We start from the raw sequence: 60,948 nt of genomic DNA, 5'->3' as shown, positions 1-60,948 counted from the left end.
GAAGTTTGAAACTTGGCTTGAATTCATAATTTAGATTCGTGGTTTTAATCTATAACTCGAGTTTGCAATTTACTAACAAAATTATATCGTTTTGATAATTTTTTGACATGATTTGAATATAGATATGAATCAAGCTGGAAACCGAATTTGAGATAGTTGAGCCAAACTCTCTCTAGCTTGGGTTTGACTTAGTTTCATCAATGAGTCAATCCTCCCTATTCGAGTTTGACTTAAATAAATTTAAACTAATTTGAACCGAATTGAACTTGCTTTTATGATCAAATCAACCTGGTTCAAGTCCAAAACAATACTAAGGTTAAATTCGATTTAAACTAAACCCAAATATAGTTTAGTTTGAGATCAATTCAATTCAAAAAAGTCAGTTTAAAATCAATTTAAGATCAACGAGTTAAAATTTCAATTTGGTTTGAAAATAATATACTTTAAATTTAATCTGAATTGACTCAAATTTGATTTATTTAATTTGAACTCAAATAACTTGAATAAAACAAAACTATATGTTATTATCTTAATCTTGTAGTATTTTTGTTGTGTTTTTATTAGACATGTTAAAACACCCCATTACCTATATGATAACGGTAAATACATTTTAATTGAATGATAATACACTACACGTGCAAACACGAAATCAAAAATATATTTTAAAGATTTAAAATAATGTTTATTTATATCTAATTTCTATATGAATGTTAATAATATTATCATGTCTTTCTCTTTTGGTAACGAATACAATGAACATATATTTATTGTGTGATAAATAAAATTGAAATTACATTTAATCTGGACCAAGCTTGAATGAGGGCCACTCTAGATTTACAAGTTAAATTCAAGGGCACATGACTATTTCCCACCCAAGGCTTGGTGCAAACTCAATTTTTTATTTTTTAACTATAAAAGATCTAAATACCTATTAGTCTCTCAAATTTCATTATTACTATTAGGGATAAATTTGTCATTTAATAAAAATATTTAAAAAAACTAAAAATTGATCATATTTTCACCCTCCCATATTTAAAAACTAACAAATTCCCCTTACCTAAAATTTGAAAAACTTCATCTCCTCGCAAAGGTTTTTCTAGATATTGCTAGTGGATGGGTTCTCCCTCCTTTCTGGCATCTCTCTCAACGGTGTTTCATTTTCAACTATCATTGGTTGATAAAACTGATTGATAAAGATGAATCGATCATCTCCATATGAAGATGTGAGACAAAGATGAATCGTCTTTGTTTGAGAAGAAGATGACATGTTGTCGTTGTCTGAGAGATGACGATAATGTATCATTTTTATCTTTGATGAAGATGAATTATCATTTTTATTGGAAGACGAAGGAACACCTTCGTCTCCAACTCTTATCAATTGAGGTTTGTCAGGAACAAAAAAGGAGGTTGACAGAGAAGTTAAGAGAGAGGCAAAAAGCGATCGTTGTCATTATCTCCGGCCATCGACAATATCCTAGAAAAACCCTAGAGAGAAAAGTTGATTTTTCAACCTTAGGTGGGGTGAAATTTGTTAGTTTTAAACCTAGGGGGTGAAAATGTAATAAATTTTTATTTTTAAATACTTTTATAAATAATAATTTTACCCCTAATAGTAATAGTAAAATTTAATAAATATGTGGGTATTTAGATTTTTGATAATTGACGGATGAGAAATTGAATTTGCACTAAATTTTGGGTGGGAAATAGTCATTTGGCCTAAATTCAATTAAAAAATATTTTACCTTTGATCTTGATTCAAATTATCAGGGTAATTTAGACACATTCATAGGTCATATTAGATCAAATTTGTCGTGGGCCACCATGATGTTGCAAGGCACATTAAAACAACAAGGCTAAAGACACAATCCAAAACCCTCTTCTCCGTGGGCCTTTAGCGAGCCTATCTCCGCATTTTGTTGAACTATTGGTCGACTCACCGTGTTATGTAATTTATTATTTATAAATCATTTTTCAAAATTTATTTTTTTAAAATATTTTCGTGGGCCTTGCTAGGACGTCCTATAGGCCTTATCCTGAAGCCTTAGGCCCGACCCTTACAGCCTACAAAACCCCAAAATTCAAACCAATGCAACTGTGACAGGTAGGTAAGGCAATCAAACACCTTAGCCACGCACAAACATGAAACAGAGGCACTTTCTAAAATCTAAAATCAAAAACCAAAACCATAAGGCGCTTCTCTCTCTGTAATTCTAGATTATTCTCTGAAAATTCAAACCAATTCAACTCCCTCTGTCACTCCCGATCTCTCACTCAACTGCAAGGTAGAAGCTTTACGCGACGTCGTTTTCCCGGCCTAAATCTAGGGTTTTTACTTCAGAACTCAGTTCAACACGATTCGATCTTCGGAGGATGGCAAGTGGGGTAAATTTTGTTGAAAAGGGGGCTGGTTTGGTTAATATTCGAAGAGGGTGGCGGTGTCTGGGATAGTAATTAGGTCTTTTTTTTTAAGCAAGTAGTGTAATATAGTGAACTTACCTTAGGTGTAGAGTTTATATTATTGGTTTCCTTGTTATCTTCTCATGCTTTTCTTAAAAGGAAAGAATTAGAAAATAGTAAATTTTCCATGCTGTAGTCTGTAGATTGTTAAACTCCATCGTTAGATTGCAGAATATGCGGAAACAAAATGAAGAGAACAAAAACTCATTGTTGAATTGGTTAATTAGCCTTCTGCCCTTGCTGAAGCTTGTGTATAGATGCAAGCTGTGTTAAATGAATCTGGTCTTAATTAAAGCTGAATTGTCGGATTCTGTTATTTTTAATTTGTAACTGAGTGTGAGCTAGTGAGCTTACCTTAGGTGGTAGAGTTTGTATAATTGCTTTCCTTGTTATCTTCTCATGCTTTTCTTAGAAGGAAAGAACGAGAAAATAATAAATTTTCCACAGTATAGGTTGTTAAACTCCATCTTTAGGTAGCAGAATATGTGGAAACAAAATGAAGAAAACAATGATTCATTGTTGAATTGGTTAATTGGCTTGCTGCCCTTGTTGAAACTTGTGTTATAGATGCATATTGCTGTGTTCTATGAATCCTGTCTCAATTTAAGCTAAATTGTCTGATTCTGTTATTTTTATTTTGTAACTTGAGTATAAGATAGTGAACTTACCATAGGTGGTAGAGTTTATATTATTCGTTTCCTTGTTATCTTCTCACGCTTTCCTTAAAAGGAAAGAATGGAGAAAATAATAAATTTTCCACGGTGTAGGTTTTTAAACTCCATCTTTAGGCTGCAGAATATTCGGAAACAAAATGAAGAAAACAATAACTCAATGTGGAATTGGTTAGTTAGCTTACTGTCCTTGCCGAAGGTTATGTTATAGATGCATGCTGTTGTGTTAATTTAGTATTTCTTTCTTTTTTTTTTTCAGCTATCGAGATCTTTTTGGTATATCTAAATCTTCTACTTTATAATATCATACAAGGACGGACAAGGAATTTTCAATATTTGATAGGCTCCTCCTTTTACAGAGCTAATGTAAGTCTTCTTAAGTATTTTGCTGTGATTATTATTATTTTTTTGATGAGTAATTAATTAGAGGGTTTTACAAGCGTGATAGGGGCTTGAACCTAAGACTTCTCCCTAGAAGTTCTAATTTTACTGTCATTATTATAGCTTAAAGAAACAAGATATTGACTTTTGAATTTTTGGAAGTAGTTATAGAATGAGTTTTATGTGACAAAATCATTTAACAGGCACAGCTTTGAATTCTATTGATGTTAATACCATCTGCAATGCTGTTGTTGGTTTAAACTCCATGATCATTATTGTTCTGTAACCTATACCTTGCTCAGTATTTAAATGCCTTTTCTCACATAATGTGATTGGACCATTGCTTTCTGACTATTATGTAGATAATAAGATTTGTGGGTTTCCATTAGTTAATAATGTTTACTCACAAATTTTATCTTATTGCCATGATGGTCAAATAAAAAAGAAAAGCGTGGTCTGATCTGAATATTATCAGTCGTACATTATGAAGATATTAATATGTGCATATTTTTCTCTAAAGATTTGGATGTAATTTTACAGATGCTCTAGATTGTTTAACTTTGATGCAGTAAACTAAGCAGTTGATCTTTCATTAATTATTGTTTGTACATTTTGAGAAATGTTCCTTAGTTATCACATAAATCCGTGTTTTATTCCTGTTTCTTCAAACAACTGTTTTTTTGGTTGTCTAATGCATAATTGGTTTTGTTCATTTTGAGCAGACTCAATTCATTTTGTTAAAGTACCCATCGCACTTAGATTGTCCAGCCATCTTTTGCTTGTTGTGGTGAGGATATATTCTAGAAAGTTGCTTGTTGTGGTGAGGATATATTCTAGAAAGTTGCTTGTTGTGGTGAGGATATATTCTAGAAAGTTGAATTACCATTTCGATGATTTTAGTGAGGCTTTGCCTAAGATAAATAAGCAAGCTTTTTGCTCAACTGCAGTTGATTTGCCGGCGGAAGAATCAACTGCGCCATATTACTCTATCACAGAAAGTAAACTAACCGTACAGAGTTTAAACTCATATGAATCCTTTGCGGGCAGCTGGATATTAGAGAACTTCGGAGTCTATCCTTGATGATGATGATTTGTTGTAAACTATTCTAGGTATCAATTTGGTTCTTTGTTGATAAGAGTGCATGATATTTCTGGTGTAGTGTGGTCGTTAGATGAGCCAATATATTGAATGCTGTATCCTAACAGAGTTGTGGAATTTTATGGTCATGTAAATTATGCTTCTAAAATTATATTTATGACTGAAATGAATTTTTTGTTGTTTCAGTTGGAAGAAAGTCTTCAATTTTTAAATTGGAGCCCACTCCACCTGCCTCTGAGATAGCCTCCAGAAAAAGAACACGTACTGTACCTTAAATTAGTGCTTTGAAGAGAAAGGTGGTGATGGATTTCACCATGGTCTTGCATGGCGAGTACGTTCTTGTTTCCTTATTTTTGCCTACTTTACTTACTAGATCTTAGTTCCTGACAATTATCTTCAGTTAATATTTTATCAAAGTTAATTTATTCATACTTCTTTCTTAAGTTTCCTAGAAATTTGGTGTCTGAATTCAGCATTCTTGATTGAGAAACAAAATTTTCTTTTTTAATTTTTTAACTGGCTTAACAATGCCCTTGCAGATTTGGTGAACTTGACTCATTGCTTTTTCTTTTTGATGAGAAAGTTTTAAATGTTATTGAAGAAAAAGGAAAAATGAGTACCTCTGTAGAATAGATATCCACAAAAGAAGAAAGATATCAATTAGGTGGTTTATAGGAGCTGCGAAAAGAAGTGATTAGGATGTCTTTACCTTGTATCCTAAGTACATTTCAGAATGCTTTCAATTCGAAATGTTAAAAAGTATCACTTGTGCTAACCTCAACTCTTTTAAAACTTCTGACGTGTTTATCTGCATTGATAAAATCTAACAGTCAACGTTAACATGATCAAGGGGGTAAATGATGATTATGTGAGAGGAGATGGATGGCTATGATTTGTAATATCTCTAAGGTCTTTTTGATAGTTTTTTAACCCTGATAAGCCTTGTTTTTGGTTGTTTTCTAAGACTTTTAACAAATCTCATATCTGCAGAACATGACAGAGATTTAGGTATATATGAACATTTTACATCGCCAAGGAATATGATAACATAAAATTGATTAATTACTTATTTTTCAGGTGAAAACCTCTTATAGAATTTTCTTTTTTATCTGCATGTAACCAGTTGCTTGTATGTACTAATCTTTTTTAAGTGTAGGTGTTAGGAAATTAAATTAGATACCAAGAAAATCTCACATTTCATCCTCTCATGCTTACACAACACAGCAGATTTTCTTCCACACACACAATACATGGCAGATTTTCTTCCACTCACAGACACACAAGGCAGATTGCTCAAATGGTTTTGAGCATAAGTCAACACTCAAAAACGTGCCAACCAGCACCCATAAACAAACTAGAAGCAAGAAAACACTCAACCCAACTCTTCCTCAGGGGGAGGAATATATGACGCCTTGCTGGAGGAATATGTTAACGCACAAATTTCTTTAATATAATTCTTCAAATTATGTTCCATTCTTTTCTTGCCATACTCATCTAAGCTTGCACTGGTTCGGGTAAATGTTCTCTCATTTCCCACTTTACCATAACTTTCGGGTGGAATCATAATGATTAAGTCATTGACATTTTCAATGTGCAAGAGACGTAACTTCCTTTCTAGTATACGCTTATTAAATTCAGTTTGGAAGGCTATATCTCCAACCTTAGGGCTCCCAAACACAAAGGATGTGAGCAAAAATTCCGTTTTCTTTGGGTTAGGTTTTGGCTTATTATATCCGTTGGACACTATATTAGTTGTGTTCAATGTAGCAAGACCTGCATCTAGACTATATCCTGTTATTGTTATACTGATTTCCTTGTCTTGGTATATATTTACCAACTTCATAACTTCTTCAACAACCTACATAAATGGAAAATTAAAAAAATTACTACTTATGAACCCTAGAGTTGACAATTTTTAACACGACTTAATAACTCAACATGACATGAAAAAATCAGTTAGGGTTGAAATCTTTTAACATGAAATTTATTTTGAGTTTTCCAAGTTTACTAGATACGACTTGAAGTAAATTGAGTCGGATAAGGGTTGATATGCTAGTAACTTGACACAATTTGAATTGACACAAATTTGAGAGATGTTTACTATCGTATAATTTGTCTTAGAGACAGATTAAAAAAATGTTAGAAAGACAAGTATCGACAATAGTTGAGTGTTTAGATATTGTATATAGTTTTATTTCATATGGTTGTAATTACTTCGATTGTTATTGAGTTTTGAATAAAAGGGGCTGAATTACATTTTCCACCCAATGATTGGCTTTAAAGCACCTTTTCATTCTTAGTTGACATAAATAATACTTTTCTATTTAAAATCAAGCATAACAAACATTTTCCCCCCTCAAATTTAACTAAGTTAATGAAATAACAATATTAGAAAGTAAAATTACCATTTTATCTCAACAATTTCATTTTTGAAAATTATAATATAACTCTAAATTAACTAAAATTAGAAAAAATATTTTAAAAATCCAAATTATATAAGAATCCTCTTATATTTTTTTCCTTCCACAAGTTTGTAAAATGCCTAAAAGAGAAAATTTTGCAGGGATTTGCTAGAGTGGTGAATATCATAAACAATATAATAGTGTAAGGTTACTCTAAAAAATGTGTATTGAGCAAACAACCAAATTAAATCAAAGGCTTGACCCATGTTTCGTTCAACATGCAAAGATGAGGGGTGGTTACGAACCGAACAAGTATGAACACCTTTTGGTTCGAATTCAATTTAAATGAAAAATTGATTGTCTTGAGTTTGATTCGAATTTGTCAAGTTAAACTTAAAACTAGCTTAAATTCGGTTTAGTTCTTAGGTTCAACGTTCGAAGCTTGGCTTGAATTTGTAATTTAGATTTGTGGTTTTAATCCATAACTTGAGTTTGCGGTTTATTAATAAAATTACGATATTTTGATAATTGTTCGATATAATTTGAATATAGTTATAAATTAAGTTCGAACTGAACTAAGATAGATTAAGCCAAACTCTAGCTGTAGTTTGACTTAGTTTCATCAATGAGTCAATCCTCCCTGTTCGAGTTCGATTTAAATGAAATTGAACCAAATTAAACAAAATCGAACTTGCTTTCAAGACCAAATTAACTTGGGTCAAGTCCAAAACAATACTAAGGTTAAATTCAATCCAAACTAAGCTCAAATATGATTTAGTTTGAGATCAATTCAATTAATAAAAGTTAGTTCAAGATCAATTTGAGATTGACGAGCTAAAATTTCAATTCTATTTGTAAATAATATATTTTAGATTTGATCTAAATTGACTAAAATTTGATTCATTTAATTCGAAATTAAATTTGAATTTAAACAGCTCGAATGAAACAAAACCATATGTTAATATCTTAATCTTCTTGTATTTTTGTTGTGTTTATTAGATATGTTAAAACAACCCATTATCTATGTGATATCATTAAACACATTATAATTGAATGATATCACATTACATGTGCAAACACGAAATCAGAAATATATTTTAAATATTTAAAATAATGTTTATTTATACATAATTTCCATATGAATGTTAATAATATTAACATGTGTTTCTTTTTTGGTAACGAATACAACGAACATATCTTATTTATTGTGTTTTAAATAAAACTGAAGTTAGATTTCATTCGACCAAGCTTGAATAAGGGCTACTCTAGATTTACAAGTTAAATTCAAGGCCAAATGACTATTTCCCATCTAAGGTTTGGTGTAAACCTAATTTTTCACTTGTTAACTATCGAAAATATAAATATCTATTCGTGTGTTAAATTTCACTGTTACTATCAGGGATAAAATTGTTATTTAAAAAAATATTTTAAAAAACTAAAAATTTATCATATTTTCACCCGCCCATATTTAAAAAACTAACAAATTATCTTCACCTAAAGTTTGAAAAACTTCATCTACCCCCTAGGGTTTTTCCAGACATTGCCAGGGACTGGGTTCTCCCTCCTTCTCAACTTCTCTTTTTGCGACGCTTCATTTTTGACTATCATTGGTAGGCAAAATTGACTGATGAAGATGAATTGGTTGTCTCTTAACGAAGACACAAGACGAAGACGAAGATGAATGGTTATTTTTGTTTGGAGACGAAGGCTCTCATCTGTCGAGGTTGGTTGGGAATAGAAGAGGGTTGATGGAAAAGCCAAGAGGGAGACAAAACGCCATCGTTGCTGTCTTCTCTGACCATTGACAACATCTTGGAAAAACTCTAGAGGGAAAAGTTGATTTTTCAAACCTTTAGGAGGGGAGTGGGGAATTTGTTAGTTTTAAACCTGAGAGTTAAAAATATGATAAATTTTTATTTTTTAATATTTTTATAAATGACAATTTTTTCCCTGATAGTAATAATGAAATTTAACAAATAGGTGAGTATTTAGATTTTCGATAGTTAGTGGGTGAGAAGTTGGATTTACACTAAACCTTAGGTGGGAAATAGTCATTTGACCTAAATTCAATTTGAAAATATTTTAATTTTGATCTTGATTCAAATTATTGAGATATTTAGACATATTTGTAGGTCATATTAGATCAAATTTGTCGTGGCCCACCATGTCGTGCCAAGGCACATTAGAATAACAAGGCTCATTAGAATAACAAGGCTTGAGACACAATCCAAAACCCTCTAAATTATATCTTCATAGGCCTTTAGGAGGGATATTAATTAAAATAACAATTTTTTCTGTCTTTTATACATATATAATCACCTTTTTTGTATTATGCAAATATAACTACTTTTTAAGTTGATTTTATCTTTAAAAGAAAAAGATTACTAAATTTGGGGTTGGATAGCCCATCTGTCACGCATCCGACTGATCAATTTTTAAAAATAAATTGATTGGCCAACCAATATTTTAAACATAAATTGGTTGGTTGGGTGCTTGGCTGGCCGACCGATCTTTCTTTTACATTTTCATCTCATTTCATCTTATATTTCACTTTTAATTGGGTGAGTAAGTGAGTTTTATATTTTGATTGAATGAGTTTATGTTTAGTTGAGTGAGTCTTGATTGGATGAGTGTAAAACCTAAAAAATATTTTAGATATTTTATATTTTAGGCTATATATAATAGGAAAAAATGTGACTATATATGTATACAAGAGAAAAAAAATATGCTATTTTAATCAATATCCCCCTTTAGCAAGCTTATCTCCGCATTTTATTGAACTATTGATCGGCTCATTGTGCTATGTAATTTATTATTTATAAATCATTTTTCAAAATTTATTTTTTTTTCATTTTTTTGTAGGCCTTGCTAGGATGTCCCATAGGCCTTATCCTGAAGCCTTAGGCCCGACCGGTACAGCCTACATAACCCCAAAATTCAAACCAATGAAACTGTGACAAGTAAGGCAATCAAACCTTAGCTACACAAAAACATGAAACAGAAGCACTTTCTAAAATCTGAAAACGAAAACCAAAATCATAAGGCGCTTCTGTCTCTGTAATTCTAGATTATTCTCTGAAAATTCAAACCAATTCGACTCCCTTTGTCACTCCCGATCTCTCACTCAGCTGCAAGGTAGAAGCTTTACGCAATGTCGTTTTCCTGGCCTAAATCTAGGGTTTTTACTTCAGAACTTAGTTCAACATGATTCGATCTTTAGAGGATGGCAAGTCGGGTAAATTTTGTTGAAAAGGGGGCCAGTTTGGTTAATTGCGCAGATATTTGAAGAGGGCGGTGGTGTGTGGGATAGCAATTAGGGTTTTGTCTTTCTAGCAAGTATGGGAGTTTGTCGATTTTGGGTTTGGTAACTAGGGTTTTTGGAGGGTATTATTTGGGCGAATTGTGTTGTTTTTTAAGTTAGGGTTGTGGGCTTATTGGTAATTTGGTGAGTTTTGTTCGGTTTAATTTGAATTCGTGTTTTGAATAATTTAGGGTTTTTTGGGAGTTCAATTTCTGTGTGAATTTCAAGTGTTTACTTTGGTTTTCTTAAGCTGAAGTGATCCAGTGTTTGTATCTGGAAGTCCACAATTTGGGTTTATAATTTATAATAGAAAGTCGTTCTTTGGTGTATGATAAGTAGGGTATTTTTGAGTTTGGGTTGAGAAATGTTTTATTCAGTTTATTTTGGCAAAGAAAGGGCCTTTAAGGACTATATGGATAGCTGTTCATAAAGAGAAGATGTTTAGAAAGAACCAGGTGGCCGATACAGATATCAGAGCCTCAGTAGGTTAGTATTACAATTTATTGCTTTTAGTGATTTCAGAGCCTTATTTTGGACCCTAACGTGATGAAATTTTGTTATTTTGTTAATTGAATCCTGTCTCAATTAAAGCTAATTGTTGGATTCTGTTATTTTTTATGTTGTAACTGAGTGTAAGATAGTGAACTTACCTTAGGTGTAGTGTTTATATTATTGGTTTCCTTGTTATCTTCTCATGCTTTTCTTAAAAGGAAAGAATTAGAAAATGGTAAATTTTCCATGCTGTAGTCTGTAGATTGTTAAACTCCATCTTTAGGTTGCAGAATATGCGGAAACAAAATGAAGAGAACAAAAACTCATTGTTGAATGGGTTAATTAGCCTTCTGCCCTTGCTGAAGGTTGTGCTATAGATGCATAATGCTGTGTTAAATGAATCTGGTCTCAATTAAAGCTAAATTGTCGGATTCTGTTATTTTTATTTAGTAACTGAGTGTAAGCTAGTGAGCTTACCTTAGGTGGTAGAGTTTGTATTATTGCTTTCCTTGTTATCTTCTCGGGCTTTTCTTAGAAGGAAAGAACGGGAAAATAATAAATTTTCCGCTTTGTAGGTTGTTAAATTTAGGTAGCAGAATATGTGGAACCATAATGAAGGAAACAGTGACTCATTGTTGAATTGGTTGATTAGCTTGCTGCCCTTGCTGAAGCTAGTGTTATCGATGCATGTTGCTGTGTTCTATGAATCCTGTCTTAATTAAAGGTAAATTGTTGGATTCTGTTATTTTTATTTTGTAACTGAGTATGAGATAGTGAACTTACCATAGGTGGTAGAGTTTATATTATTTGTTTCCTTGTTATCTTCTCATGCTTTTCTTAAAAGGGAAGAATGGAGAAAATAATAAATGTTCTACGGTGTAGGTTTTTAAACTCCATCTTTTGGCTGCAGAATATTCGGAAACAAAATAAAGAAAACAATTACTCAATGTGGAATTGGTTAATTAGCTTGCTGTCCTTGCTGAAGTTTATGTTATAAATGCATATTGTTGTGTTAATTTAGTATTTCTTTGAATTTTCTTTTCAGCTATTGAGATGTTTTTGGTATATCTAAATCTTCTACTTTATAATATCATACAAAGAGAGAGAAGGAATTTTCGATATTTGATAGGCTCCCCTTATGCAGAGCTAATGTAAGTCTTCTTAAGTATTTTACTGTCATTATTATTATTTTTTTGATAAGTAATTAATCAGAGAGTTTTACAAATATGATAGAGGCTTGAACCCAGGATTTCTCTCTAGAAGTTTTAATTTTACTGTCATTATTATAGGTTAAAGAAACAAGATATTAACTTTTGAATTTTTAGTAGTAGTTAAAGAACGAGTTTTATGTGAAAATCATTTAACTGGCACAGCTTTGAATTCTATTGATGTTAATACCAATTTTGCAATGCTGTTGTTGGTTTAAACTCCATGATCATTATTGTTCTGTAACCTACACCTTGCTCAGTATTTAAATTCCTTTTCTCACAAAATGTGATTAGACCATTGCTTTATAACTATTATTTAGGTAGTAAGATTTGTGGGTTTCCTTTAGTTAATAATGCTTGCTTACATATTTTATCTTATTGCCATGACGGTCAAATCAAAGAGAAAAGTGTGGTCTGATCTTAATATTGTCACTCGTACAGTGTGAAGATATTAATACGTGCGTATTTTTCTCTAAAGATTTGGATGTAATTTTACAGATGCTCAAGATTGTTTAACTTTGCTGCAATAAACCAAGCAAATGATCTTTCATTAATTATTGTTTGTACATTTTGAGGAATGTTGCTTAGTTATTACAGAATAATAATAATAATTGTTACTGAATATATAAATATGTATATTGCCATATAAGATTTGATTATACAAATTGTAGAGCTTAATTATAGGAGTTTAATTATGGTAGACGTTGATTATACGATTATAATTATAAGAATAAAATATTTCTCTTTCCTAATCTAGGATTCTTAATTTGTATTTATGTACATGTATTTTTGTAACAATTGATATATGAATGAAATATCCTTCTCTTCAATTTGGTTTGTTTCATGGTATCAGAGGCCGATTTGTCTTAGTGTGCAAGTCTAAAAATAATTTTCTGCCTTAGTTAGCAACTTCATAGGACACCCTTCGTAAAGTGACTATTTCTTCTCACCCCCAGAATTTGGTCATTGGAAGCACAGCTTGTGAACCACATGCGTCGCATGTTTCTTCTGCAATGTTCAGGCTTGATCTCTAGTTCTGATGCGTGTGAGCTCTCACCGTTGACATAATTATACTCAGACATTGTTGGCGGTTTAGAACCCTATAATCCCGTCGTTGTTTGCCTTCCCACGTGCCATCGTTGAAATAGTTGCTGTTGCTGGATTTCTCTTCCTGATCAGATTTCAGTTCTTTTTTCTGCTATTCTATTTCTCTGTGCAACATATTCGTGTACCCTATTGTTGTAGAAATCAATTGGTCAGACGTTTTGTTCTTGTTTCTTATATTTGGTTGTTTTAAGTGTTATTATGATTGATACTAAACCTATAATTATGGTTGATATGGTTCTTGTGATATCAAAAATCACTGAACACAAGTTTAATGGGTCTAATTATCTAGAATGAAGTAAAATCGTTTGATTGTATTTGCTGCGCCTTGAGAAAGATGAACACCTTATACAGACCCTTTCTATGGATGGTACTAGACAAGCATGACTGATAAATGATGCTAGATTATTTTTGTAGATTCGGAATTTCATTGAAAGTGAGGTATTTAGTTTAATTAACCATTGTGAATTGGTTAAAAAACTAATTAAATATCTAGATTTCTTGTACTTTGGAAGAGGGAATCTTTTTGTATATATGAGGTGTCCAAAACTTTCTATTGTGTAGAAAAACAAGATAGGACTATCACATCTTATTTTATGGACTTCAAAACAATTTATGAAGAACTTAATATATTGTTACCTTTTAGTGCTGATGTGAAAATTCAACAAGTTCAACGGGGTTAGATGACCATCTTGAGCTTCCTAGCTGGTCTTACTTCTAAGTTCAAAACTGCAAAATCTTAAATATTTACTAGTCTTAAGATTTCATCTTTGCATGACACACTTACTAGGATACTTCGCACAAATAGCACCCCATCATTTCAAAGTAATAGTGTTCTTGTTAGTCGGAGTAATGCATAGGAAACTGGATGGTCATATAATAAGAGTGGTAATAGAGGAGGGGGAACTAACAACTATGATAAGGTTATTGATCGGAGTTAGGAGATAGGAGGGATTGTGTGCTACTACTATCATGAGCTGGGAAATACAAAGCGCACTTGTAGATAATTACATAATCGGGCTTCAAAATCTCAATTAGCACATATTGTAGCCATTAACACTGCAGCCAATTCATCAACAGGACAGACTATTATGATTTCTGTATATGAGTATGCCAAGTTCTCTCAGTATCAGGAATCATTAGTCTTTATCGACTTCTATCATTGTCATTGCTGAGTCAGGTAAACCAAATATATATCTTATTTCCTCATTACTTAAATGGGTCATTGATTTTGGTGTTACAAATCATATAAAAAGCAATCCTAATCTTTTTTCTACTTTTTACTCACGTGCGTCCCTATCTAGTGTTACGCTAGTAGATGGATCAACATCATATGTTCTTGGTGTTAGCATTGTTGATCCAACACCATTAATTTTCTTGTCATCTGTCTTGAGTCTACTAAAGTTTTCTTTCAATTTAATCTCTGTGAGTAAACTCACTCATCCGTAATTATTGTGTCTAATTTTTTCCTGATAATTGTTTATTTTAGGATCTTATGACAAAGTAGATTATTGGTAGAAGACATTAATCTAGGGGTCTTTATGTTTTTAATATATGCAAGTGCCAAGATCTATTGTGTGTTCTAGTACCTTAACTCTATTCGAAGCTTATTGTCGGTTGGGACATCCTTCTCTATCTTTATTGAAAACTCTAAGTCGTTAATTTCGCCATGTATCTTCGTTAGATTGTGAGTCGTGTCAATTTGCTAAACATCATCATCTGTCTTCAAGTTCTAGAGTCAATAAACGAGCTAATTCTCTTTTTGAGTTAGTTCATTCAAATGTTTAGGGCCCTTGTCCTATTGTGTCTAAAATTAGATTTAAATATTTTATTACTTTCGTTGATGATTATTCTCGTACGACTTGACTTTATTTAATGAAAAATCGTTCTGAACTGTTTTTTCATTTTTGCGTATTTTGTGCTAAAATAAAAACACAATTCAATGTTTCTATACATACCTTACATAGTGATAATGCTAAAGAATATTTTTATGAATCCTTTCAATCGTATATGATTCAAAAGAACATTATTCATCAATCCTTTTGTGTTGTCACGCCATCTCAAAATAGAGTAGCTGAAAGAAAAAATAGACACTTTCTTGAAATAATTTGAGTACTCTTGTTTCAAATACAAGTTTCCAAACAATTTTGGGTTGATGCTGTTTTCACATCTTATTTTCTGATTAATCGTATACTTTCTTCGATTTTTCAAGGTTAGATTCTTTACAGTGTTCTCTTTTCAAATAAATTTCTGTTTTCTATTGAACCTAAGATATTTGGTAGTGCCTTTTTTATTCATGATATTTGTCCTTATGTCACAAAGTTAGATCCGAAGTCTTTAAAATGTGTTTTTCTTGGGTACTCTTGTCTTAAAAAAAGGTATAGATGTTTTTATACTACTTTTAACAGATATCTTATGTGAGCTGATGTTACCTTTTTGGAGAACACTTTTTTCTTCTCCATTTCTTTCTCTTACTTCATTCAGAGGGAGGATGAGGATTTGTTGGTGTATGCAGTTGCATCTTCTCGCCTTCCGAAGGTTTCTTCGCTTACTCCTCCTATATCTATTTGTTTTCCAGAGGTTTTTCCACCTGAAGAGTCTACACCTACCAGACCACCTTTTACCTTGGTCTATTCCAAACATCAATAGCCTTCGGATACATGTCCTAGACCTATCTCTTTGTCGTTAGATCCAATCCTTAGTGATATTGATCTTCCGATCGCTCTTCGAAAAGGTAAAAGACAGTATACTTACCCAATTTCTTCTTTTGTTTCTTATGATCACTTGTCCCTTATTTCTTATTTTTTTATTGCATCACTTGACTTTACTTCTATTCCCAAAACTACTTATGAAGCCTTATCTCATCCTGGTTGTAGTGATGCTATGATGGAAGAAATAAATGCCTTAGATGATAATAGTTCTTGGGACTTGGTAAAGCTACTTGCAGGAAAGAAAGCAATTGGATGCAAATGGGTGTTTGCAGTTACGATTAATCTGAATGGATCAGTGGCTCGATTTAAGACTCATCTTGTTGTCAAAGGATGTGCACAAACTTTTGGGGTGGATTACTTTGACACTTTCTCACTTGTTGCTAAGTTGACATTTGTCCATTTATTTATTTCCATGACAACTATCTATAATTGATCCTTACACCAGTTGGATATCAAGAATTCTTACATGGTGACATTCAAAAGGAAGTTTACATTGAGCAACCGCCTGATTTTGTTGCTCAGAGAGAGTATGGGAAGGTTTGTCATCTTTGCAAATCCTTGTATGATTTGAAACAAAGTTCTCATGCTTGGTTTGAAAAATTTAGCGAGGCTGTTCAAAAGTTTGACATGATATAGAGCAAATGTGATCATTCAGTTTTTTATAGACAATCTGAAGTTAATAGTATTTTTCTAGTTGTGTGTATTGATGATATTGTTATTACTGGAAGCGATACTGTGAGAATTTCTTCTTTTAACTCATTTCTTCAGACTCAGCTTCAAACAAAAGATTTAGGGGTGTTGAAATATTTATTGGGTATTGAAGTGATAAGAAGAAAGAAAGACATCTTTCTCTCTCAAAGGAATTATGTGCTCGATTTATTAGTTGAGACAGAAAAATTGGGAGCTAAACCATGTAGCGCCCCAATGATTCATAATTTACAATGTACAAAAGATGGTGAGCTGTTTGAAAAACTTGAGAAATATAGAAGAGTGGTGAAAAAGTTGAATTATCTTACAGTGACTTGTCTTGATATTGCATATTCTGTCAGTGTTGTGAGTCAATTTATGTCTTCTCCGATAGTTGATTATTAGGTAGCTTTAAAACAAATTCTGTGCTGTTTAAAGAGAGCTCTAAACTTGGCATATTGTACGAAAATCATAAACATACTCACATTGAATGCTTCTCAGATGTAGATTGGGCAGGTTTCAAGATAGATAGAAGATCTACTACAGGGTACTATGTATTTATTGGAGGGAATTTGATGTCTTGGAAAAGTAATAAGCAAAGTGTTGTATCCCGATTTAGTGCAGAACCAAAATATAGAGCTATGACACAGTCTGTGTGTGAAATAATGTGGGTTTATCAATTTTTGATTGAAGTGGGTTTCTAGATTTTATTACCAACACAATTGTGGTGTGATAACCAAGTTGCTCACATTTCTAATTCTGTGTTTCATGAATGAATTACGCATATTGAAATTGACTGTCATTTCGTTTGAGAAAAAATTCAGCAAAATTTTATTTTTACAAGATATGTGAAGACTGGAGAACAGCTAGGATATTTTTACTAAGGCAATAAATGAGATTCGAGTTGATTGTATTTGTAACAAACTGGACATGATTAACATATATGCCTTAGCTTGAAAGGGATTGTTACATAATCTGTAAATATGTATATTACTATATAAGGCCTGATTATACAAATTGTAGGGCTTAATTATAGGAGTTTAATAATAATAAATGTTGATTATACGATCGTAATTATAGGAATAAAATATTTTTCTTTTTTAATCTAGGATTCTTAATTTGTATATATATAGATGTATTTTAGTATCAATTGATATATGAATGAAATATCCTTCTCTTCAATTTGGTTTGTTTGAATAATTAAAAAAATAATACCATGTCTATCATTTTAATGTGAAATCTCAGTTCTGCTTCTTTATTCCTGTTTCTTTAAACAACTGTTCTTTTAGTTGTCTAATGCATAATTGGTTTTGTTCATTTTGAGCGGACTCAATTCTTTTTGTTAAAGTACCGATTGCACTTGGATCGTCCAGCCATCTCTTGCTTGGTATGGTGAGGATATATTCTAGAAAGGTGAACTAACTTTTCAATGGTTGTAGTGAGGCTTTGCTTATGATAAAGCAAGCTTTTTGCTCAACTGCAGTTGATTTGCTGGCGGAAGAATCAACTGCACCATATCACTCTATCACAGAAAGTAAACTAACTGTAGAGAGTTCAAACTCATCTGAATCCTTTGGGGGCAGCTGGATATTAGAGAACTTCGGAGTCCATTGCTGACTATGATCATTTGTTATAAACTATTCTAGGTATCAATTTGGTTCTTTGTTGATAACAGTGCATGACATTTCTGGTGTAGTGTGGTTGTTAGATGAGCCGATATATTGAATGCCATATCCTTATAGAGTTGTGGAATTTTATGGTCATGTAAATTATGCTTCTAAAAATATATTTATGACTCGCATGAATTTATTATTGTTGTTTCAGTTGGAAGAAAGTCTTCAATTTTAAAATTGAAGCCCTCTCCTACTGCCCCTGAGGTAGCCTCTAGAAAAGAACCAGTTCTGCACCCTAAACTAGTGCTTTGATGAGAAAGGAGATGATGCATGACACCATGTTCTTGCATGGTGAGTACGTTCTTGTTTCCTTACTTTTAACTATACTTACTGAAGCTTGTGTCCTGACAATAATCGTCACTTCATGCTTGATCAAAGTTAATTTATTCATATTTCTTTCTTAAGTTTCCTAGAAATTTGGTTTCTGAATTTGGCATTCTTCATTGAGAAACAAAATTTTCTTTTCTTATTTTTTTGCTGGCTTAACAATGCCCTTGCATATTTGCTACACTTAACTCATTGCTTTTTCTTTTTGATAAGAAAGTTTTAAAAGTTGTTGAAGAAAAATGAAAAGATGAGTACATCTGTAGAATAGATATCCACAAAAGAAAAGAGATATCAATTAGGTGGTTTACGGGAGCTGCAAAAAGAAGTGATTAGGATGTCTTTACCTTGTATCCTAAGTACATTTCAGAATGCTTTCAATTCGGAATGTTAAGAAGTATCACTTATGCTAACCTCAACTCTTTTAAAACTTCTGGTGTGTTTATCTGCATCGATAAAATCTAACAGTCAACCTTAACATGATCAAGGGGGTAAATGATGATTTTGTGAGAGGAGATGGATGGCTATGATTTGTAATATCTCTAAGGTCTTGTTGATACTTTTTTAAACCTGATAAACCTTGTTTTTGGTTGTTTTCCAACACTTTTAACAAATCTCATATCTACAAAACATGGCAGAGATTTAGGTATATATGTACATTTTACATTGCCAAGGAATATGATAACATAAAATTGGTTAATTACTTTTTTTGGGCTTAGTAATTACTTCATAAACTCTTAAATTTGTGAACCTCTTATAGAATTTTCTTTTTTATCTGCATGGAACCAGTTTCTTGTATGTACTAATCTTTTTAAGTGTAGGTGTTAAGAAGTTAAATTAAAAACCAAGAAAATCACACATTTCTTCCTCTGACGCTCACACAACACTTAACAGATTTTTTTTCACTCACACATACACACGAGGCAGATTGCCCAAATGGCTTTGAACATAAGTCAACACACACAAACGTGCCAACCAGCACTCATAAACAAACTAGAAGCAAAAAAGAACTCAACCCAACTCTTTCTCAGAGGGAGGATTACAGGACCCCTTGCGTCAGGAATATGGTAGTGCACAAATTTCTTTAATATAATTCTTCAAAGTATGTTCCGTTCTTTTATTGCCATTCTCATCTGAGCTTGCACTGGTTCGGGTAAATGTTATCTCATTTCCCACTTTAACATAGCATCCGGGTGGAGTTATAGTGATTAAGTCATCGACATTTTCAATGCGCAAGAGACGTAGCTTGCTCTCTAGTATATGCTTATTGAATTCAGTTTGGAAGGCTATGTCTCCAACCTTAGGGCTCCCAAACACAAAGGATGTGACCAAAAATTCCTTATTCTTTGGATTAGGTTCAGGCTTATTATATCCATTGGACACTATATCAGCTGCGTTCAATGTAGCAAGAGCTGCGCCTAGACTGTGTCCCGTTATTGTTATACTGATTTCCTCGTCTTGGTATAAATTTGCCAACTTCCTAACTTCTTCAACAACCTGCATAAATGGAAAATTAAAAAATTTACTACTTATGACCCTTAGAGTTGAAAATTTTTAACACAATTTGTTGACTTGTTGAGATTTCTTGACACAAAATTTATTTTGGGTCTATTTGGTCTAACTAGAAGTAAATTGAGTTGGGTAAGAATTGACATACAAGTAACTTGACAAGATTTAATTTGACACAAATTTAAGAGAAATGTTTACTATAGTATAATTTGTTAGCGACAGAATAAAAAAATGTTGAAAAGTTGAACAATAGTTTAAGTGCTTACATATTGTATATAATTTTATTTCTTATGGGTGTAATTACTTCATTGTTATTGAGTTTTTAATAAAAAAAGGTTGAATAACATTTTCCATTGAAGAATTGGCTTTGAAACACCTTTTCATCGTTAGTTAATATAAATAACACTTGTATCTAAAATTTAGCATGAATAACATTTTCTCACCTAAAATTTAACTATATTAATACAATAACAATATTAAAAAGTAAAATTTAGCATAAATAACACTTTTGTATCTTGTACTTTATTTTAGATTTTATAAAATTGCTTAATTTCTCAAAAAAATCAATATACCCTTTAATAGTCTCAAAAGGATAGTTATACACTCAAAAAATTAAACAAAATACAATAAATTATAAGTGTAAATATCATATTATAATTATTAAAATCATACAATAGTTTTAAAATATATGACGGTTTGAAAAGACTTTAGAGATTAATTTGTAAGTTTTTAAATATTTTTAATGGTTAAATGTTATGTTTATAACATTTGAGTCTTATACGAAGTTTTTTTTTTTTTTTTTAAATTAATGGATGATAAAATAATTATATTACCTTTATATAATTAATTATTTCTTTTAACTTTGAGTGGGAGAGTGTTATTTATATTGAGTAGGGGTGAGAATGTGCTTTTAAACCAAACCTTGGGTAGGAAAATATTATTTACTCTTTAAAAAATTTATTTTAGTTTTTTGGTTGTGAGAATGAGATTGGTTACTAAAATTATTAGTGTGTTTGAAGGTTTAGGTATGTAAATTTTTTATATCATTTGTAAACATGACAACATGTTATGTTGTATGTATTGTTAGATATAGATTGGAGGTAGGATTGGATTCGAACTGAGCTTGTTTGAACTCGAGTTTGAGCTCAGTTCGAACAAGCTCGAAATGAGCCATCCCAAAGCCAGCTCGAGCTCGAGTTCGAGCTCGAAACGAGCCATCTCTAAGCTAGCTTGAGTTAGTTTTCAAGCTTAAGCCAAGGTCGAGCTTAATTGTCAAAGTTTGTAAATTAAAATTTTTGATATAAAATGATGTCGTTTTGATTAATATGTATTAAAATAAGTTTTAATAACGAATACTTGAATTCGAAACGAGTCGAATTGAACTCGAGTCAAGTTCAAGTTCAAGCATAACGAGTTTGACGAACCCCAGTTCGAGCTTGGTTTGGTTCGAATCCAACCTTAATTAGAGGTAATTTAATGAAGAAATTAAAACGCTAAAAATACTTACATTAGTGGAAATATTAAACAATTTTAGGTCATTTTAAGTTAGGTTAGGTCAATTCAAATATAGTTTATGTGGGTTAGGTTTGAAAATTTTTAATACAATTCTATTTTGGATTGAGTTAGAATTGAGTCTTTAACTTGAATCCTAAATTGATATGAAAAATTTTAACACTATCAGGGCTAATGAACCCAATAGTATTGGAATATATGGGGACTAATGTAATTGCAATTCTTGGAAACAATTAAACATGTTAAATCGACTTCTATAAATTACAGTAAATATAATTTAGCGTACGTCGCTTTAAGTTTGCAATAAAATCCATTTGAATACCGCATTAGGTGTTGATGTGAGTTATTTTCATAATCTCATTTGCCCATGCATTGTATTCCTTTTGAGGGATTGATCTCTCTGTATTTTTGGTTTTATGTGTGGAAAGGAAAAAGAGAAAAATTTCTTCTGAAAAAATATTACGTTCATCTCATTGAGGGAGGACAGTTTCGAACTTTAAATAAAAGTCCAACTACAAAATAACTTTCACACTAGTTGCTTTTGGCAATTAAAGTAAATTGGGTTAGATCGATCGGTCACGAGTGGATCCAAACCTAATATCTTTTATTCATATATGACGAAAAATCAGAACCAAAAACTTATCCACAGAAGTTTCATACTATAGTATATTTCATACCTGCAAATGTGTCATGTGATCTCACGAGTAACTTATATTTAACAGTTAAATATTATGCATCTGTTAGAAATAGCATAATTGTTTCAATCTGAATAAAACAAAATAAAACATTAGGTTTGTAGTACCTAGAGTTACTTGATAATAGTAGCTCCCTTTAATCTCTTATTTATCATTGTGTTATTTTTTTATTTATTTATGATCAAGTGCATTCTACCATATGAGTGATACGATCGACCGACTAATGAACACATATAATGTCTTTTTTTTACTTGAAAATTTCAATTTAAATTTAGCTGTTTTTCTAGTTATATTCCATAGACTAAATCATGTATGAACACAAGTGTCAAGCTAAGATAGTGACACTAAAAGTAAATATCGGACAACAACAAACAGTCAAAGGGTATCAATATGAAGTAATCCTCATAAAGTTTCACACGGTGAGGGAACGTAGATTCATCCTCTTATTACTTTAACTGATTGTATTACTTATGCACATATGATATAAATCATGTCACAGTATTATTTTCTTAAATGTCATTTACAATACTAAACAGATCTTAGTTTAGTCGTTACACCTAGTATCTAACTTGAGTTCTTAATCATCTTTATACTTACAAGTATTTATCCATATTAAGAATTCATATTTGACATTCACAAGTTGTTTGGATGTGAAAAATTCTAAATTGATCATTTTCAAAAATATTTATGACTTTATCTTGATCGATCATCAAGACGATATTTTAAATTTTGATAAATCTTTTCTCGAGAAATCTGTCTCCCATTGACATGCGTTTTTAGCATCATTTTTCTCAAGACTAATGTTTTATCTTTGTACGCTCTCTTAGCATCAAAGACGATTATTTGTGTAAGTAAGTCAATCTCTAACTTGCATGACATTACAATCTAGTTGAGCTCAATAACTTGAATTCATAGTTTTTGATGTTGTGTTATTAGTACAATATATAAGTGCAACAACTTATCAATCATAGTTTTGGTCAAAGGATTAGTGATCATACAATACATAGAATTATATTGTACGTTTATTTTCATTTTGGAAATAAAGTTTTTTAAAATATTGTATCTAGTGTCGATATGTTTGGTTATTCTATAAAATTCAAGATTTTTTATTTTAACAGAATCGTCTTAATTAAACAGTTCCTTGCACAATCATTGAACAAACTATATACTCAACCTCCATTATGGATCAGAGTATATATCTCTGTTTTTTATCACTTCATGATGTGAGTATTTCTAGAGTAAGAAAACATAGCAAAAATTTAATTTGTATTGGTTTAAATTACTTTTTCAATTGACATCTAAATAGCTAATCAAATATAAATTTGATCTTTAATCGCATAAACAAAAATCCATGGAGCCTTTTAAATATATCGATATTCTATAGACAGTCTTTCAGTGCTTTTCTCAATATTGACTTGTATTGATTAACCAGTCAAACAACAAAAAACAAATGTCTAGGCGTGTATGCATTATAACATACCTAATACATTTGATGATATCTAAACAAGTAACTATTGATATTTCTCTTCTTCTATCTTAAGTTTTGAGATATATTTCTTGATTCAATAATTCGTCATTTGATATAGGAGAATTAACGAGTTCAAAATTTATCATATTAAATTGTTTTAAAATCTTTTAAATATTATACTCTTATGACAGAGTTAAAAGTGTCTTTGAACAATTTCTTTAGATTTTAATTTACAATATGTAATCTATTTTTCTACATCCTGCAGGTCAAAAGTATAGACAATCATCTTTTGATGATCATCATTTACTTCAAATCATTTCTAGCTATCTAAACATTGTTACACGCATTGATAGAATTACAAATTTGTCATTAGATTTCATTACAAGAATATAGTGATTTCGATTAATCATTTTAAACTCATAAGATATTAACATTTATGAAATTTCTAATACTAGTGTCTAGATGACATTTTTAGGTCATTTAACGTTCTTGAGGCTTGTATATTCTATGCTTCAGTGTATAACAACAAGAGCTATATCTCGTTTCATACATATTTCTTTGTCAAGTTCTCCACTACGAAAAGTCATCTTGATTATCATCTAGTGTAATTCTAAATTCAAATGTGTTACTACAATTAGAATTAAACATATTGAAATAAATTTTATAAATGATAAAAACGTTATTATTCACAATCTATACTTACTCATTGGGTATAATTTTTCATTATAACGTGAAATTTTATCTATTTATTGAATCATCTGCCTTATGATTGATTTGGAGAATTCACTTGTTTCCAATGGATTTTTAACTCGACAATGAGTCAACTAAAACTTAGAATTGGTTTTTTTTTTTTTATATATATTTCATCTTTTCTTTCAATACATCTTACAATTTTTCCTTATCTAGGGATGAAACTTCTTTTATGATTTTAGTTTCTTCATCATTTTAGGGAATTGTTATGAAAACTTTGTTTTCAATTTAAGACTCACTACATTACTTTCAGACATCCATTTATATACAATTGAGGATTAATTTTTTCACAATCCAAAATAGATTTAAGTTTAATCTCAATGCTTCTACTAGGTTGAGGTAGACGAAACAAGTAATTGAGGATTATTGCTCCCACTATCCAAAATAGATTGGGGCTCAATTGCGTTTACTTCCTTTGTCTGAAATAAGTGTAGATATTATCTCTTAAGACTCAACTAATGACACTAAAATATACTTATCCTTATTTTTCTCTCATCTCATTTAGATGAAACTTTTTATCAATATTATCCCTATTAAGAAAAATATCCTTTATGAATGTAGTATCTCTTAATACAATTTTGGTTAATCTTCTAGCAGAATCCACTCTAATGAACATACACGCATGTGGGCTTCAATATATCTAATAAAAATATATTTCTTTCTTTTCAGACCTAGTTTTTCAAATTCATTAGAGAAACTATGGGTAAACATTGTTACCCAATAAGGTTGTAATTAATTAATTTAGGTTTTTTAACCAACCATAACTCATAAGAAGTGAAAACAATTGATTTGACTTGGGTAAGTACTCATAGGTTAGAAACTCGATTAAGTACATAAGTAACAGTTAACGTTATATCATCATACAGTGATGCCGACGTTTGACTTGTGTTATCGTTTATCTAATTATTTTCAATAGAGTTTAATTACTCTTCTTTGCTATCTCATTCTGTTGCGAAATTCTTAAAATTACTAGTTGTTATACTATTTTATTTTTCATTACTTAGTTCCTTGAACTTTTCAAACAAATACTCAAGACTTTGTTAGATCTTAAAACTCTTATTCATCTTGTCTAATTGATTCTCAACCTTAGTTTTGTATGTATATATATATATAATGTCTAAAACAGTCTACTGCTTTTGACTCATAGGTGATTATCATTAACATAATTAATGAAATATGAGATATCTTCTCAAGTATTGCATTCATGGGAAAACACATACATAGGTATATAATTACAAAGGAAGTCAAATCGTTATAATTTTGTTAAATAGTTTTTTAGAATTTTTTTCAACTAAGAAATACTCATATGTAGACAATTTTATTTATATAAAAGTTCCTAATAAACTTTGATTGACCAATTTATCAATCCATCTCAACTAAACGTGTCATAATCTAACATATTGTATATTTGTATTCATATTTATATGTATAGGAGAAATAAATAATAAAAAACTAACATTGTCATAATGAAGGGTGCCAGACCTTATATAACAATTCAACCAATAAACTAAATCTATAGAAATACTTATTGATAAAGTACTCGAAGAAATTCAAATTATATCTTAGTTTAAGAAGAACAAGTATTTTAATCAAGATATTTCAAATATTTGAAATATATTGCATTTAATGTATATATAGGGTTTGATCATCTTGTAAAACTCATTTGCTCCTATCTATTTCTCTTACTATAATCTTTGTGTTGTTGTGTGTATATATTTAATTCACTTTTTTTTTCAGAATTCGACAGAAATCTTCTAAAGATCCTTTATCATTAGTTACTTGGTTAGTGACTTTTGAGTCTATAATTCACATAGGATAATACTCAGTAAATATTATAGTACTAAAAAATAAAGTTTCATCACTTTATATATAATGAAACAATATCATTTTCAACTCTATTCATTCGCGAGCGAAATAACTTTCATTACTTCTTTTGTAATTATTCATCTTATTTTTGACTCTTTTTCCAGTACTTTTGCCACTCTCATTTTTCAATTTTTTGTTTTTGTTTTTTGAGTATTGCATGACCTCTTTCCCTTATTTAGACTTAAGCTACTCACTTTTGAAACTTGACTTTACAGTGTATGAATCAGTATTAGGTATAGCTACGTTTAAGGAGTTTGTCCTCTAGTTCTATATGATGATAACTATTAATAAAAGTTTTAATATTCTTATTGTGGGTCATATTCACCTTCATACGCTCTCATTTTAAAAAAAAAATTGCTCTATTAAATGAATTTATTGTTCATTTGTCAAACTGAGCTTAGTTGACTTCAATTCTATTATCATATTCAATATTTAATCAAATTTAACAATCAATTACTTTTATTTGGAGACTGTAATTTCTTTTAACTTTTTTTGTCAAAATCATACTTATAGCATAGATAGTTGAATATTATTGGTACTCATATACCAAAACGTTATTTATGGAATGAGTCAAGATATCACATAAAGTGAGTTTTCTTACTTACATGTGATGTGCGCCCACATCACATTTATGTAAGACACCATTTGAGTTTCTATTCCTCAGTCAGTCGCGACTCTATCTTAACCTAATTTATGACCTCTAAAGCCTGTTGCTCACCTAAGATATTGCGCATTTTAAATACTATACGTTGAGATTATCTCTATTCAATACCATCATATCCTAGAATGTTACAGTTAATTAGATCATAGAGACATATATCAAACACAACTTAATTAATACAATCAAATATACATCAATTGTCATAATTATGCAGTAAAATTTAAAATATCTCGTATGAGACATAAAATCAAAAATTCATTATGTTACTAATAATCTTTCATGAAACAAATGCTTGATATTTTAAAATTTAATCTAATTGCGTTAATATTAATTCTGGATGAGAATTTCATTAAATTTTATCACTCTTAGAATTCTCACATTTAACATAAATAAAATATACGATATAACAAGTGCATAAGTTATTATGACTAGGACCATTTCATCAATCCGTATTATTTTCAGAGCTATTTTATCTATGATAAAGTCCCTATGAAATTTATGATAGGTCAAATATCTCGCATTTCGTTAATTTGAGAATAACGTTAAAACGGTGGATTTTCTCTTGTGCATTACTAAGTGTCAATTTTTAGCAAACTGTAATGTATCTGTTAAATCTCAAAAGTTTTTCGAATTCTTGTCTGAAACAAGATCTTTAATTACAAGTTAATAGGCATGCATGAATATGATTAGACTATGTACCATCTCTTTTCTAATTAAAAGAGTGCAACAGAGTATATATATACTTTCAACATATACCATTAGAGCATCAGATAATCGCATTATAGATACAATGTGATGGTCCCTAATCAATAAACTTGTATGAATTAGGAACATGTGTTTTTGAAACACTAATATGCGTTTTCAGAAGCCGGAATAAGGTATTATATGTTTTCACATGTCGTAGGATCTATGAAACACATTCCACATGCAAATTCGAGCTCTACACAATTTTCACGCTTTGGAAATAGTTTTCACGAGCCTAAACGTTCCCAAAAATGTTGTTCACGTGTTGTTATAAGCCAAAATAAGGTCCTACATGCCTTCACACTCCAAGTGGACATTGTAGGAGCCAAAACATTGCTTGTGCGAGCCTTCACGAGCCAAAACATTGCATGTATGTGCCTTCAGGTGCTGGAAGAAGACTATCATGCACTTCCAAGCGTGCACACGCGTTGGTCAACAATGACAGTCAGTCTTTGATCATTGATAATGGGCGTTGATCTATTCAGGCTAATCAGGTTGACCATGCAGGTTTACCCATTGATCGATGGGTTTTGACGAACCTGTTGACTAACAGATCGAACAATCAGGTTTTCTCAACCTGATTATGACCTAGATTTGAGCAGAAAACCCTAACCATTCTATTGTGAAATTGACCGCCTTCTAGTTATGTTACGACGACGGAACCATAAAGGCTTTTGTAGCCCATTGGTTGGACGTTCTTCTCGAAGCAATGATGACCTCCAACATTGTCAGATTTTGATGATATGACGACTTGAAGAACACTTCATAGGTTATGATTTTTGCCTCGATTTTCATCAATTCTAACGTTAATTTGACTCTATTTTAATTTCAATGCATGCAATATAATTCCAAATAACCATTCAACATGTTTCCTGTCACCAATTTCATGCAGTTTTGATCAAATTTAATTTGTGTGCAAAACGAACTTTAATAAAAAATTTCAGTCTTAAAAAAAATTCAGATTATAATTGCATAGAATACATGATTTAATTCATAGAACACATGACATATTCGTAACCTGGAGTTTGATACCAATGTTGGAAACAATTAAACTTGCGAAATTGAATTTTGTAAATTACAGTAAACATAATTTAGAGTATCTGGCTTCACGTTTGTGATAAAACCCATTTGAATATAATACGAGATATTGACGTGAGTCATTTTCACGATCGTATTTGTCTACGTATTGCATTCCTTTTGGGAGACTTGATCTTTCTATGTTTTTGGTTTTGTGTGTGGAGAGGAAAAAGAGAAAAACTTTTTCTGGAAAAATATTGCGTTCATCTCATTGAGGGAAGATAGTTTTGGACTTTAAATAAAAGTCCAATTGCTCTTTGCAGTTAATATAAATTGGATAGGATCGATCCATCATGGGTAGACCCAGAGCAATAGTAATAATGGATATAATAAAAAGAGTTTATATAACACTTCTAAACAAATCTCATATCGACAAGACACGAATCAAATGTTGAGTCTAATGTTAAATATGTATAGATATCTCATATTGCTTTCAAAAGATAAGACAAGACTAGACCTCTATGTTTTCAAATTGTCAAAAAGTATTTTGGGTTACAAAATCCAAACGCAATAACACTATCTTAAACAAAAAATGACAATATTTTTACAATCAACCGAACTATTGGGAAGTGAAATGTAACACACCCAGATGATAAGTGTCCTCTTGAAAAAATACGAGAGGAATGTTGGATATATATGAGTACATTGGTGTTCTCAATTAAATAATTAGGAATCACAAGAGAGATATTGGGCATTAATGGGCATAGGGCTGGATTTGACTAAGCCGAGCTCGAGCTCTCTTAAGCTCGAGCAAGAGAGCTCGAGCTCGGCTTGATTTACATATAGTTGAGTTTGAGTTCAAGTTCGAACTCGTCAAGTTTATGAAAGTTAAACTCAAACTCGGTTCGATTTATTTTTTGTTATTAAAACGACGTCGTTTTAATGTATATTGGTTAAAACGATATCGTTTTGTATTAAAATTTTTAATTAAAAAATTTGACGATTAACTCGAGCTCGAGCTTGGGCTCGAGCTCGTGCTCAAATGCACTCAATTCGAGTCCAGCCCTAAATGGGCAGTACTAGTTGAAATAGTTGGGGACGCTGAATCTGAGAGATGTTAAGTTTTTATAGGAAGAGATGCTTAGTATGTAAGGGCATACCAATTAATCAACTTTTGAATGGAGTGTCTAAACTGAGATTGTAAGAGACTATGTTCAAATTAAATAATATCTCAATGAATAACTAGGTATTAGCCAGAATGTTAACAATTTACCTGATCTCGGGCGCTTTTGTTATTGTATTCCGAGTTTGGCATTAACTCTGTGTAGATGGAGTAAAATCCACTGTGCACCTCAGCTTCAGGGACATCCGGATATATGACTTCAGCATGAGTTTGCGAGAAAATAGCATTCTTTTCCCACTCTGCGATATTGCAAGTTCCTCTCCAGCAAACCAAAATGTCTCTCCTTCCTAACAATCTCGTTCCTTCATTTGTAGCCACTGCCACATAACCAATCCAAGCAGATTTGTGTGGAACTAACAATTCCACCGGTAAAGAAACATTGACCCATGCATAGATATACTTTTTTACTTCGTATATTTGTCTTGCTTTGCCTTTGTCTGGGCCAACTTTAGAAAAAAATTCTTTTTCTTCATACATGGGAAGTTCATACCTAGGTGAATTTTCATCTGTAATTATGCAATCATAAATAGCATCAAGTCTTTCACCATATCCAGTTATAATTTTGCTAAGATCAACGTTGAGAGGATCCAAGAGACCATCCCATTGATACTCCCCACTAAGCTCCTTCCAATCCTTCGTTATGGACAAATGAGAATTTTGTTGATTTATTATTGAAGGTGATTACTAGTACAAAAGTAACACTAAAAATGATATAGGGGACTTACTTCTTTCTTTCCTTCTGGGAAAACTCCAGTGTGAGGGTGATCGATAGCATAGACACGATTAAGAATGAACTCTGAGTTGTCTGGAACATTACAAGAAGTCATCTCGTTGTCAGTTGTCTTACCAGTGCTCTTCGTTGCCGATGCACACCTAGAATTTGAAGGAAGAGATGGCTAAAAATTCTGTGTTCACATATGCTGATAGGATAGATCGCAATCAATTTCTTTGATCTTATCAAAGTCAACAAAACTGTGCATTTATTAATATTTCAGTTATTATATATAAAATATCATATTTTTTAATAGAGTAATGCTATGTGTATCTATTTTTGGTATACAATTTATGTACACAATGATGTATCATCATATAATTAGATAATTTTAAAATATATGTCATCATATGATTAAAAAAATTCAATCACAGGATAACACCTCATCTGTATATATAAATTATATATCAAAAATAGGTATACACAATTTTATTGTTTTTAATATAAACTTTGATATCAAATAAACTTAAGATATTGTAGTAGGTAAATGTCGCTCTCCATGCTTGCATTATTGGTAAAGACTTTTGATTAATTAGTCTTTTTTTATATTAATATTAGTCCTAATCAACCGGTTGTATGTATTCATCAAACATAACAATGATTTTCATTGATCAACAAAAAAAATCAAGTATGTAGTCTTTCTTTAGCTAGTATTGTTTTCATTGCTCTAAGAGTTGATGTTAAAAATATATTAAATTACATTTAATTAACATCGAAATATTATAATATTGTATTTATATTACTCAAATAATATCATTATTGTAAATACAATATTTTCTTTCTTACTGAATTATGTTAAAAATTGATTAATTGTTTTTTTTTTTTTTGTGTTTCTTTAGGTTTTTATATTTGAACTTGAAATCCCTAATCTTAATTGGTTAAGTTTTCTATTTATTTCTTATATGAATTCATTTTTGTTTGAAATATCTTTTGAAAAGTTTTTTGAAATTTCATATGGGGTAAATAAAGACTTATGAGTTTTGATTTTTCATTTATAACTTTAGTGATTGGTTGATTAACATCTTCAATTAATTCTGTTTAATTGATACCCTATTGTTTCTAAATATTGGTTGGGGTAATTGTTTTGTTGTATAATATTTTTTTATTGTATTTCCAGTAATTTTTTTTAGGTTTTCTTTTATCTTAAAAAGAATTGTAGGTAAAACTACTCTTTTATAGGACATTGAAATTTCTCCTAATGAGGGATTGTAACACCCCATCTCCATATGATACTTTTAAGGGTAATTTGCTAAGACGACGTGTTACGGATATAATAAAAACTCTCAAAATTGCATGCAAAAGTAATTTTATGAAATACCTTAATGAATTTATTTAAATAAGAAAATTTTGCTAAAAGTTTTATATAACATCAAACAGTTGACTTAAATCCTTAATTACCAAAAAGATAATAATGTGCATGAAATAACATAAAGTAACTTGCAAAATAAAATTTATAATAAAATATAATAAAGAAATTGTATGCAATGGTGGTTGTGTCGTTAGTGAGCTGATCCGCTAGCATCCTTACTTGCACCATCATCACGTCTACCTACAAACAAACAAAAAATGCATGAGTGACAAAACACTCAGTAATCACACCAATAATCGAACGTTCTTGGAATATCCCTTGATAGCTTAATTGTCTCTTTGTCCATTTAGTTTAATGTCCTGGACGCCTTTTACAACCAATAGCCCATTGCTTATAATGCTCTTGGGTAAGATATCCTAGACAACTCTTACAACCAATAAACCATTGCTCATAATACTTTCGAGTAGGACGTCTTAAACTCCTTTTACAATCAACAACTCATTGCTCATAATACTCTTAGATAGGATGTCCCAGACGTCTTTTACAACCAATGACCTATTACATATAATACTCTTGGGTAGGATGTCCCAGATGCTCTTGTAACCAACAACCCATTGCTCATAATACTCTTGAGTAGGATGCCTCAAATGCCTCTTACAACCAAAGACCTATTGCTCATAATGCTCTCGAGTAAGACATCCCAGATGCCTCTTACAACTAACAACCTATTGCCCATAATACTTTTGGGTAGGATGTCTTAAATGCCTTTTACAACCAAAAGCCCATTGCTCATAATGCTATTGGGTAGGACGTATACCTTCTCGTTATGGAGGATGACTGTTTCATACTAGAGGATTATTGTTTTCCTTATTTATGAGGGATGATCATTCCAAGATAGAAGGGACAACCATTCTCCTCTGACCTAATCCATGCATGCCCTAATATTCAATTTAGTTAAATTATCAATCTACCTAGATTCATGCCTGTGAACTTCATCTTCTACCTTGCGATTGGATAATCATCCCTCTCATGAAGGGATTGAAATTCCTCACTTTTACAACTTCCAAAACCTTGTCATTTTTTATGGCGGTTCGACAATCATCCTAACATTTCACTAACATTCCTAATTCATCAAACCAACCTTTGATTACCAATATCAAAGAAGAGCCATATGAAATTATAGAAACATCGAATGCACATCACACAATCATCGTATACTTAACAATTTCACACCATTACATTTAACCACAATAAATCACAATGGCAACAACAAGCCTAAACTACACATATACTTATGAATTCTTATTTAAAGATGCCGTGAATTAATTAAAGAAAAAGACCGACGTTGCTTAAGTCTTCACATAGCAAGAATCCAATGACAGCTCCCAACGCTTTCAATCCTTTTTGTGCTCTATGTATAAGTGAAAATAGGGTTAATAACGCATAACCCTAATCAAAACGCAAGGAGGAGATTTTATAGTTGTTGGATATCATGCATGGGACAACTGTCCTTTCTAGTGGAACAAACGTTCCTATTATATGTACTAAAAAATTGTGCAAGCACGCTTTGAATTTGCTAGCTCATAGGGATGGGTGTCCTACAAGTTTGACTTTTCCTTGGCTTTGAAAACGCAACGTAGTCAATAGTTTCAAAATACTTAGTTCCTTTTAAAATGACTAAATTACCCTTAAACATACCTATGGTTGATACATTTTTTCCCCCTTAAAAGAATTTTATCCTTGAAATTCACTAGAGCAACCAAGGGTACTTCTGTCTTAAAACCTCCTTGATCTCGCAAGTAGCCTCCTCAATTTGATGGTTCTGCCACTGTACCTTTGCCAAAGGAATCTATCAATGTCTGAGTGTTTTAATTGTCTATCTACAATCCATATTGGATGCTCTTCATAAACCAAACTGTCATCTAACTATACATCCTCGAGTCGAACTATTTGGGATGAGTTATCCCAACACTTAATGCAATAGCAACATATAGAATACAATGTGAATTCCTCTCATGCTTGCTAGTAGTGCAAGTCTATAAGCCACCTTATCGATCCTTTCTATAATCTTGTAAGACAAAATAACAGGGTGTTAACTTCCCCTTATATCTAAAACTCATCATATGGTGGTACCATGCAATCTTTACAAAGACATGACCACCCATCTGGAACTCCAAATCATGTCTCCTTTGATCCGCATAACTTTTTTATCAATCTTAGGCCTGTCTCATTTTCTCTTAAACCAATCTCACTTGGTCAATCATTTATTGGGTCACTTGGGTCCCAAAACCCTTACTAACTTATCTCTCTCCCCTATGTCATCCCAATGTAATAGAGATCAACACATTTTCCCCATAAAATGCCTCATAAAGAGCCATTTGAATGATTGCTTGATAGTTGTTATTATATGCGAACTCCATCAGATGTAAAACATCTATCTAATTCACCTCATGGTTTAATCAACATGCCCTCAACATATCTTCAATTATCTAGTTAGCCTTCTCTATTTGGCTATTTGTTTGAGGGTGCTACATTTATCTGATACTAAATGATAAGTGGTTACCAATGCCTTTTGTAGGCCTTGCCAGAAAGATTAAACTAATCGAGTGTCTCGGTTTGACACAATCCTCCCGGTATTCCATGAAGTTTTACCATTTCTTTGACACAGACTTGCCTCAGTTGATTAGTATCCTTATTGTTTTTTACTGGAATAAAATGTATTGACTTAGTCAACCGATCCACTATGACTTATAAAACATTATATCCACCTCTTTGGTAGTCCTACTACAAGATCTATAGAGATCTCTTCCTATTTTTACTCAGGAATAGTTAAAGGTTGGATGCTCAGCTTTGACCTATTGACAAACCATGCATCTCGATACAAAATCTGTTTCTGCCTTTTTCATGCCAAACCACTAAAAAACTCTCTCAGATCCTAATACATCTTTACACTCCTAAGGTAGGTAATGTAAAGTACACTATGTACATCGATCAAAATCTAAGTCCTCAACTTGTCATCTTGAGGAATATAGACTTGGTCTCTAATCTCAAAAATCCCATTTAGTATTATAAAATTTGGCTTTTATTCATTAGCAACTTGCTGGATCAACTATGCACACTACTTATCAGTGGTTTGTCTAACCTTGATCTCAACAAGTAGGGTTGATTTAATATCCAACCTAGCCAACAACCCTGTAACCACCTCAATCTACTCATGTAAGATGTTTTGTTGTAACTCAAGGGATGTAGTCATTTGAGACAATACTACCTTTTGACTCAATACATTGGCCACCACGTTAGCTTTACCGGGATGATACTTGATGTCTACATTATAATCCTTAACAAACTGTAACCATCATTGTTGTCTTATATTTAGCTCCCGTTAAGTGAAGAAATACTTCAAACTCTTGTGGTTTGCGTACACGTTGGTTCTTAACCTATACTAATAATGACGTAAGATCTTAAGGGTAAAAACCATCATAGCCAATTCCAAGTTATATGATATATACCTAATCTTGTAGTCTTTCAATTAACGGGAGACATATGCAATCACTTTGCCTCGCTACATCAAAATAGCCCCAAGTCCTTGATGTGATACATCCTTGTATAGGTTATCCTCCCACCGTCAATCGATAGAGTCAAAACTAAAGTTGTGGTCAACCAATTTTAAATATCTAGAAATTATCGTCACAATCTTGAGACCACTAAAATGAACATATTGACATGTCAAGTTGGTCAATGGTCAAACCAATTTAAAAAAGCTCTACGAACCATCGATAATATCTAGCCAACCTAAGAAAGCTTCAAACCTCTTTAGCCAACCTTAGCCTCTACCAGGTTATCCTAGTTCAATCTTACTCAAATCCACTGATGTACCCTTAGCTAAAACCACATGTCCCAAGAAGGTTGCTCGATGCAACTAGAATTTAAACTTGAAAAATTTGGCATACAACTGTTGATCCTTTAATCTTTATAATATCAACCTCATATGTTGCTTATTTTCCTCATGAGTCCTAAAATACACCAATATGTTGTCAATCCTTTATAGTGGGTATCTATTCTTTACTGTCACCTTGTTTAACTCCCTATAATTGATACACATGCATATCGATTTATCCTTTTTGACAAAGAGGATCAGCATACCCAATGACGAATGAATTGGTTGGATAAACCTATAATCGAGCAATTTCTGTCATTGGTTCTTTAATTTCTATAGCTTTGTTAGAGCCATATGATAAGGTGTTTTAAATATTAGTGTTGTCCCTAAGCCAGTTTGACACCTAAATCCACTTCCCTCTCTAGTGCTAACCTCGGTAAATTATCATAAAATACATCCAAAAATTCACAAACTAAGGAGGTGCCTTATACACTTGAAGCTAACTTTGCATTGGCTTTATTTCCCATATATGCCAAGTACCCCACACATCTCTTGTTTAACATATTTTATGCCTTGACATTACTAATCATCATTCTAAGTACTTGGCCTTTACCAAAGGTGAACTTATCTCCATTTTCAAAGTTGAACTTGACCTTTTTCTTTCTACAATCAATCTCAGCTCTATACCTGCTGAGGAAGTCCATTCCTAAAACTATCTAAAAATTGGGCATCTCAAATACAATCAAATCCACTAGTAGCTCTCAACCCCTTATTATCATCGTTTGTCCCAAAAGCATAGTGTTGCTCAGTATCTTATCATCATTAAACATCTAAATACTAATATGATTAACCACTATAGGCTCTAATCTAAGTCTCTGAATTAGACCCGAAGCTACAAAACTATAGGTAGCATTCAAATTAATCAAAATATAAACTGAAATAATATGAATGAACAATTGACTTGCCACTGCGGTTGGGTTGACCTTAGCCTATACCTGAGCCACTGTCTAGCTAGCCATATCTCTACGAACAGAGGCTTGGTTAGCCCTATTGAATATAACCTATAAACCTGAAACCCTTTCTTTCTCTACTTCATGCTAAATAACTCTTTAGGACGAGACCTCATGACATTAGTCAATCTGTACTCCAAATTAAAAACCCATTTGAAATTGACTCATGTCATGCTTTCCACAGGGTAGGTAGTACTTAAAAGTTGCCACTAAACCTTAGCATCTCCTATAAGTAGATATGTAACATACTTAACCGTCTTTAGGTCAATCATAATGAACACAACCATGACTTCCTCCATGCCACTTATCCACTCAAGGGCCTTAGTCAGATTCATGGTAACCTTGAACTCTAGTAGCTAATGTCTACTTGTTAACTCATATATTGGATGCATTTGACCTCTCACATTTGACATCTACTATACTGTAGGCTAAATCAATTGTTAGGTAGGTGACGATTAGATTGAAGTTGTCAGTGCCTTCGTTAAATTCCTCATACTAGCAGATAACTTATGATACTCCTTTAGCGCCTCCTATATGATATTTCTGATCTTAAACACCTTAACCATCCTTGGTGTTAAGACTGATACTAGAACTAGTGCTGGGGTAGGTCGACGTTGGTATCGGTATAGAGGCAAGAGTCTCAAAGTGACTTTCCTCTAGAATGGTGGCATTCAAATGGCTGAATTTACTTATTTTTCTGTCTTTCTTTATAAAACTATTCCCAAGCTTATAATGATAATCACAATCATAAAAACAATAGTATAATACTTACAGAGGTCATGTTGCAAGAGAGATCAATGTTGCATGGGCCACCATACTTATGCACACAAGGTTCTTTAAAATACTCAACACCTTTAAGGTCCCAAAACCATGCTTTAATGCCAAAAATGTAACACGTCATCTCAAATGATACCTCTAATGGTAATTTGCTAGGATGATATGTCACAGATGTAATAAAAACTCTTATAATTGCATTTGCAAAAGTAATTTTATGAAATGTCTTAGTCAACTCATTTCCTACTCATCAAAGATACTACTACCATAGATCAACTAGAGAAATTATATGTTAGGTAGCTTGTTAGATTACATGGGATACCCAGGATCATAGTATATGATCATGATATGAGATTTGTATCAGCTTTTTGGAAGAGTCTCTAGAGATCCTTGGGTATAATTTGACATTTAATACAACCTATCATCCTTAAACAGATGGTCAGAAAAAAAGGGTTAATTAGATTTTGGAGGACATGTTGAAAGGTTATTACTTAGATCATAAAGCTATGTGGGTAGAAATTTTACATTTGGTGAGTTGGCTTATAATAATAGCTACCATACGACTATTCAGATGACACCTTATAAGGCATTGTATGGTAAGAAGTGTCGTTTTCCTTTCCACTGGGATAAGATAGGGGAGAAAGATGTGTTATCTCAATCCCTTAGGCCCGAGTTGACCCAAAAAATGATCGATGATGTCCAGTTAATCAAGTAGAGAATGAAACAGGCTTAGGATTGACAGAAAAGTTATGTTGACCATTAACGCTAAGACTTGGAATTCAATATGGGTGAGTTTGTATTTGTAAAGGTTGCTCAATTCAAGCATTTGATGAGATTTAGACAGAAAGGAAAACTAGCTCTTAGATATATTGGTCTATATTAGATAGTTGAGAGAATTGGTAAAGTGGCTTATAGATTGGCTTTACTAGCCAGTATACGCTAGATTTATAATGTATTTCATGTCTCATTTGAGGAAGTGTCTTGGTGATCATTCCCAAGTCATGCATACAAATGATATTCAGTTATCAGAAGACCTTAGTTATGAAGAAAGACCAATTCAAATACTTGACAAGAGAATTAAACAACTAAGGAATTGACAAATTTCTCTGATAAAGGTCTTATAGAGAAACCAGAAGGTAGAGGAGGCTACCTAGGAAATAAAGTAGACCATGAGGGAGAAGTACCCAAAGCTATTTTTGTGAATTTTAAGGATGAAATTCTTGTGAGAGGGGAAAAGTTGTAAAACCCTTAAGTACGTTTCAGGGGCATTTATGTCTTTTGGTTTTACTTTGAGATATTTCCAGTTTTAACTATATATGTTCAAATGTATGTATGTGTGTGTGTATATATATATATATATAAGACAAAAAAAGAGCTCTTTATGCCTATTTCCATCATCTTCTCCTGTCTCTTCCAGAAGAAAGCAACCTCTTTCATGTTTTTTCTTTGTTTTTGGAAGGAAAGTGAATGATTTAAAGGGTTTTGAATGAAAAAGTAAGAGAGAAAGAGAGAGAAAGAAGACAAAAAAGGAGCTCTTTATGCCTATTTCCATTATCGTCTCCTGTCTCTTCCTTAAGAAAACAACCTTTTTTATGCTTTTTCTTTGTTTTTGGAAGGAAAATGGATGATTTAAAGGGTTTTGAATGAAAAACGTAAGGAAAGAAAAGAAGAGGAAACACTTTGGAGGCCTTAGTCACTAAAAGATCTCATTATTTTCCCTTTACCTATGTTTTTTATATTGGATGTATGTTATATGAATATGTTTGTGTGTTTTGGTGGTGATTTAAGGTGGTTTTGGTGAGTAAAGAAGAAAGACAAAGAGAAGAGACAACTTGACAAGTATTGGCTTGAAGCAAGGTAAGTGGAACTATTCTTGGTATGTTTTATGTTTTATGCCTTTGATTCTTTTTCTGTATATTATAAATGATGATTTTGAAGTTGAGAAATGGTGTTTTGCCATTTGAGGAATCTATGTGTATCATTTTGTTCATGGCAGAGAGTTAGAAAATATTTACAGTTTTGTCATTAATTTCATACCACATTTTGACTGTCATATCTGATGAATTATGAGTTTTATTATAGCTTGTTGGAAAGCTCTTTGAATCATCTTTTTAATGATATATAGTTTGTATGAATTGTAAATCGTTTGGACTGTTAAATTATTTGAACAAAAAGGATGCCTTACCAAATAAATAGTAATTACAAGTTATTGCCACTGATTTCGTCCCATATTTTGACTATGTTATTTGATGAATCATGAGTGTTATTATAGCTCGTTGGAAAGCTTTTTGAATCCTCGTTTCAATGATATATAGTTTCTATAAATTAAAAACTGTTTGAACTATTAAATTGTTTGAATAAAAAAACTGTCCTATCAAATAAACAGTAATTACAATTTTGGAAAGAAAGTAAAGGATGAGAAAAAAAAAGAAAAGGAAGAAAAGAAAAAAAAGAAAGGAAAGAATTGAGAGAAGAAGAAATGAAGGGAAATAAAGAAAAGAAAGAAAGGAAATTTAGGGCTTAGAAGTCAGGGGTCATCTTGAGAGAATTGTCTAGTGGGTTATGGATACGTAGTAGTATCCCACGGGCCTAAAGAGAAAGAAAGGCCCGAGCATGAGTTTCAAGTTTAGATGAAAACAAGATCAATAAGAGATAATAAATGCATGCTACGAACTATGAGGGGAAAAGGACTATTTCCCACCCATTTTTTAGGCCTATCTCAAACTCATACCCATGAGAGATGAAAAACCAGTTTTCCCACCCATGACCAAACTGCCATCCAATTTCTCAGTTAAGGATAGGGGTAAAATTGATATTTTACTGTTTATATTAAAAAGTTATAAAGTTTATTACTTTTCACCCCCTTTAAGTTTTAGAAACTAACATTTCATCTTTAACCAAAGTTTTTAAACTTTGAAAACTAACATTTTCACCCCCAAACCTAGGGTTTCCATATTTTTAAAAATGCAGCCGTCCCCCATAACTTTCAAAAATAGCAGTTTTATCTCCATTCTTCAATTTCATCATCCGATGTCATCACCGGCTTCCTCATTCTCTTAGTGCGACAGTGGTGGTGCGACGAAAAGATCTTCATCTCGTCGCACGGTGACAAAGCATCGTCCTTCGTCTATTCTTTTAGATTTGGACAATGCTTTATCGTCTAGATCTAAGTGATGAAGGGTCGTCTTTCGTCATCCTTTATAGTCGGAGATGCGAGATCGATGGAATGCATCGACCGTCAATGGTGGCCAGAGAAGGAAGCAAACCCTAGAGGTGAAATCTAAACTTTTTAAACTTTAAGGATGGGTTGAGTTGTTAGTTTTTAAAACTTGGAGGGGGAAATGGTGAAATTTTAAAGTTTTAAGGTTTTAAACAGTAAAATATCGATTTTACCCCTATCCCTAACTGAGAAATTGGACGACAGTTTGGCCATGGGTGGGAAAAGTGGTTTTTCATCTCCCGTGGGTATGAGTTTGAGATAGGCCTAAAAAATGGGTGGGAAATAGTCATTTTCCCAACTATGAGGGGGCACTTTATACTACACCATCTGCAGTAGGGCACATTCACAGTAAGACATATTCGTAGTAGTACATCTGCTTACAGTAGAGCATCCTTATAATAGAACATAATTCAGATTCAAAAATGGTGTAGTAAGAAAAAGAAAGAGAGCTTGAGCCTAAAAAAGTGTCAAATCCTTGTAGTTAGCTTTCAAAAAGTATCAGATGAGACATAATGTGATCCAAATAATAAAGGATGAGCCAGATTATTCTCTCAAAGAGAGATAGTTTACTTATTTCTTTCCTTTTTCTAGGTGTTCTTATCCCTCTCTTCCTTTCCTTTTATGATTGCATGAATAGGTGATCAAAGTAACTGCGAGGTAGTGTTAGGTTAGCAACGATAGATCTGGGCTAGGTAGATTATCTATAGTTTTTGTTACATGCGTATGATATTGTTGACTTTTGGCCCTATTCAAATAGTTGTACAATTGTATCTAGGGGTATGTACGTGGTTACTCTATGATCTCAGATGTTTCAGATGAGTTTTCATATGTGATCTATATATCTTTTGTTCATTTCCAGATTTTTAGTTTTTTCAAAATAATTTCTGAATGTTTTTAGCAACGAGTTTATTTTAAAGTTTTTTTTAAATAGACGCTCCAGATATTAATTCGTAATATTTCTCCTTCGAAGGGTAGTACTTCTAGGGAGGGATGTTACAACAGCCCAACTATTTCTTTGTCCATTTAATATAACATCTCAGATGCCTACCAAATGGACTTCCCAGACACCTCTTACAACTAATAGCCCATTGTGCATAATGCTCTTGGGTAAGACATCCCAGATACCTCTTATAACCTATGACCTATTGCGTATAATATTCTTTGGTAGGACATCCTAGATGGCTCTTACAACTAGCAACCCATTGCCTATAATAATTTCGGGTAGGATGTCTCAAATGCCTTTTACAACTAATAACCCATTGCTCATAATGCTATCAGGAAAGATGTCCTAAACATCTCTTCCAACCCGTACACTAATGAAACATATGTCTCAGACATCTTTTACAACCTATAATAATGCATAGACAACAAAATCATCATTTCTAGGCCCTCAGTATGATATACCTTATTACTACAAAGGAAGATCATTCCACATTAGGGGACGACCATTCCAGAATGGAAAGGATGACCATTCTCCTCTGACCTAATCCATACATGCCTTAATATTCAACTTAGTTGAATTATCGATATACCCATAGATATGCCCACAAACTTCATCTTCTACCTTACGATAGGGCGATTGTCCTTGTCCTAAAGGGACAGGCAGTCCTGGTCTCTACAACTTCAAAGACCTTGTTATTTCTAGCGGCAGTTTGGCAATTAAACAATCTAAAATCATCCTAACATTCCACTAATATTCTTAATTCATCAAACCAACCCTTGATTACCGATATCAAACAAGAGCCATGGAAATCGTAGAAACACTGAATGCACATCACATAATCATCGTATACTCAATAGTTTCATACCATTACATTTAACCACAATTAATCATAGTGGCAATAGCAAGCCTAAACTACACATCTAAACATGCCATAAATTATTTAAAGAAAAAGGAAGTGTGTCTACCTCTCCTCCGGCGTCTCTTAAGTCTTCATGTGGTAAGAATCCAACAATGTTTCTTTCCTCTGGTGGCTCCCAACACTCTCAAATCCTTTCTATGCTTTATGTATAAGTGAAAATAGGGTTAATAACATGTAACCTTAATCAAAATGCAAGGAGGAGTTTTTATAGTCATTGGATATCACACCTAGGATGATTGTCCCTTCAAGTGGAATGGGCATTCCTAAGATAGGTACAGTGAAAATCACGCGAGCTCGCTTTGAATTTGCTAGCTTATTGGGACGAGTGTCCCATAGGTTTAACCTTTTCTTGACTTTGAAAATTCAACACAATTAATCCTCTCAAAAGACCTGGATCCTTCTAAAATAACTAAATTACCCCTGAACATACCTGTGGTTGTTACAGGGATGTACTAACTCTAAATTCTTAATTTCTTACCATTGGAAAAAGGGTATATGTATATAATTCTATTTTAAATAATCATAATATTCTTGTTGAATTTGATCTCTTTTTTCTTTAATGAATGTTTTAAAAAATTGTTTTCTTTTGGATTTATTTATTTTAGAATAAAATTCTTTTCATAATATTTCTTTGTTTATTTCAAAATTTTTTATTACATCTATTTTTGGTATATTTTCAAAAGAATTGGTCATTTGAGAATAAGCATGAGACATTCTTTGCAAAACCTCTTCATAATCCCCTCGTGAAGGTGTTTGAAATATTTGAAAAATTATTTATCCTTTGGGTATTTGTTCTTATTGAGCTAGACTTAGGATTGAGAAACATGAAGATCTTTGTGGTTTATATATTTGTTTTCAGTTTTAATCTTGAAAATGAAGTTTGGGCATCATTAATACTTATTCTTGGTGGTTTGTTAAACCTAACTGTTACACTTTGATTCGGTTTCTCAATAATACTATATATTTCAATATTTTAAATTGACCTCGAAGCCTTTTTGGTTGAAGGGTGTAACTACTCTATCTAATCTCCAATCTTTAGGTAGAGTAATTTGATTTCAAGGTTTTTGGTAATGTAATATTTGACCTATTTAATTTTGCTTGGGTAAAATGGTGTGTCCCCTTTAGTCATGCCTAACAATTTTAGATTCATAGGCAGATTACATTAGTTTGTGTTGGACCTTATAAATACTTGTTATGGGTATTGATCTCTTTTTTGTTCTTCTTTCTAGGAAACAATTTTACACCAGGTTTTGGTATTTTGGAAATGTTCAAAATTCTAGTGATTTCTCAAAATTTTGATGAATATATTGACATTAAGAGAATAATGCAAAAATCCTTCACAATTTGAATTTATCCAAATAATAACCGTTGGGTCTCAAAAATTGATTAAAGACGGTGACACCCACATGGTTTTCCTACAAATAAAAGCAAGAAAAATAAGAGCAAAATACAAGATAAAAAAAAAAAACATGTTTCATAAAAAAAGGCAAGATGCAAATTATTTGCTTGGAGCATGCTAAAGGTGAATGAAAGCAAGTTGATGAAAATATTCACCAACAAAGACCGAAAGATGTGCAATGATTCATGCGAAGAATTCAAAACTTATAATAATTATACCTTATCAATAGTTCAAAGCTTCTAATATAAGAGGATTATATGTTCTCATAGATAACTAAACATTTATTTAATCTATCATTTCAGTTCAATAAAATTCAAAATTCAAAATTTCAAAGTTTTAATATTTATTTCAATATCTCAAAATATTTCAATTGCCTAAAATCTATGCTTGCCTATAGAAATCATAATACACACACACACACATACACACACACACATATATATATATATATGTGTGTGTGTGTGTGTGTGTGTGTCCACACCCGCGCATGTGTACATTTAAGAGGGCTAACCAAGCCTCTATTAATATAGATATGGCTAGCTAAACAGTGGCTTAGGCATAGGCTAAGGTCGACCCAACCGTAGTGGCGAGTCAATTGTTCATTCATATTATTCCAGTTTATACTTTAATTAATTTGAGTGCTACCTATAGTTTTGTAGCTCAGGGTCTAATACAAAGACTTAGATTAGAGCCTACAGTGGTTAATCATATTAGTGTCGAGATGCTTAATGATGATAAGATACTGAGTAACACTATGCTTTTGGGACAAACAATGATACTAAAGGGTCGAGAACTACTAATGGATTTGATTGTATTTTAGATGCCTAATTTCTAGATAGTTTTAAGAATGGACTTCCTCAGTAGGTATGGAACTGGGATTGACTATAGAAAGAAAAAGGTCAAGTTCAACTTAGAAAATGAATATAAGTTCACCTTTGGTAAAGGCCAAGTACTTAGTATGATGATTAGTAATGTCAAGGCACGAAAGATGTTAAACAAGAGATATGTGGGGTACTTGGCATATATAGGAAATAAAGCCAATGCAAAGTTAGCTTCAAGTGTAGGAAGCACCCTATTAGTCTGTGCATTTTTGGATGTATTTTATGATAATTTACTGAGGTTAGCACTAGAGAGAGAAGTGGATTTCAGTGTCAAACTGGTTCAAGGACAACCCCAATATTTAAAACACCTTATCGTATGGCTCTGACAAAGCTACAAAAATTGAGGAAACAATGACAGAAATTGCTCGATTATAGGTTTATCCGGCCAATTAATTCGTCATTGGGTGTGTTGATCCTCTTTGTCAAAAAGAATAAATCGATATACATGTGTATCAATTATAGGGAGCTAAACAAGGTGACAATAAAAAGTAGATATCCACTATCGAGGATTGACAACATATTGGTGTATTCTATGACTCATGAGGAAAATGAGCAACATATGAGGTTGATATTATAAAGATCAAAGGATCAATAGTTGTATGCCAAATTTTCCAAGTGTAAATTCTGGTTGCATCGAGTAACCTTTTTAGGACATGTGGTTTTAGCAGAGGGTACATCAGTGGATTTAAGTAAGATTGAAACTAGAAGAGTCTGGCAGAGGCTAAGGTTGGCTAAGGAGGTTTGAAGCTTCCTTGGGTTGGCTAGATATTACCGATGGTTTGTGGGGCTTTTTTAAATTGGTCTAACCATTGACCAACTTGACATGTCAAGATGTTCATTTTAGTGGTTTCAAGATTGTAAGGATAGTTTCTAGATGTTGAAAATTGGTTGACCACAACTCTAGTTTTGACTCTATCGATTGACGGTGGGAGGATGACCTATATAAGGACGTATCACATCAAAGACTTGGGGCTGTTTTGATATAGTGAGGCAAAGTGATTGCATATGTCTCCCCTCAATTGAAGGACTACAAGATTAGGTATCTATCATATGACTTGGAATTGGCTATGATGGTTTGTACCCTTAAGATCTTACATCACTATTAGTATAGGTTAAGAACCAACATGTATGCAGACCACAAAAGTTTGAAGTATTTTTTCACTCAATGAGAGCTAAATTTAAGACAACAATGATGGTTACAGTTTGTTAAGGATTATGATGTAGACATCAGGTACCATCTAGGTAAAACTAATGTGGTGGCCAATGTATTGAGTCGAAAGATAGTGTTATTGTCTTAAATGACTACATCCCCTGAGTTACAGCAAAACATCCTATATGAATAGATTGAGATGGTTACATAGTTGTTGGTTGGGTTGGATATTAAATCAACCCTACTTGTTGAGATCAAGGTTAGACAAACCACTGATAAGTAGTGTGCATAATTGATCCAACAAGTTGCTAACGAATGAAAGCCAAATTTTAGAGTACTAAATGGGATTTTTGAGATTAAAGACCAAGTCTATGCTTCTCAGGATGACAAGTTGAGGATCTGAGAGAGTTTATTGGTGGTCTGGCATGAAAAAGGTAGTGATAAATTTTGTATCGAGATGCATGGTTTGTCAATAGGTCACAGCTTTGTTCTTCTTTCTAGGAAACAATTTTAAACCAGGTTTTGGTATTTTGGAAATGTTCAAAATTCTAATGATTTCTCAACATTTTGATGAATATATTGACATTAAGAGAATAATGCAAAAATCCCTCACAATTTGAATTTATCCAAATGATAACCGTTGGGTCTCAAAAATTGATTAAAGAAGGTGACATCCACATGGTTTCCCTACAAATAAAAGCAAGAAAAATTAGAGTAAAACACAAGATAAAAAATACATGTTTCATAAAAAAAGGCAAGATGCAAATTATTTGCTTGGAGCATGCTAAATGTGAATGAAAGCAAGTTGATGAAAATATTCACCAACAAAGACCAAAAGATGTGCAATGATTCATGCGAAGAATTCAAAACTTGTAATAATTATACCTTATCAATAGTTCAAAGCTTATAATATAAGAGGATTATATGTTCTCATAGATAACTAAACATTTATTTAATTTATCATTTCAGTTTAATAAAATTCAAAATTCAAAATTTCAAAGTTTTAATATTTATTTCAATATCTCAAAATATTTCAATTGCCTAAAATCTATGCTTGCCTACAACAATAATAATATATATATATATATATATATATATATATATATATATATATATATATATATATATATATATATATGTGTGTGTGTGTGTGTGTGTGTGTGTGTGTGTGTGTGTGTGTGTGTGTGTGTGTGTGTGTGTGTGTGTCCACAGCCGTGCATGTGTATATTACATACTCATCGTCTTGCAAGGAAGTCAACTTCAAATTCAAATGGGAAAAGGACTATTTCCCACCCATTTTTTAGGACTATCTCAAACTCATACCCACGGGAGATGAAAAACCAATTTTCCCACCCATGACCAAACTACCGTCCAATTTCTTAGTTAAGGACAGGGGCAAAATCGATATTTTATTGTTTATATTAAAAAGTTATAAAGTTTATTACTTTTCATTCCCCTTAGGTTTTAGAAACTAACATTTCATCTTTAACCAAAGTTTTTAAACTTTGAAAACTAACATTTTCACCCTCAAACCTAGGGTTTCCATAATTTTCAAAACGCAGTCGTCTCCCATAACTTTCAAAAATAACAGTTTCATTCCCATTCTTCAATTTCATCTTCCGACGTTTTCTCTGGCATCGTCACCGGCCTCCTCTTTCTCTTGGTGCGACGACAGTGGTGCGATGAAGAGACAAAGATCTCTTTGTCGCACGATACGACGAAGAGACAAAGATCTCTTCGTCGCACCACTGTGAGATGAAAAGGTCTCTCTTTGTCACTCCACCCAGATGACGAAGGACGATGCTTCGTCATCCTTCATCGCTCGTTGAGTCATCCTGACGCGACGACGAAATGTCATCCTTCGTTTGTTCTTCCATATCTGGATGACGCTTCGTCGTCCAGATCTGGGCGACGAAGGGTCATCCTTCGTCGTCCTTTGTAATCAGAGATACGACATCGGTAGAATGCGTCGATCGTCGGTGTTGGTCGGAGAAGGAAGCAAACCCTAGGGGTGAAATCTAAACTTTTTAAACTTTGAGGATAAGTTGAGTTGTTAGTTTTTAAAACTTGGAGGGGAGAAATTGTGAAATTTTAAAGTTTTAAGGTTTCAAACAGTACAATATCGATTTTGCCCTTGTCCTTAATTGAGAAATTGGACGATAGTTTGGTTATGAGTGGAAAAATTGGTTTTTTATCTCTTGTAGGTATGAATCTGAGATAGGCCTAAAAAATGAGTGGAAAATAGTCCTTTTCCCAATTTAAATTATCAAAACTGTGTATTTTTTAATAAAAACTTTGATATAAAATAAACTTAAAATATTGTAGTAGGTTAATGTCGCTCTCTATGCATGCACCATTGATAAAGACCTGCGATGAATAAGTCTTTCTTTATGTTAATATTAGTCTTTATCAACTAGCTGTACTGATTCATCAAAGTTGACAATGATTTTCATTGACCAACATAAAATCAAGCAAGTTTTCTTTCATATAAAAATAATCCGATCATACTATTCAATAAAGATTTCTTAATAGACACGGCAATGATTCATATTGGTCTAGGGGCATGGCCCACAAAAAGTGTAATTCACGCCAAGGCCTTTTATAGTGGGGTCGCCTATTCAACAAAGATTTCTTAATAGGCACGGCAATGACTCATATTGGTATAGGGACATGGCCCACAAAAGAGTAATTCACGCCAAGGCCTTTTACAGTGGGCTCGCAGACATTGAAAATTCAAGATAACGTTTTTATTTTTATTTTTTTATTATATTATTTATAAGTATATATTAAACAATAATCTATTGAGAGATTTAGTTTTAGAATACGAAGAAACACCAAAGATAAATAAACTGTTATTTTTAATGTGATTCAAGTAACATTAATTGTAAATTATTAGGTTTCTGAGCTCTTTCTTATATGTAGGGCTGGACTCGAGCTGAGTCAAATCGAGCTCAAGCTTGAGCCAAACTTGACTTGGCTCGATTCGATCCCGAGCTCGATTCGAGCCCAAAACGAGTCGGATTCTGCTCGGCTCGATCGAGCTCAAGCAGAGCTCGAACTGGCTCTGTAATTTTTTTTTTTTTAAATTTTTTATATAAAACAACGTCATTTTGATTCATATATATTAAAAACGATATCGTTTTGATATGAAAAACGAGCCGAACCGAGTCGAGCCGAACTCGATCCGACCTGAGTTGAGCTCGAGTCAAGCTTGAGCCGAACTCGGGCTGGCCATAACTAAACCGAGCCGAGCCCGAGCTGGCTGCGAGCCGAGCTCAGCTCAGCTCGAATCCAGCCCTACTTATATGAGAAATTTAAATTTATTTAATAAAAAGGTTTAACCTACTATATTCATAAATTAAGTCAAAATAATAGTTCAACATATACTTGTAAACAACATATTAAGAGAGAAGAAAAGACAAAAATATTGCCTTGAATTTTTAGTGTGTGTTTGTAAAAGATTTTTTTGTTATCTTAATTTTACTATTAGAACACTCTGTTAAGACTCATTGGTCTTCATTTTAAACGGTAGAGATCATCGTTTGATTTTTTAGTAAATAGTTATTTATGTTGAAATGTGATTGATTGTATTGTACAATTTTGTTTAATCGATGCTTAGAAAATGTTTTTTTCCTTTCATTTACCATTGAATTACTTTCGATTTTATAATATTTTAACACATTTGATATCATATTTTAGGTAATATATACATATAACATTGCCCTTTGATTTCATTGATGTATTTATTTTTCATTACTATGAAATGAAATCTTCAAAAGATACCATTAAGATAACATATTTTAACATTTAATATATTAACGTTAACGTTACAAAAGGATATAATGCTTTAAATATTATATTTTTACCATCTAATAAAACAGCTGCCAAAACAACAAAATAGGAAATTGCCAAAGTCATTTCCAACTCCAGCACCAAACCTTGAACCCAAATGTGAATTCGATAAAATCAATGACAAGGAAATGCCATCAATAATTGTCAATTCAATAGTAGTTTTCTTCATGTTTGGTAAGAAATTAGGTATAATTTAAGTTTAATTTGAATAAGTTGAAATCTTGTTGGGTATGAACATGATTTCTAATATCTCTAAGGTTTTGTTGATAATTTTTTAAACCTACGGGCAATAGAATATCCCTATTTAATATTTTCAATATTTTAATATTTTATAATTATCTTTAATAAATCTTATAACTATAAAATACAAAAAAAAATATTGAATATACGTAGATATCAATTTTACATTGCGAGAGAATGATAATACTATATTAGCTAAATACTTCATAAACTTTGAATTATTAATACATGTGTCAGGTTATAAAGACTTAAAAACAAAACTGTGTGAATGGTGAAAAAACTCTTCTAGATTTTTTTCTTCTGGGTTAAGTAAATGTATTTACATTACACAAAAAACAAACCCAAGAGGCACAACAACCTAAGCTCACCCTCAAAAGAGGAGGACAGCACAAACTCTAGGCAATATGGAAAATTCAATGATTCAACAAACTCTACAAGAAGCCTATATTTTAGAAAAACCAAGGCCTAGACAACCAATCTAGTCATTACTTCATTCAAGTAGATGCAAGCCTTGATGAGCATGGGACCCTCACACACACAGCACAAGGCAGATTGCTCAAATGGCTCTGTACATAACTAGAAGCAAGAAAAACGCTAACCTGACTCTTCCTCAGAGGGAGAAATTTAGTGAGGAATATGGTAGTGCACAAATTTCTTTAATATAATTCTTCAAATTATGATCAGTTATTATCTTGCCACACTCATCTGAGCTTGCACTGGTTCGGGTAAATGTTATCTCATTTCCCACTCTAACGTAGCTTCCAGGCGGCATCATAGTGATTAGGTCATCGACATTTTCAATGCGCAAGAGACAAAGCTTCCTCTCTAGTATATGCTTATTGAATTCGGTTTGGAAGGCTATGTTTCCGACCTTAGGGCTTCCAAACACAAAGGCTGTGACCAAGAATTCCTTATTCTTTGGATTAGGGTTAGGCATATTATATTCATTGGAAACTATATCAGCTGCGTTTAATGTAGCAAGACTTGCACCTAGACTGTATCCTGTAATTGTTATACTGACTTCCTCGTCTTGGTGTAAATTTACCAAATTCTTTATTTCATCAATAACCTATATAAATAGAAAAGATAAATGATTACTTATGACCTTGCAATAATAAACTAAATAGGGTCAAATGTAATTGTAAGAATAAATATAATAGAAAAAGTTGATGTAACACCTCAAACAAATCTCACATCAACAAACACAAGTGAGATGTTGAATATGTATAAATATTTCATAATTAGGCAAGACTGTACCTTTAAGCTTCCAAACTTTCAAGAAGAATTTTGGAAGTATTGGGAGATGAAATATAACATCCCCAAGCAGCGAATGTAACATTGACAAAATACAAGAGAAATGTTAGTTATGTACAAGTACTTGAGTATTATCAGTTAAATAATTAGAGTCACAAGAGAGATGTTGGTTATTTATTGGCAATACTAGTTGAACAGTTGGGGATGCTTGGCGTGAGATATGTTGGGTCTATATAGGAAGAGGTCCTCCGTATGTAGGGACATATCAGTTAATCAACTTTTGAACAAAGCTCCTAAATTGAGATTGTGAAAGACTATATTCAAAATAGATAATATCTTATGAAACGACCAAGTATTCAATAGAATGTTACAATTTACCTGATCTCGAGCACTTTTTTCATTGTATTCTTCATTTGGCATTAGCTCTGTGTAGATGGAGTAAAATCCATTGTGCACCTCAGCTTCAGGGACAGTCGGATATATGACTTCAGCATGGGTTTGCAAGAAACTAGCATTCATTTCCCACTCTGTGTTATTGTGAGTTCCTCTCCAGCAAACCAAAATATCTCTCCTTCCTAGCAATCTCGTTCCCTCATCTGTAGCCACAGCCACATAACCAATCCAAGCAGATCTGTTTGGAACTAACAATTCGACCGGGAAAGAAACATTGACCCATGCATAGATATACTTTTTCACTTCGTATATTTGACTTGCTTTGCCTCTGTCTGGGCCAACTTTAGAAAAAAATTCTTTTTCTTCATACACGGGAAGTTCATACATAGGTGAATTTTCATCTTTAATTATGCAGTCATAAATGGCAGCAATTCTTTCACCAGAAGCTGTTATAAACTTGCTAAGGTCAACGTTGAGGGGATCCAATAGACCTTCCCATTTGTACTCTCCACTAAGCTCTTTCCAATTCTTCTTTATTGGCCGAATGACGATTTTGTTGATGACAAGTCCTTTCTTCATACGTTTAATATCAATCTGTGCCATAGAGATTTCCACGACCCCACACCTATGATCACAAGGGGTTATAAATTCACCAACTAGGATCTCTGTCCATTTGTTTATTGGCATAGAACTCAAATCGTGTGTGCGTTCAACTGGCCCTTGGTTGGGCAGGAGGAGTTTCAACTTCACTGGTTGGTCAAGTCCCTTATTATCCTCTTTCTTCATTAAAATAAATGAAACATTGTAAGAAGTTCTTGGGGTGAGCATTTTTATAGGGAAATCATTTTTCACTTCAAGCCAATATGTTTCCACTGCCTCAGCCACCTCCACTTGAACACCACTGCCAAAAAAACACTTTCGTACATTTAGTAATTAGGGATGGATTCATCCAATGAGGTTTGATTGAAGGTGTAATTGTCAGCTCGAATTCGAGTACAATCAACTTGGTGAAAACTATCACCAGGTGGCCGTTGATGGCCTAAAAAGTTTTGTCTATATATGAATAATGTCATTAATGAGATAAACAATATTTTAAATGAACAAACAAACCAATCTCAAATTGAGTTACTAAATTAGAACTGAAGCTTGAAATTAGCTTGTTTAAATCAAACCATAAATTAATTTAAATCAGTTTGAATTAGATCTACCCCTACTAGTAAGAGGAAATTAAGGTACAACTAACAATATTTATATATATTACATACCCATATTCTTCAATTGAAGTCCAGTTCCAACAACGTCGATCATTTTTCCTAGCAATTGAGAGATCCCTTGCATACAACTCAAATACATTGGCATTGGTAATCTTGTCAAACCAAAACCTCTGCAATATTGATTTATTATTGAAGTTGATTGCTAGTACTAAAAGTAACTATGAAAATGAGATAGGGGACTTACCTCTTTCTTTCCTTTTAGGAAAACTCCAGTGTGAAGGCGATCGACAATATCAGTAGAATCAGCATAGCTAAGAATGACCTCCAAGTTGTCTGGTACCTTACATGAAGCCATCTAGTCATCAGTTATGTCTTACCAGTGCGTTTGTTGCCAATGCACGGCTAGAATTTATAGGAAGAGATGGCTAACAATTCTATTTGTGTTCACAGCTGATAGGATAGATCACAAACAATTTCCTTGGTCTTATCCAATATGTCAAAGCTATGTGCTAATTAATATTTCATAAAACTTATGTTATTATTATATATATAATAATATTTTTTAATATAAACTGAGATATCAATTAAACTTAAGATATTGTAGTAGGTTGGTGTCGCTCTCCATGCATGAGTCATTTATAAAGACTTTTGATTAATTAGTCTTTCTTTATATTAATATTAGTCTTAATCAACTAGGGGTATATATTCATTAAACTAGGGTTGGATTCAAATAAAGCTGGCTCAATTCGGTTTAACTTAGTAGCCATATTCAGGTCGAAAGATTTGGTTTGTTTTTGAAACCGAACTGAACTTGAGCTAAGAAATGTTATGTTCAGTTTGGCTCTAATTCGTAGGTCGAAATTTTTAGGGCTGATTTCAGTTTCGTCTTAGAATTATACTTCTAGGGGGATGAAATTTTAATTCCATCTACAAAAGCTTTGTACTCAATTTTAGGGACAATTTGAGTTTCATCCCAGAATGATACTTTTCGAGGATGAAATTAAATTTCGTCCTCCAAAACTTAACATTCAATTTTAGGAACATTTTAATTTAGTCTTAGAATAATAATTTTAGGAGACAAAACTTTAATTTTGTTCACTGAAGCTTAACACTCTATTTTAGAGACAAAATATTTAGGAACAATTTTAGTTTCCTCCCAAAATACTTATTTTAGGGGATGAAATTTTAATTTTGTCTACCAAAGCTTAGCATTCAATTTTTGGGATATTTTTAGTTGTGTTCGAAAATGATAATTTTAGAAAACAAAATTTTATTTTGATCCACCAAAGCTTAGCACTAAATTTTAGAGCAAAATATTTAAGGGCAATTTTAGTTCCATTCAAGAATGATTATTTTAAAGGATGCAATTTTAATTTCATCCTCCAAAGCTTAGCTTTCAATTTTAGGAACATTTTGATTTCATTCTAGAATGATAATTTTAGGGGACGAAACTTTAATATCGTTCACCAAAGCTTAATACTCAATTTTTGGGACAAAATATTTAGAGATGATTTTAGTTTCCTCCTAAAATAATTATTTTAGGGGATGAAATTTTAATTTTGTCCACCAAAACTTAACATTTATTTTTTGGGGGATTTTAGTTTCGTTCCAAAAAGATAAGTTTGGGGAACAAAATTTTAATTTTGTTAATATAAGATGATATATTTATGGAAGTTCTTATTTTTGTCCTATAATGATAATTTTAGTAGACAAAATTTTATTTTCATCCACCAAAGCATAATACTTAATTTTAGAGACGATCATAGTTTTGTCCCAAAATTATCAATTTGGGGGACAATATATAATTTCATCCATCAAAGTTAAACACTCAATTTGATAGGTGAAATATTTAGGGATGATTTCAATTTTGTCCCAAATTGATCATTTTAAGGGACAAAACTTTAATTTCATCAAGCAAAGTTTAACACTTATTTTTAAGGATGATTTCAATTTCATCTTGGAATGAACATTTTAGGGTAGAGGTGGATACGAAATAAGTTGAGCCTGAATACCCTAACTCGAGTTTGGCCTGAATAAAAAATAGTTTAGTTGGCATCAAATTAGATAAGGTTGTGGAAGGCGATGCACGTACCAATAGTCTTGTTTTGTTGATTATTGGATTTGTGATTAATTGGCTAATTGAGATGTTAAATTAGATTCTCAGTAATGTTAGTTATAGATTAAAAAGGGAAACATACTGAAGCCATATGTGGAGGGAGATAATGATGTCAACAATTTGATTTCAAATTGAATTGGACCATCTCTCAACTTACGGATCTCCTAACTTAAATTCAACTCAAATTTGAATTGAAGTAAACTAAATTGAACTGGCCTTTGAGATCAAACTAACTCAGTTCAGGTTTAATGTAAAATCAGTGTATATGAATAATATGAACATAATCAATGTAAATAAATATATCATATGTATTAAAAAGCTATAAATGCTAAGAACCAAATAATTAAAAAATAATAATTCATTTAGACTTATTAATAATAATAGGTACCTATTAGTAATAAAGGATGAAAATTTGTCATCAATTCACAACACAATCAAAGATTAAAAAAAAATTATCCTCATTTCATCACACATTTAAACACAAAAATTTTGTCATTAATTTATTATATAATTAAAAACGAACAATTTTGTTCCTAATTCATTGCACAATTAAAGACAAAAAAATTTGTCCTCAATTTATCACACAAAGAAAGAGAAAAAATTTTGTCCATAATTCTCTACATAAACAAGGATTAAAAATTTTGTCTCCAAATGTGTTATTTTTGGGATGAAATAGAATTATTCGGGATGAAATCTAATTTATTTATGAGCAAAAAATTTTATTTCAAAATATATATTCTTTTATGACAAAACACCATTCTATCCACAATAACTAGTTACTAAGGACGATTCCATTTTTCGTGGGCATTACCATTTGATAACGTGTTTTTTGTAACGATTTGATCTTACATCTTCATTGACTTTTGAGGATGAATTTTTGACTTTATGAGACAAAAATTTTTGTCATCTTTTATGAAATTTGTTATAGTGATTAGTCTTTCTTTAGATTGTATTGTTTTCATTGCTCTAAGGGTAGATGTTAATGATATATTAATTTACATATGAAAAATAATCCCTTCGACTAATTGATAGAGTTCTCGATATCATCTGTTCTGAATTAATTTTTGTTGGAGAAGAGATTTCCACTAATGAGACATATATTAAATTGTTAGAGGATTTAGTTACTACAACAAATTTCATAAAAGCTAATGAAAATTTTCATCTTTAAAAGTAAAAAATTCATCCAAAAAAGTCAATCATGGCGAAAGATCAAATCGTCAAAAAATATTTGTTACAAAAGGGTATAATACCCACAAAAAAGGAAATCATATTTAATAACCAATCATTAAAGACAAAATAATGCTTTGTTATAAAAGGGTACACATTTTTAGACGAAAATGTTTTGTTTATAAATGAATTAAATTTCATCCCAAAAAATTCACATTTAGGGATAAAATTTTTTGTTTGGATTGTAAAATGAATTGGGGATAACTATTTTCGTCTTTGAATGTGTAATGAATTAGAGCCAAAATTGTACATTAAATTGGAGACAATCTTTTTAATCCTCCAATGTGTAATGAATTAGAGACAACTTTTTGTCTTATAGTGTACATTGAATTAGGACAAATTTTTTTGTCCTCAAATTTGTAATGAATTAGAGACAATTTTTTGTCTTTGATTGTGTAAGGAATTGAGGACAATTTTTTTGTCCTTGATTGTCTAATGAATTGAGAACAAAATTTTTTGTCCTTGATTAAGTGGTGGATTAGGGACAATTTTTTTATGTCCTTAATTGTGTTATGAATCAAGGACAAAAAATTTTGTCCTTGATTGTATTGTGAATTAAGGATAAAAATTTCTATTATTGTTTATATGGTGAATTTGATATGAGAATTTCGATCACAAATTAAAATTAATAGTTATATTAACCCTTAAAATCTAACAATTCATTAAAACATCTTCTCAGCTAAGTAACAAATATTAATCATATCAAATTATTACTATTACAACTACTATTAATCATAGCAAAATATTGTAAATTTATAAATATAATCATTAAAACATCTAATTGCAACTAACTCATAAATTTAAAAAAAAAAATAGGAGGTGCCACCCATTAGTGAAAACTAGTGCATGAATGGGCAAAGACAAAAGATGAACAAACAGTTGATTTTTAATGTGGTTCGACTGGAAATACCAAAAGCCTACTTTTGAGATAACATGACTTTCATAATTTCCTTAACATTAAATAACTGTTTTTTTGTTGTTTTAAAACTATTTCACACAACTTTTTATTTGCAGTCAAATTGTAATCACTTTCCTATCAATTTTTTTTTACTACAATGGCAAATATCAAGTTATGTTAACTGTTGGGGTAGGTACCCTAGAGTCAATTGAATTTAACATTTGTGGATATAATTTTATATTAATAATTAATAAAAAAATTTATTGTTATTCAATTCATATATTGTTTATTTATATGATTTTACGAATAACATGTCTTTAGAATAGTGGAACTGTGATAAGAGGATTAGATGACTAATCATAAGAACCCTATGTACACATTAAGTGGTCTTCTAGAAACGTCTGTAATCTCAACATTGCAATGAATAAAGGCACGTGCAATAATGATGAGATTATCATAGTGTTGAGCAATCCTATCAAAAGTGGTGGCAATTCTTACGTTTCGAAGCTGTTATAGACAACTTGATGCAACACATGAGTGTATATTGTAGGCATTTTCATCAGATTGATCCAACTAGAGGATATCCATATGTATAGTTGCTCTATTGTTTATAGAATAAATCTTCTGAATATCGCGGGTGTATGTGATCCTTTAACTTAAGGTCACAAGATCGTCTCGTGTAAGGATTATTATGGTTTGATTCTATCTAAGTTGCCACCACAATTGGGGTAACTATAAAGATAGTGATTGACTATATTGTGAGGTACATGAAGACTATGGTTGATCGATAAAGGATTTGTCACTCCTAAACACAAGAAAAGATATCTCACATGAGAATACTAAATGACATCTATGACTGTTTGAATCAATAGCCACAATGAGTTAAGGTTATAACCCAATCCGTGTTAGTTATTGATATGTATCACTTTATACCAAGAAATTAGTGAGATAAAAACATTTATATGTCTTAGCCTCGAGAGATATTGGTTGACAAAATGATTGAATTGCATGTAACTTTGATGTTGTAAAAGTTTAAGAGATGTCTACTAACACTCTGTCATGCTTTGCTAAAGACTAATCTTGGTTTGTGTTCAAATTTTCCCTAAATCTAGACTTTATTGACTTGATAGAGAGCTTATAGATCACACGTATAAAGGCATTGAATCAAACTCAGAGGAGTGGAATGTTTGTTGACAATCCTAGTGTTCAAGGTTGAGAGAGAGACCATGAATAGACCTAGGTTTGCCCAATGGGTTGAGAGGACTCAATTTAACCATATCTTAACCAAGTGCTAGTTGTGCACCTGGTGTGATAGTGTCAGTCGGTATCATGTGCAAGTAATTAAACTTACTAATCAACACAGATATGTATGCCAATTGTGCAAGTGATTGAACTTATCAGCTGGCACACATATGTGTGCCAGTCATACAAGTGCTTAGGAATACCAATTGAGCATTTTACATACCAGTCGTGCATATATGTTAACAATGATGTGCACGCTTGGAATTCTAGCCATGTTCGAATACTTGCACATATATAAAAGGCATGTTTTTCACGTAATAAAAAATATACACATACAAGCAGATATAGATCAAAACTCTAACTGTTGGTTTTGTATTCTCTCTCCTTCTATCATGAATAGTAATTCCAGTCAAGAACTCTAGCAGCCTCTTCGCTTAGATTTTCTCTATTTACATTCATGCCTACATGGATACAAGGCGTCGCCTTGAAACATATTTTTTCTAGTCATATGAAGGTTGAAGGAGCCATCAACGCAGATACAATTTTAGAACTCCTTATGAGTATTTAACATGTTTCATGATTATTATATTTAAAACGAGTATCCTAACTAGGGTGTTCAGTATTGTTTTAAGTTTTAAATTTAAAATTTTGCTATACTGCCAGTTATCGACACCTTATAAACCTTACAATACAAGCAGATATAGATCAAAACTCTAACTGTTGGTTTTGTATTCTCTCTCCTTCTATCATGAATAGTAATTCCAGTCAAGAACTCTAGCAGCCTCTTCGCTTAGATTTTCTTTATTTACATTCATGCCCACATGGATACAAGGCATCGCCTTGAAACATATTTTTTCTAGTCATATGAAGGTTGAAGGAGCCATCAACGCAGATACAATTCTAGAACTCCTTATGAGTATTTAACATGTTTCATGATTATTATATTTAAAACGAGTATCCTAACTAGGGTGTTCAGTATTGTTTTAAGTTTTAAATTTAAAATTTTGCTATACTGCCAGTTATCGACACCTTATAAACCTTACAATGGTATCAGAGACACCGTTTAACATATTTTTATGAAAATTATACTTGCTATTAGTTTTGGTTAATTTTATATGTTGATTGCATGTCATTGGATTAGTTAATACTGGTTAAAATTGATAAAAATGATTTGCAATCATGTTGTTGCATGATTTGTTCAGTATCATATATAACATAAACTGTGTTAAATTATCAAGTTATGATTCCTGGATTTTTGTTGACATAAATAGGTTTAATTATTGGTTGAATGTCATAGGTTTGTTGAAAATTATGAGGTTTTTTGGATTTTTCATCATTGGAAAACTTAAAAAACCATGATTGGAAAATTAAAACAAGGTGCATTTCTAAACCAATTTTTGGTCCAACCGTGACTTTTTCATGGTGCTTGGCATGATGTGTTTGCCATGGTTGGACCAATTTTTGTCTAGCTGTGATCTTTGTTTGGTGCCATCCACCTTGGTTGCATTCCAATCATGCCCAAGTTGTAACTCCAACCGTGTAATATTCTATAATTTTGGTGAATTCTAAATGCACAACTAGACATCATACCTGTATGCCTAACAAAGTTGAAAATTCTAATTTAGTCTTGTTTTATTGAATTAGGATTGAATTGAAATTTTCTTGAGCTTTGGGGTTTCATTGTAATTTTATAAAACTTCAAGGACCAAAAAAATTTCACACTTGGGATAATTAATAATTAAATTGGTATGTATATGTATGGATGTATGCATGACACCTACTACACAACAAAATAACCTTTGTGGATGTTTTATTTTATCATTCATTTTTGGGTTATAATTCTTAAATAGGGTCTACATGCCCTACCTTTATCCTCTTTCTTCTTTAGATTTGGTTATTTGTATTTTCTTAGAAATTTGTAACTAGGAAATAAAGTCATATAATAATTAAATACTGGAGTTGAAAAGACAAGCGCGAAGACTTATATATGAAGATTCACTTAGGTTGACCTTTCAAACTCCTTTTGGCTTGAGAGACTTAATATTAGTTATGACTATGTGTTGACATGTTTTTACTTTATGTTGTAGAATATATGTGTAGATTTTATTTTGCAAATATCACATACCATACGACTTAAAATCTGATGAGGCTAATTAACAAAACCGTCAAATATTAAGTTTAAGATTTAATTAGTGACTTCCAATATGATGCCCTAATTAAACCTTTGTTCATTAGAACCTTGCTCACTAAAGTGAAGGGTACACTTCTACCAAGAGGAAAATTATGAGTTGTTTATATTAGATCTGACTTAATTAATGTACTTTGTGTGTTCACCAAAACAAA

The 60,948-nt window shown here is 32.0% G+C and overlaps 3 protein-coding genes across 45 annotated transcripts; 1 reads left to right on the top strand and 2 right to left on the bottom strand.

The window, feature by feature from the left end:
* The first annotated feature begins 2,100 nt into the window (after positions 1-2,100).
* On the top strand, positions 2,101-39,710 carry LOC123218832. 43 transcript variants are annotated; one of them, XR_006502768.1, is made up of 12 exons: positions 2,101-3,299; positions 3,388-3,494; positions 4,232-4,362; positions 4,457-4,619; positions 4,795-4,939; positions 9,873-10,797; positions 11,379-11,527; positions 11,849-11,954; positions 12,968-16,363; positions 17,862-17,900; positions 17,997-18,159; positions 18,338-18,590. XR_006502768.1 is itself a non-coding variant. In XM_044640486.1 (11 exons), the coding sequence occupies exons 5-10, from the start codon at positions 11,491-11,493 to the stop codon at positions 18,128-18,130; spliced, it is 597 nt and encodes a 198-aa protein (XP_044496421.1). In that variant the 5' UTR covers positions 2,101-2,382; positions 3,388-3,494; positions 4,795-4,939; positions 9,873-10,797; positions 11,379-11,490; the 3' UTR covers positions 18,131-18,159; positions 18,338-18,590. The 43 variants fall into 43 exon arrangements, 2 of the variants coding, with proteins under 2 accessions (XP_044496421.1, XP_044496420.1); XM_044640486.1 differs by lacking the exons at positions 4,232-4,362; positions 4,457-4,619 and having other exon boundaries at positions 2,101-2,382; positions 15,992-16,175; positions 16,272-16,363; positions 17,862-17,905; XM_044640485.1 differs by lacking the exons at positions 4,232-4,362; positions 4,457-4,619 and having other exon boundaries at positions 2,101-2,455; positions 15,992-16,175; positions 16,272-16,363; positions 17,862-17,905.
* LOC123218831 (phospholipase A1-IIgamma-like) lies at positions 19,348-30,889 on the bottom strand. Its single transcript, XM_044640484.1, has 3 exons — positions 30,641-30,889; positions 30,006-30,548; positions 19,348-20,007 (listed from the first exon to the last, which is right to left on the bottom strand). Exons 1-3 carry the CDS (start codon positions 30,740-30,742, stop codon positions 19,567-19,569), a joined length of 1,086 nt encoding a protein of 361 aa, XP_044496419.1. The 5' UTR covers positions 30,743-30,889; the 3' UTR covers positions 19,348-19,566.
* Positions 39,711-50,530: 10,820 nt separating the features above from the next.
* On the bottom strand, positions 50,531-53,582 carry LOC123218413 (phospholipase A1-II 1-like). The gene is made up of 4 exons (XM_044639869.1): positions 53,367-53,582; positions 53,174-53,292; positions 51,894-52,809; positions 50,531-51,330 (listed from the first exon to the last, which is right to left on the bottom strand). The coding sequence occupies exons 1-4, from the start codon at positions 53,475-53,477 to the stop codon at positions 50,872-50,874; spliced, it is 1,605 nt and encodes a 534-aa protein (XP_044495804.1). The 5' UTR covers positions 53,478-53,582; the 3' UTR covers positions 50,531-50,871.
* Between the last annotated feature and the right edge of the window lie 7,366 nt (positions 53,583-60,948).

This window comes from Mangifera indica, chromosome 6 (assembly GCF_011075055.1).
Source record: "Mangifera indica cultivar Alphonso chromosome 6, CATAS_Mindica_2.1, whole genome shotgun sequence".
Taxonomy (NCBI): domain Eukaryota; kingdom Viridiplantae; phylum Streptophyta; class Magnoliopsida; order Sapindales; family Anacardiaceae; genus Mangifera; species Mangifera indica.
The sequence above is the reverse complement of the archived record's forward strand: the minus strand, read 5'-3'. Positions and strand labels throughout refer to the sequence as shown.

Coding starts and splice junctions, on each gene's coding strand:
- LOC123218413 (XM_044639869.1), bottom strand. CDS start 53,477: ATGGCTTCATGTAAGGTACCAGACAACTTGGAGGTCATTCTTAGCTAT. Junction 53,293..53,366: donor TCCTAAAAGGAAAGAAAGAG/GTAAGTCCCCTA, acceptor TCAATATTGCAG/AGGTTTTGGTTTGACAAGAT. Junction 51,331..51,893: donor AAAAAAGTGCTCGAGATCAG/GTAAATTGTAAC, acceptor CTATTTATATAG/GTTATTGATGAAATAAAGAA.
- LOC123218831 (XM_044640484.1), bottom strand. CDS start 30,742: ATGACTTCTTGTAATGTTCCAGACAACTCAGAGTTCATTCTTAATCGT. Junction 30,549..30,640: donor TCCCAGAAGGAAAGAAAGAA/GTAAGTCCCCTA, acceptor TCCATAACGAAG/GATTGGAAGGAGCTTAGTGG. Junction 20,008..30,005: donor ACAAAAGCGCCCGAGATCAG/GTAAATTGTTAA, acceptor CCATTTATGCAG/GTTGTTGAAGAAGTTAGGAA.
- LOC123218832 (XM_044640486.1), top strand. CDS start 11,491: ATGTTGCTGTGTTCTATGAATCCTGTCTTAATTAAAG. Junction 16,176..16,271: donor GATGTGCACAAACTTTTGGG/GTGGATTACTTT, acceptor TCCTTACACCAG/TTGGATATCAAGAATTCTTA. Junction 17,906..17,996: donor GCCATCTCTTGCTTGGTATG/GTGAGGATATAT, acceptor GCTCAACTGCAG/TTGATTTGCTGGCGGAAGAA.